The sequence below is a fragment of the Dendrobates tinctorius genome, unplaced genomic scaffold (assembly GCF_039654945.1).
Source record: "Dendrobates tinctorius isolate UK_male_01 unplaced genomic scaffold, ASM3965494v1 ptg000138l, whole genome shotgun sequence".
NCBI lineage: Eukaryota > Metazoa > Chordata > Amphibia > Anura > Dendrobatidae > Dendrobates > Dendrobates tinctorius.
The window spans coordinates 30,254,935-30,327,023 of record NW_027361806.1 but is presented as its reverse complement, the minus strand read 5'-3'; the positions used below and the strand labels follow the sequence as shown (position 1 = coordinate 30,327,023).

Here is a 72,089-nt window from a genome sequence, read left to right as displayed (position 1 = left end):
TCTATATTACAGCACTATGTGGGCTCTATATTACAGTACTATGTGGGCTCTATATTACAGTACTATGTGGTCTCTATATTACAGCACTATGTGGGCTCTATATTACAGTACTATGTGGGCTCTATATTACAGTACTATGTGGTCTCTATATTACAGCACTATGTGGGCTCTATATTACAGCTCTATGTGGCCTCTATATTACAGTACTATGTGGGCTCTATATTACACCACTATGTGGGCTCTATATTACAGCACTATGTGGGCTCTATATTACAGCACTATGTGGGCTCTATATTACAGTACTATGTGAGCTCTATATTACAGTACTATGTGGTCTCCATATTACAGCACTATGTGGCCTCTATATTACAGCACTATGTGGTCTCTATATTACAGTACTATGTGGGCTCTATATTACAGCACTATGTGGGCTCTATATTACAGTAATATGTGGGCTCTATATTACACCACTATGTGGGCTCTATATTACAGCACTATGTGGGCTCTATATTACAGTACTATGTGGGCTCTATATTACAGTACTATGTGGTCTCTATATTACAGTACTATGTGGGCTCTATATTACAGTACTATGTGGGCTCTATATTACACCACTATGTGGGCTCTATATTACACCACTATGTGGGCTCTATATTACAGCACTGTGTTGGCTCTATATTACAGCACTATGTGGGCTCTATATTACAGTACTATGTGGGCTCTATATTACAGTACTATGTGGTCTCTATATTACAGCACTATGTGGGCTCTATATTACAGCTCTATGTGGGCTCTATATTACAGTACTATGTGGTCTCTATATTACAGCACTATGTGGGCTCTATATTACAGCACTATGTGGTCTCTATATTACAGTACTATGTGGTCTCTATATTACAGCACTATGTGGGCTCTATATTACAGTACTATGTGGGCTCTATATTACAGCACTATGTGGGCTCTATATTACAGTACTATGTGGGCTCTATATTACAGTACTATGTGGGCTCTATATTACAGTACTATGTGGGCTCTATATTACAGTACTATGTGGTCTCTATATTACAGTACTATGTGGGCTCTATATTACAGCACTATGTGGCCTCTATATTACAGTACTATGTGGGCTCTATATTACAGTACTATGTGGTCTCTATATTACAGTACTATGTGGGCTCTATATTACAGCACTATGTGGGCTCTATATTACAGTACTATGTGGGCTCTATATTACACCACTATGTGGGCTCTATATTACAGCACTATGTGGGCTCTATATTACAGTACTATGTGGGCTCTATATTACAGTACTATGTGGGCTCTATATTACAGTACTATGTGGTCTCTATATTACAGCACTATGTGGGCTCTATATTACAGCTCTATGTGGGCTCTATATTACAGTACTATGTGGGCTCTATATTACAGCACTATGTGGTCTCTATATTACAGTACTATGTGGTCTCTATATTACAGCACTATGTGGTCTCTATATTACAGCACTATGTGGGCTCTATATTACAGTACTATGTGGGCTCTATATTACAGCACTATGTGGCCTCTATATTACAGTACTATGTGGGCTCTATATTACAGTACTATGTGGGCTCTATATTACAGCACTATGTGGGCTCTATATTACAGGAATAATTGAGCTCTATATTACAGCACTATGTGGCCTCTATATTACAGTACTATGTGGCCTCTATATTACAGTACTATGTGGGCTCTATATTACAGTACTATGTGGGCTCTATATTACAGGAATAATTGAGCTCTATATTACAGCACTATGTGGGCTCTATATTACAGTACTATGTGGGCTCTATATTACAGGACTAATTGAGCTCTATATTACAGCACTATGTGGGCTCTATATTACAGTACTATGTGGGCTCTATATTACAGTACTATGTGGGCTCTATATTACAGTACTATGTGGGCTCTATATTACAGCACTATGTGGGCTCTATATTACAGCACTATGTGGGCTCTATATTACAGTACTATGTGGGCTCTATATTACAGGACTAATTGAGCTCTATATTACAGCACTATGTGGGCTCTATATTACAGCACTATGTGGGCTCTATATTACAGGACTAATTGAGCTCTATATTACAGCACTATGTGGGCTCTATATTACAGTACTATGTGGGCTCTATATTACAGTACTATGTGGGCTCTATATTACAGCACTATGTGGGCTCTATATTACAGCACTATGTGGGCTCTATATTACAGTACTATGTGGGCTCTATATTACAGCACTATGTGGGCTCTATATTACAGCACTATGTGGGCTCTATATTACAGCACTATGTGGGCTCTATATTACAGTACTATGTGGGCTCTATATTACAGTACTATGTGGGCTCTATATTACAGTACTATGTGGGCTCTATATTACAGCACTATGTGGGCTCTATATTACAGTAATATGTGGGCTCTATATTACACCACTATGTGGGCTCTATATTACACCACTATGTGGGCTCTATATTACAGCACTATGTTGGCTCTATATTACAGCACTATGTGGGCTCTATATTACAGCACTATGTGGGCTCTATATTACAGTACTATGTGGTCTCTATATTACAGCACTACGTGGGCTCTATATTACAGTACTATGTGGTCTCTATATTACAGTACTATGTGGTCTCTATATTACAGCACTATGTGGTCTCTATATTACAGCACTATGTGGGCTCTATATTACAGTACTATGTGGGCTCTATATTACAGTACTATGTGGGCTCTATATTACAGCACTATGTGGGCTCTATATTACAGTACTATGTGGGGTCTATATTACAGCACTATGTGAGCTCTATATTACAGTACTATGTGGGCTCTATATTACAGGACTAATTGAGCTCTATATTACAGCACTATGTGGGCTCTATATTACATTACTATGTGGGCTCTATATTACAGGACTAATTGAGCTCTATATTACAGCACTATGTGGGCTCTATATTACAGCACTATGTGGGCTCTATATTACAGGACTAATTGAGCTCTATATTACAGCACTATGTGGGCTCTATATTACAGTACTATGTGGGGTCTATATTACAGCACTATGTGGCCTCTATATTACAGTACTATGTGGGCTCTATATTACAGGACTAATTGAGCTCTATATTACAGCACTATGTGGGCTCTATATTACATTACTATGTGGGCTCTATATTACAGGACTAATTGAGCTCTATATTACAGCACTATGTGGGCTCTATATTACAGCACTATGTGGGCTCTATATTACAGGACTAATTGAGCTCTATATTACAGCACTATGTGGGCTCTATATTACAGTACTATGTGGGCTCTATATTACAGTACTATGTGGGCTCTATATTACAGCACTATGTGGGCTCTATATTACAGCACTATGTGGGCTCTATATTACAGTACTATGTGGGCTCTATATTACAGGACTAATTGAGCTCTATATTACAGCACTATGTGGGCTCTATATTACAGGACTATGTGGGCTGTATATTATAGTACTATGTGAGCTCTATATTACAGCACTATGTAGGCTCTATATTACAGCACTATGTGGTCTCTATATTACAGCACTATGTGGGCTCTATATTACAGCACTATGTGGTCTCTATATTACAGCACTATGTGGCCTCTATATTACAGCACTATGTGGGCTCTATATTACAGGACTATGTGGGCTCTATATTACAGCACTATGTGGGCTCTATATTACAGGACTATGTGGGCTCTATATTACAGGACTATGTGGGCTCTATATTACAGTACTATGTGGGGTCTATATTACAGCACTATGTGAGCTCTATATTACAGGACTAATTGAGCTCTATATTACAGCACTATGTGGGCTCAATATTACAGCACTATGTGGGCTGTATATTATAGTACTATGTGAGCTCTATATTACAGCACTATGTAGGCTCTATATTACAGCACTATGTGGTCTCTATATTACAGGACTAATTGAGCTCTATATTACAGCACTATGTGGGCTCAATATTACAGGACTATGTGGGCTGTATATTATAGTACTATGTGAGCTCTATATTACAGCACTATGTAGGCTCTATATTACAGCACTATGTGGGCTCTATATTACAGGACTATGTGGGCTCTATATTACAGTACTATGTGGGGTCTATATTACAGTACTATGTGGGCTCTATATTACAGGACTAATTGAGCTCTATATTACAGCATTATGTGGGCTCAATATTACAGGACTATGTGGGCTGTATATTATAGTACTATGTGAGCTCTATATTACAGCACTATGTAGGCTCTATATTACAGCACTATGTGGTCTCTATATTACAGCACTATGTGGGCTCTATATTACAGCACTATGTGGGCTCTATATTACAGGACTATGTGGGCTCTATATTACAGGACTATGTGGGCTCTATATTACAGGACTATGTGGGCTCTATATTACAGTACTATGTGGGGTCTATATTACAGCACTATGTGAGCTCTATATTACAGCACTATGTGGTCTCTATATTACAGCACTATGTGGGCTCTATATTACAGCACTATGTGGTCTCTATATTACAGCACTATGTAGGCTCTATATTACAGCACTATGTGGCCTCTATATTACAGCACTATGTGGTCTCTATATTACAGCACTATGTGGGCTCTATATTACAGCACTATGTGGTCTCTATATTACAGCACTATGTGGCCTCTATATTACAGCACTATGTGGGCTCTATATTACAGGACTATGTGGGCTCTATATTACAGCACTATGTGGGCTCTATATTACAGGACTATGTGGGCTCTATATTACAGGACTATGTGGGCTCTATATTACAGTACTATGTGGGGTCTATATTACAGCACTATGTGAGCTCTATATTACAGCACTATGTGGGCTCTATATTACAGGACTATGTGGGCTCTATATTACAGCACTATGTGGGCTCTATATTACAGGACTATGTGGGCTCTATATTACAGGACTATGTGGGCTCTATATTACAGCACTGTGTGGGCTCTATATTACAGGACTATGTGAGCTCTATATTACAGCACTATGTGGGCTCTATATTACAGCACTATGTGGGCTCTATATTACAGTACTATGTGGGCTCTATATTACAGTACTATGTGGGCTCTATATTACAGGACTATGTGGGCTCTATATTACAGCACTATGTGGGCTCTATATTACAGCACTATGTGGGCTCTATATTACAGCACTATGTGGGCTCTATATTACAGTACTATGTGGTCTCTATATTACAGCACTATGCGGACTCTATATTACAGCACTATGCGGGCTCTATATTACAGCACTATGCGGGCTCTATATTACAGCACTATGCGGGCTCTATATTACAGCACTATGCGGGCTCTATATTACAGCACTATGTGGGCTCTATATTACAGCACTATGTGGGCTCTATATTACAGCACTATGTGGGCTCTATATTACAGCACTATGCGGGCTCTATATTACAGCACTATGCGGGCTCTATATTACAGTACTATGTGGGCTCTATATTACAGTACTATGTGGTCTCTATATTACAGCACTATGTGGGCTCTATATTACAGTACTATGTGGGCTCTATATTACAGCACTATGTGGGCTCTACATTACAGCACTATGTGGGCTCTATATTACAGCACTATGTGGGCTGTATATTACAGTACTATGTGAGCTCTATATTACAGGACTATGTGGGCTCTATATTACAGCACTATGTGGGCTCTATATTACAGCACTATGTGGGCTCTATATTACAGCACTATGTGGTCTCTATATTACAGCACTATGTGGGCTCTATATAACAGCACTATGTGGGCTCTATATTACAGCACTATGTGGGCTCTATATTACAGCACTATGTGGGCTGTATATTACAGTACTATGTGAGCTCTATATTACAGGACTATGTGGGCTCTATATTACAGCACTATGTGGGCTCTATATTACAGCACTATGTGGGCTCTATATTACAGCACTATGTGGGCTCTATATTACAGCACTATGTGGGCTCTATATTACAGCACTATGTGGCCTCTATATTACAGTACTATGTGGGCTCTATATTACAGCACTATGCGGGCTCTATATTACAGCACTATGTGGGCTCTATATTACAGCACTATGCGGGCTCTATATTACAGCACTATGCGGGCTCTATATTACAGCACTATGTGAGCTCTATATTACAGCACTATGTGGCCTCTATATTACAGCACTATGTGGTCTCTAGATTACAGCACTATGTGGACTCTATATTACAGTACTATGTTGGCTCTATATTACAGCACTATGTGGCCTCAATATTACAGCACTATGTGGGCTCTATATTACAGCACTATGTGAGCCATATATTACAGTACTATGTGGGATCTATATTACAGTACTATGTGGACTCTATATTACAGTACTATGTGGGCTCTATATTACAGTACTATGTGGGCTCTATATTACAGTACTATGTGGGCTCTATATTACAGCACTATGTGGGCTCTATATTACAGTACTATGTGGGCTCTATATTACAGTACTATGTGGGCTCTATATTACAGTACTATGTGGGATCTATATTACAGTACTATGTGGACTCTATATTACAGCACTATGTGGCCTCTATATTACAGCACTATGTGGTCTCTATATTATAGCACTATGTGGTCTCTATATTACAGCACTATGTGGTCTCTATATTACAGCACTACGTGGGCTCTATATTACAGTACTATGTGGGCTCTATATTACAGTACTATGTGGGATCTATATTACAGTACTATGTGGACTCTATATTACAGCACTATGTGGCCTCTATATTACAGCACTATGTGGCCTCTATATTACAGCACTATGTGGTCTCTATATTATAGCACTATGTGGTCTCTATATTACAGCACTATGTGGTCTCTATATTACAGCACTACGTGGGCTCTATATTACAGTACTATGTGGGCTCTATATTACAGTACTATGTGGGATCTATATTACAGCACTATGTGGCCTCTATATTACAGCACTATGTGGCCTCTATATTACAGCACTATGTGGGCTCTATATTACAGCACTATGTGGGCTCTATATTACAGTACTATGTTGGCTCTATATTACAGTACTATGTGGGCTCTATATTACAGCACTATGTGGCCTCAATATTACAGCACTATGTGGGCTCTATATTACAGCACTATGTGATCCGTATATTACAGTACTATGTGGGATCTATATTACAGTACTATGTGGGCTCTATATTACAGCTCTATGTGAGCTCTATATTACATTACATGGACTCTAGAGCTGACATAGTACCGCGATATACATCTGCACATATCTCCCCCTGTATCATCTATCTGCACATATCTCCCCATATCATCTGTCTGCACATATCCCCCTTGTATCATCTATCTGCACATATCCCCCTTGTATCATCTATCTGCACATATCCCCCTGTATCATCTATCTGCACATATATCCCCTGTATTATCTATCTGCTCATATCTCCCCCTGTATCATCTATCTGCACATATATCCCCCTGTATTATCTATCTGCACATATCTCCCCCTGTATCATCTATCTGCACATATCTCCCCTGTATTATCTATCTGCTCATATCTCCCCTGTATCATCTATCTGCACATATCTCCCCTGTATCATCTATCTGCACATATATCCCCTGTATCATCTATCTGCACATATATCCCCTGTATTATCTATCTGCACATATCTCCCCTGTATCATCTATCTGCACATATATCCCCTGTATTATCTATCTGCACATATCTCCCCTGTATCATCTATCTGCACATATATCCCCTGTATTATCTATCTGCACATATCCCCCCTGTATCATCTATCTGCACATATCCCCCTGTATCATCTATCTGCACATATCTCCCCTGTATCATCTATCTGCACATATCTCCCTGTATCATCTATCTGCACATATATCCCCTGTATTATCTATCTGCACATATCTCCCCTGTATCATCTATCTGCACATATATCCCCTGTATTATCTATCTGCACATATCCCCCCTGTATCATCTATCTGCACATATCCCCCTGTATCATCTATCTGCACATATCTCCCCTGTATCATCTATCTGCACATATCCCCCTGTATCATCTATCTGCACCTATCCCCCTGCATCATCTATCTGCACATATCTCCCCTGTATTATCTATCTGCACATATTTCCCCCTGTATCATCTATCTGCACATATCTCCCCTGTATTATCTATCTGCACATATCTCCCCCTGTATCATCTATCTGCACATATCCCCCCTGTATCATCTATCTGCACATATCTCCCCTGTATCATCTATCTGCACATATCTCCCCTGTATTATCTATCTGCACATATTTCCCCCTGTATCATCTATCTGCACAAATCTCCCCCTGCATCATATATCTGCATATATCTCCCCCTGTATCATCTATCTGCACATATCTCCCCTGTATCATCTATCTGCACATATCTCCCCCTGTATCATCTATCTGCACATATCTCCCTGTATCATCTATCTGCACATATCTCCCCCTGCATCATCTATCTACCCATATCCCCCTGCATCATCTATCTGCACATATCTCCCCCTGTATCATCTATCTGCACATATCTCCCCTGTATCATCTATCTGCACATATCTCCCCCTGTATCATCTATCTGCACATATCTCCCCCTGTATCATCTATCTGCACATATCTCCCCCTGTATCATCTATCTGCACATATCTCCCTGTATCATCTATCTGCACATATCCCCCCTGTATCGTCTATCTGCATATATCTCCCCCTGTGTCATCCGTCTGCACTTATATCCTCCTATATCATCTATCTGCACATATCTCCCCCTGTATCATCCATCTGCACATATCTCCCCCTGTATCATCTATCTGCATATATCTCCCCCTGTATCATCTATCTGCATATATCCCCCCTGTATCATATATCTGCACATATCTCCCCCTGTATCATCTATCTGCACATATCTCCCCCTGTATCATCTATCTGCACATATCTCCCCTGTATCATCTATCTGCACATATCTCCCCTGTATCATCTATCTGCACATATCTCCCCCTGTATCATCTATCTGCACATATCTCCCCCTGTATCATCTATCTGCACATATCTCCCCCTGTATCATCTATCTGCACATATCTCCCCCTGTATCATCTATCTGCACATATCTCCCCTGTATCATCTATCTGCACATATCCCCCCTGTATCATCTATCTCCACATATCTCCCCTGTATCATCTATCTGCACATATCTCCCCCTGTATCATCTATCTGCACATATCTCCCCCTGTATCATGTCATTGTCATTCGCTGGCAAGTGTGCGCTTGAAACGCCTGGAGTGCGGCCAGATGAGGAAAACATTTTTTTTTTTTTCATTTTTATTGATAGCGACAAGCCACAATATGTTTCACCGGCAGAATGGAGACACGGGGGCGAGTTGGGAGACACGAGGCAGAATGGAGACAGGGGTCAGGATGGAGAGATGGTGCAGGATGGAGACAGATGGGGCAGGACTATGGGGCAGGATGGAGACAGATGGGACAGGATCATGGGGCAGGATGAGGACAGAAATTTTAAGTATTATTATTATTATATATTTCTATAGCGCCATTGGTTCCATGGTGCTGTACATGAGAAGGGGTTACATACAAATTACAGATATCACTTACAGTAAACTAACAATCACAGACTGATATAGAGGGGAGAGAGGACCCTGCCCCGGGGGGCTTACATTCTACAGGATGGTGGGGAAGGAGACAGTAGGTTGGGGAGTTACAGCAGTTCCGGTGTTGGTTGAGGTGATATCACCGGTAGTGGTGAGAGAGAAGGAGGTAGCGGGGTCATTGCAGGCTGTAGGCTTTCCTGAAGAGATGGGTTTTCAAGTTCAGTCTGAAGGATCCGAGTGTGGTTGATAGCCGGACATGTTGGGGCAAAGAATTCCATGGGATGGGGGCTATTCGGGAGAAGTCTTGGAGGTGGTTGGTTGAGGAGCGAATAAGTGTGGAGGAGAGAAGGAGGTCTTGGGAGGACCGGAGATTACGTGAGGGAAGGTATTGAGGGATTAGTTCAGAGACATATGGGGGAGACAGGTTATAGATGGCCTTGTAGGTCAGTATTAGTAATTTGAACTGGATACGCTGAGGGAATGGGAGCCAGTGAAGAGATTTGCAGAGGGGAGAAGCGGAGTTAAGGATGGACTGGAGAGGTGCGAGGGTGTTAGCAGGGAGACCACAGAAAAGGATGTTGCAGTAGTCGAGGCGGGAGATGATGAGGGCATGCACAAGCATTTTAGTAGATTTAGGGTTGAGGAAAGGACGGATTCTGGAAATATTTTTGAGCTGTAGACGACAGGAGGTAGAAAGAGCTTGGATGTGCGGTTTGAAGGACAGGGCAGAGTCAAAGGTTACTCCGAGGCAGCGGACCTCCGGTACTGGGGAAAGTGTGATGTCATTAATTGTTATAGCTAGGTCGGGTAAGGAAGATCTGTGAGATGGAGTAAAGATGATAAGTTCAGATTTGTCCACATTGAGCTTGAGGAAGCGAGAGGAGAAGAAGGAGGATATGGCTGATAGACACTCCGGGATTCTGGAGAGCAGAGAGGTAGATCTGAGTATCATCAGCATAAAGGTGGTACTGGAATCCATGGGACTTTATAAGTTGCCCCAAACCAAGTGTATATATTGAGAAGAGTAGGGGTCCTAAAACAGAGCCTTGGGGGACTCCAACAGAAAGAGGGTGGGACGAGGAGGTGGTGTGGGAGTGGGAGACGCTGAATATGTGGTTGGAAAGGTATGAGGAGATCCAGGATAGGGCAAGGCCTTTGATGCCGAAGGAGGAGAGGATCTGTAGTAGGAGGCAGTGGTCAACTGTGTCGAATGCAGCGGACAGGCCTAGAGGCAGGAGCATAGAGTATTGTCCATTTGATTTGGCTGTATGTAGGTTGTTAGTAATTTTGGTCAGGGCTGTCTCAGTGGAGTGATGGGGGCGGAAACCAGATTGTAGATTGTCAAAGAGCAAGTTAGATGAGAGGTGGGAGGAAAGCTCAGCATAGTCGTGCAGCTCCAGGAGTTTGGAAGCAAATGACAGCAGTGATATTAGACGATATCTGGACATAGTGGTTGGGTCGAGGGTTGGCTTTTTAAGGATAGGCATGATTGTGGCATGTTTGAAAGCAGAAGGGAAGGTACCAGAAGTTAGTGATAGGTTGAAGAGGTGGGTTAGGGATGGGATAAGTGTGGTGGTGAGGTTGGAGAGGAGGTGGGATGGGATGGGGTTGAGTGCACAGGTTGTGAGGTGACAACCTGTGACAAGGATGGAGGCAACATGACGCTCACTGTATCCCTCTGCTAGTAAAGCCAGAATTGAGCCCTTCTTTTCCTCAATCAAGACTTTTCTTTTCTACTCCTTTGGCATGGATAAAAGTTATTTTTTCATTCCTATTACTTTTGGGATATTACTAGCACTTGTTTTGCCGTCCAGCTTGTCCTATTGCAGGAGGATTGTGAACACCACAGCAGGGATTTTTATACTTTCCTTTGTTATATAAGATTTGGTTCAGTTGATCACCTAATCAGATACAGGAAAGATATATATCTTTGTACCGTGTTAGCCAGTAGATAGAAGAATATTCAGAATTGAGAGTCCTCAGTGGTTGATACCTTTTAATGGCTAACTGAAAAGATGGTGACACATTGCAGCTTTCCAGACTACTCAGGTCTCTTCATCAGGCTAAGACTAATACAACATCTGAAGAATCACATACACAAGACAGCACAGAAATAACACAATAGATAAGACAAGTGACGTGAAGCAGAATTGTCATTATGGGAGAGGGAGAAACATAAATATGGAAAGAGTTCATAGATAAGCAGTGTGAAGGTTTTATTGCCCTCTGATTGGGGTCTGTGTTGTGTGATGACCCCAGAAGGTCTGAAGAGCAAATTCCCTAATTGATGTAAAAAGACATAAATCCATGCGACACATTCATTCCAGCACCTAGTGTGTGGAAAGTTTTCATAAATTTATACTCCCAGACTCTTCTGTCTCTCTGAGATGTGAAGTTACCTTTTAATACAAGTAATTTCATGTCCATCATGCTATGACCGGGGATACAAAAATGTTTGGCCACAGGTAGATCCATTCTTTTTTCTGTTATTGTGTGGCGATGAGAATTCATCCTTGTTCTCAGTTTTTGCCTGGTCTCCCCCACATACAGACCCCCAGTTGGACATTTAGTACAAATAATTAAGTACACCCCATTAGATGTGATGCAGCTGAGAGTGCCTGGGATCTTGTAGTCCTGATGTGAGTAGGGGATCTTTATCTTGTCCGTGGTCATTATGAATGGACAGGTTTTACATTTTTTCTGGTTGAAAGGAAAGGTTCCTGCAGCTGTTGGAGAGGACAGGGAGCTTCTGAAAGTATCAACCACTGAGAACTCTCAATTCTAAATATTCTTCTACCTAATCAGAAGCACATTAAATAGAATGAGGTGTACTCTGGTTGGAATTCAACTGACACTGGAATGGAATGGCTTGTACAGCTGTCCAGGTGTCTGTCTAACCATTAGACATTACTCTGGATCTACTATAGGATCTGTTTGATACTCTGGATCAACTATACATGTATATATGATCTGCTGAATCACTCTGGATCTACTGAACATGTAAATGGGATCTGCTGGATCACTCTGGGTCTACTGTACATGTATATGGGATCTGCTGGATCACTCTGGATCTCCTGTATATGTATATGGGATCTGCTGGATAACTCTGGATCTACTGTACATGTATATATGATCTGCTGGATCACACTGGATCAACTGTACATGTATATATGATCTGCTGGATCACTCTGGATCTAATGTATATGTATATATGATCTGTTGGATCTACTGTAAATGTGTATAGGATCTACTGGATTACTCTGGATCTACTGTACATGTGTATGGGATCTGCTGGGTCACCCTGGGTCTACTGTACATGTATATGGGATCTGCTGGATCACTATGGGTCTATTGTTCATGCATATGGGATCTACTGGATCAATATGGATCTACTGTACATGTGTATAGGATCTTCTGGATCACTCTGACTCTACTATACATGTATATATGATCTGCTGGATCACTCTGGATCAACTGTACATGTATATATGATCTGCTGGATCACTCTGGATCTACTGTTCATGTATATGGGATCTGCTGGATCACTCTGTTTCTACTGTACATGTATATATGATCTACCAGATCACTCTGGAACTACTGTACATGTATATAGAATCTGCTGGATCACTCTGGATCTACTGTACATGTATATATGATCTGCTAGGTCAATCTGGATCTACTGTACATGTATATATGATCTGCTGGATAACTCTGGATCTACTGTACATGTAAATAGGATCTGTTGGATCCCTCTGGATCTACTCTTCATGTATATGGGATCTGCTGGATCACTCTGTGTCTACTGTACATGTACATAAGATCTACTGGATCACTCTGGATCTACTGTACATGTGTATGGGATCTGCTGGGTCCCTCTGGATCTGCTGTTCATGTATATGGGATCTGCTGGATCACTCTGTGTATATTGTACATGTATGTAAGATCTACTGGATCACTCTGGTTCTACTGTACATGTGTATAGGATCTGATGGATCACTCTGGATCTACTGTACATGTATATAGGATCTGCTGGATCACCCTGAGTCTACTGTTCATGTATATAGGATCTGCTGGATCCCTCTGGATCTACTGTTCATGTATGTGGGATCTGCTGGATCACTTTGTCTACTGTACATGTATATATGATCTACCGGATCAGTCTGGATCTATTGTATATGTATATAGGATCTGCTGGATCACTCTGGATCTACTGTAGATGTATATAGGATCTGCTGGATCACTCTGGATCTACTGAACATGTAAATGGGATCTGCTGGATCACTCTGAGTCTACTGTACATGTATATGGGATCTGCTGGATCACTCTGGATCTCCTGTATATGTATATGGGATCTGCTGGATCACTCTGGATCTACTGTACATGTATATATGATCTGCTGGATCGCACTGTATCAACTATACATGTATATATGATCTGCTGGATCTACTGTAAATGTGTATAGGATCTACTGGATTACTCTGGATCTACTATACATGTGTATGGGATCTGCTGGGTCACCCCGGCTCTACTGTACATGTGTATGGGATTTGCTGGATCACTCTGGGTCTATTGTTCATGTATATAGGATCTGCTGGATCACTCTGTGTCTACTGTACATGTATATATGATCTACCAGATCACTCTGGAACTACTGTACATGTATATAGAATCTGCTGGATCACTCTGGATCTACTGTACATGTATATATGGTCTGCTGGGTCAATCTGGATCTATTGTACATGTATATATGATCTGCTGGATAACTCTGGATCTACTGTACATGTATATAGGATCGGTTGGATCTCTCTGGATCTACTGTTCACGTATGTGGGATCTACTTGATCACTCTGGATCTATTGTACATGTGTATAAGATCTGCTGGATCACTCTGGATCTACTGTACATGTATATAGGATCTGCTGGATCACTGAGTCTACTGATCATGTATATAGGATCTGCTGGATCCCTCTGGATCTACTGTTCATGTATATGGGATCTGCTATATCACTCTGTGTCTACTGTACATGGATGTAAGATCTACTGGATCACTCTGGATCTACTGTGCATGTGTATAGGATCTGCTGGATCACTCTGGATCTACTGTACATGTATATAGGATCTGCTGGATCACTCTGAGTCTACTGTTCATGTATATAGGATCTGCTGGATCCCTCTGGATCTACTGTTCATGTATATGGGATCTGCTGGATCACTTTGTCTACTGTACATGTATATATGATCTACCGGATCAGTCTGGATCTATTGTATATGTATATAGGATCTGCTGGATCACCCCGGATCCCCTGTACACTGTATATGGGATCTGCTGGATCACCCCGGATCCCATGCACACTGTATATGGGATCTGCTGGATCACCCTGGATCCCCTGTACCTGTATATGGGATCTGCTGGATCACCCCGCATCCCCTGCACACTGTATATGGGATCTGCTGGATCACCCGGGATCCACTGTACACTGTATACGGGATCTGCTGGATCACCTCGGATCCCCTGTACACTGTATATGGGATCTGCTGGATCACCCTGGATCCCCTGCACACTGTATAAGGGATCTGCTGGATCACACTGGATCCCCTGTACACTGTATATGGGATCTGCTGGATCCCCGGATCCCCTGCACACTGTATATGGGATCTGCTGATCCCCCGATCCCCTGCACACTGTATATGGGATCTGCTGGATCCCCCCGGATCCCCTGCACACTGTATATGGGATCTGCTGATCACCCCGGATCCCCTGCATACTGTATATGGGATCTTCTGGATCCCCCCGGATCCCCTGCACACTGTATATGGGATCTGCTGATCACCCCGGATCCCCATGCACACTGTATACGGGATCTGCTGGATCCCTCCGGATCCCCTGCACACTGTATATGGGATCTGCTGATCCCCCGGATCCCCTGCACACTGTATATGGGATCTGCTGATCCCCCGGATCCCCTGCACACTGTATATGGGATCTGCTGATCACCCCGGATCCCCTGCACACTGTATATGGGATCTGCTGATCACCCCGGATCCCCTGCACACTGTATATGGGATCTGCTGATCACCCCGGATCCCCTGCACACTGTATATGGGATCTGCTGATCACCCCGGATCCCCTGCACACTGTATATGGGATCTGCTGATCACCCCGGATCCCCTGCACACTGTATATGGGATCTGCTGATCACCCCGGATCCCCTGCACACTGTATATGGGATCTGCTGATCACCCCGGATCCCCTGCACACTGTATATGGGATCTGCTGATCACCCCGGATCCCCTGCACACTGTATATGGGATCTGCTGGATCCCCCCGGATCCCCTGCACACTGTATATGGGATCTGCTGATCCCCCGGATCCCCTGCACACTGTATATGGGATCTGCTGGATCCCCCCGGATCCCCTGCACACTGTATATGGGATCTGCTGATCACCCCGGATCCCCTGCACACTGTATATGGGATCTTCTGATCCCCCCGGATCCCCTGCACACTGTATATGGTATCTGCTGGATCCCCCCGGATCCCCTGCACACTGTATATGGGATCTGCTGATCACCCCGGATCCCCTGCACACTGTATATGGGATCTGCTGATCACCCCGGATCCCCTGCACACTGTATATGGGATCTGCTGATCACCCCGGATCCCCTGCACACTGTATATGGGATCTGCTGATCACCCCGGATCCCCTGCACACTGTATATGGGATCTGCTGATCACCCCGGATCCCCTGCACACTGTATATGGGATCTGCTGGATCCCCCCGGATCCCCTGCACACTGTATATGGGATCTGCTGATCCCCCGGATCCCCTGCACACTGTATATGGGATCTGCTGGATCCCCCCGGATCCCCTGCACACTGTATATGGGATCTGCTGATCCCCCCGGATCCCCTGCACACTGTATATGGGATCTGCTGATCACCCCGGATCCCCTGCACACTGTATATGGGATCTGCTGATCACCCCGGATCCCCTGCACACTGTATATGGGATCTGCTGGATCCCCCCGGATCCCCTGCACACTGTATATGGGATCTGCTGATCCCCGGATCCCCTGCACACTGTATATGGGATCTGCTGGATCCCCGGATCCCCTGCACACTGTATATGGGATCTGCTGATCACCCCAGATCCTCTGCACACTGTATATGGGATCTGCTGATCCCCCCGGATCCCCTGCACACTGTATATGGGATCTGCTGGATCCCCCCGGATCCCCTGCACACTGTATATGGGATCTGCTGATCACCCCGGATCCCCTGCACACTGTATATGGGATCTGCTGATCACTCCGGATCCCCTGCACACTGTATATGGGATCTGCTGATCACCCCGGATCCCCTGCACACTGTATATGGGATCTGCTGATCACCCCGGATCCCCTGCACACTGTATATGGGATCTGCTGATCACCCCGGATCCCCTGCACACTGTATATGGGATCTGCTGGATCCCCCGGATCCCCTGCACACTGTATATGGGATCTGCTGATCCCCCGGATCCCCTGCACACTGTATATGGGATCTGCTGATCCCCCCGGATCCCCTGCACACTGTATATGGGATCTGCTGATCCCCCCGGATCCCCTGCACACTGTATATGGGATCTGCTGATCACCCCGGATCCCCTGCACACTGTATATGGGATCTGCTGATCACCCCGGATCCCCTGCACACTGTATATGGGATCTGCTGGATCCCCCGCACACTGTATATGGGATCTGCTGATCCCCCGGATCCCCTGCACACTGTATATGGGATCTGCTGGATCCCCCCGGATCCCCTGCACACTGTATATGGGATCTGCTGATCCCCCGGATCCCCTGCACACTGTATATGGGATCTGCTGGATCCCCCCGGATCCCCTGCACACTGTATATGGGATCTGCTGATCACCCCGGATCCCCTGCACACTGTATATGGGATCTGCTGATCACCCCGGATCCCCTGCACACTGTATATGGGATCTGCTGATCCCCCGGATCCCCTGCACACTGTATATGGGATCTGCTGGATCCCCCCGGATCCCCTGCACACTGTATATGGGATCTGCTGATCCCCCGGATCCCCTGCACACTGTATATGGGATCTGCTGGATCCCCCCGGATCCCCTGCACACTGTATATGGGATCTGCTGATCACCCAGGATCCCCTGCACACTGTATATGGGATCTGCTGGATCCCCCCAGATCCCCTGCACACTGTATATGGGATCTGCTGATCCCCCCGGATCCCCTGCACACTGTATATGGGATCTGCTGATCACCCCGGATCCCCTGCACACTGTATATGGGATCTGCTGATCACCCCGGATCTCCTGCACACTGTATATGGGATCTGCTGGATCCCCCGGATCCCCTGCACACTGTATATGGGATCTACTGATCCCCCGGATCCCCTGCACACTGTATATGGGATCTGCTGGATCCCCCCGGATCCCCTGCACACTGTATATGGGATCTGCTGATCACCCCGGATCCCCTGCACACTGTATATGGGATCTGCTGGATCCCCCCGGATCCCCTGCACACTGTATATGGGATCTGCTGATCCCCCGGATCCCCTGCACACTGTATATGGGATCTGCTGGATCCCCCCGGATCCCCTGCACACTGTATATGGGATCTGCTGATCACCCCGGATCCCCTGCACACTGTATATGGGATCTGCTGATCACCCCGGATCCCCTGCACACTGTATATGGGATCTGCTGATCACCCCGGATCTCCTGCACACTGTATATGGGATCTGCTGGATCCCCCCGGATCCCCTGCACACTGTATATGGGATCTGCTGATCACCCCGGATCCCCTGCACACTGTATATGGGATCTGCTGATCCCCCGGATCCCCTGCACACTGTATATGGGATCTGCTGGATCCCCCCGGATCCCCTGCACACTGTATATGGGATCTGCTGATCCCCCCGGATCCCCTGCTCACTGTATATGGGATCTGCTGATCCCCCCAGATCCCCTGCACACTGTATATGGGATCTGCTGATCACCCCGGATCCCCTGCACACTGTATATGGGATCTGCTGGATCCCCCCGGATCCCCTGCACACTGTATATGGGATCTGCTGATCCCCCGGATCCCCTGCACACTGTATATGGGATCTGCTGATCCCCCGGATCCCCTGCACACTGTATATGGGATCTGCTGGATCCCCCCGGATCCCCTGCACACTGTATATGGGATCTGCTGATCCCCCCGGATCCCCTGCTCACTGTATATGGGATCTGCTGATCCCCCCGGATCCCCTGCACACTGTATATGGGATCTGCTGATCCCCCCGGATCCCCTGCACACTGTATATGGGATCTGCTGATCACCCCGGATCCCCTTCACACTGTATACACTTCTTCCTTCTGCTTCTCTGTAGTTACAGGTTGCTCACACGTGACCTGAGCCCGGGGCTGGGGGCGGGGCTTACCTGTTGCATTTTGTGTACAAATACTGACAGCAGCCAATCAGCGGCGTCTGAGCGGAATTATTAATGAGGCGGCGGCGGCCGGAGCCGCGATTCCAGCTGTGGACTCTGCGGGGATCGGAGCAGCATGAGCGGCGCCTTCTCCAGCCTGCCCGCGACACACGACAAGCCGCCCGGCCTGCTGCAGGTCAGTGCCGGGGAGCCGGAGGGGAGCCCCGACCACCGCCGAGCCCCGACCACCGCCGAGGAGCGCCCCGACCACCGCCGAGCCCCGACCACCGCCGAGGAGTGCCCCGACCACCGCCGAGGAGCTCCCCGACCACCGCCGAGCCCCGACCACCGCCGAGGAGTGCCCCGACCACCGCCGAGGAGCTCCCCGACCACCGCCGAGCCCCGACCACCGCCGAGGAGCTCCCCGACCACCGCCGAGCCCCGACCACCGCCGAGGAGCGCCCCGACCACCGCCGAGCCCCGACCACCGCCGAGGAGCGCCCCGACCACCGCCGAGCCCCGACCACCGCCGAGGAGCGCCCCGACCACCGCCGAGCCCCGACCACCGCCGCCGCTCTCTGTGTTCCCCGGTGCTCGGGGTGCGGGACTCCGGCGTCTCCGGCTGCAGAAGGGAAACTTTACTTTAAGATTTGTAGCAGGTGTCAGATCCTTCATGGATGATGGACTGTATATAGGGGGTGATGGACTGTATATAGGGGTGATGGAGTGTATATAGGGGTGATGGACTGTATATAGGGGTGATGGACTGTATATAGGGGTGATGGACTGTATATAGGGGTGATGGACTGTATATAGGGGGTGATGGACTGTATATAGGGGGTGATGGACTGTATATAGGGGTGATGGACTGTATATAGGGGTGATGGACTGTATATAGGGGGTGATGGACTGTATATAGGGGGTGATGGACTGTATATAGGGGTGATGGACTGTATATAGGGGGTGATGGACTGTATATAGGGGGTGATGGACTGTATATAGGGGGTGATGGACTGTATATAGGGGTGATGGACTGTATATAGGGGTGATGGACTGTATATAGGGGGTGATGGACTGTATATAGGGGTGATGGACTGTATATAGGGGGTGATGGACTGTATATAGGGGGTGATGGACTGTATATAGGGGTGATGGACTGTATATAGGGGTGATGGACTGTATATAGGGGGTGATGAACTGTATATAGGGGTGATGGACTGTATATAGGGGGTGATGGACTGTATATAGGGGGTGATGGACTGTATATAGGGGGTGATGGAGTGTATATAGGGGTGATGGAGTGTATATAGGGGTGATGGAGTGTATATAGGGGTGATGGAGTGTATATAGGGGTGATGGACTGTATATAGGGGTGATGGAGTGTATATAGGGGGTGATGGAGTGTATATAGGGGTGATGGACTGTATATAGGGGTGATGGACTGTATATAGGGGGTGATGGACTGTATATAGGGGTGATGGACTGTATATAGGGGGTGATGGACTGTATATAGGGGGTGATGGAGTGTATATAGGGGGTGATGGACTGTATATAGGGGTGATGGAGTGTATATAGGGGGTGATGGAGTGTATATAGGGGGTGATGGAGTGTATATAGGGGGTGATGGACTGTATATAGGGGTGATGGAGCATATATAGGGGTGATGGACTGTATATAGGGGTAATGGACTGTATATAGGGGGTGGTGGACTGTATATAGGGGTGATGGAGTGTATATAGGGGGTGATGGAGTGTATATAGGGGGTGATGGAGTGTATATAGGGGTGATGGACTGTATATAGGTGGTGATGGACTGTATATAGGGGGTGATGGACTGTATATAGGGGTTGATGGACTGTATATAGGGGTTGATGGACTGTATATAGGGGGTGATGGACTGTATATAGGGGGTGATGGACTGTATATAGGGGGTGATGGACTGTATATAGGGGGTGATGGACTGTATATAGGGGTGATGGACTGTATATAGGGGGTGATGGACTGTATATAGGGGTGATGGACTGTATATAGGGGGTGATGGACTGTATATAGGGGGTGATGGAGTGTATATAGGGGGTGATGGACTGTATATAGGGGTGATGGAGTGTATATAGGGGGTGATGGAGTGTATATAGGGGGTGATGGAGTGTATATAGGGGGTGATGGACTGTATATAGGGGTGATGGAGCATATATAGGGGTGATGGACTGTATATAGGGGTAATGGACTGTATATAGGGGGTGGTGGACTGTATATAGGGGTGATGGAGTGTATATAGGGGGTGATGGAGTGTATATAGGGGGTGATGGAGTGTATATAGGGGTGATGGACTGTATATAGGTGGTGATGGACTGTATATAGGGGGTGATGGACTGTATATAGGGGTTGATGGACTGTATATAGGGGGTGATGGACTGTATATAGGGGGTGATGGACTGTATATAGGGGGTGATGGACTGTATATAGGGGGTGATGGACTGTATATAGGGGGTGATGGACTGTATATAGGGGGTGATGGACTGTATATAGGGGGTGATGGAGTGTATATAGGGGTGATGGAGCGTATATAGGGGTGATGGAGCGTATATAGGGGTGATGGACTGTATATAGGGGTGATGGCGCATCTGTAGGGGGTGATAAAGTGTATATGGGGTGTAGCGGAGCTCAGTTTCACCATTCTTGTACATACCTCCCCCTGTTCTCCGATCGCTTTGCTTGATTTCAGTGGCGTTTGTTACTTTTCTCTGATCCTGACTTCTGGGATTATTGGAAGAACTGCCCTTCTTTTTTTGGTTCTTAATGTATATAGTATGTAGCAGAGCTGAGATGGTGAGATGCAGAGTACAGAATGTAGCAGAGCTCGGCTGGTGATGTCATGTCGCCCGCTGTCCAGCGCTTTTCTGTGGATTTATTTTTTTTTTTTTCCTGGATTCATTGGCTTTCTGTATCTCTTGTAAAAGTTCTGGAGTCTTGTCTCATCTGTGTAGTGCAGAGACTCAGTGTAGCAGAGCCCAGCTGGTGATGATGTAGTGCAGAGACTCAGTGTAGCAGAGCCCAGCTGGTGATGTAGTGCAGGGACACAATGTAGCAGAGCTCGGCTGGTGATGATGTAGTGCAGAGACACAATGTAGCAGAGCTCGGCTGGTGATGATGTAGTGCAGAGACACAATGTAGCAGAGCTCGGCTGGTGATGTAGGGCAGAGACACAATGTAGCAGAGCTCGGCTGGTGATGATGTAGTGCAGAGACACAATGTAGCAGAGCTTGGCTGGTGATGATGTAGTGCAGAGACACAATGTAGCAGAGCTCGGCTGGTGATGTAGTGCAGAGACACAATGTAGCAGAGCTCGGCTGGTGATGTAGTGCAGAGACACAATGTAGCAGAGCTCGGCTGGTGATGTTGGGCAGAGACAAAATGTAGCAGAGCTCGGTTGGTGATGTAGTGCAGGCACACAATGTAGCAGAGCTCGGTTGGTGATGATGTAGTGCAGAGACAGAATATAGCAGAGCTCGGCTGGTGATGTAGTGCAGGCACACAATGTAGCAGAGCTCGGTTGGTGATGATGTAGTGCAGGCACACAATGTAGCAGAGCTCGGCTGGTGATGTAATGCAGGCACACAATGTAGCAGAGTTCGGCTGGTGATGTAGTGCAGAGACACAATGTAGCAGAGCTCGGCTGGTGATGTAGTGCAGAGACAGAATATAGCAGAGCTCGGCTGGTGATGTAGTGCAGGCACACAATGTAGCAGAGTTCGGCTGGTGATGTAGTGCAGGCACACAATGTAGCAGAGCTCGGCTGGTGATGATGTAGTGCAGGCACACAATGTAGGAGGGCTCGGTTGGTGATGATGTAGTGCAGGCACACAATGTAGCAGAGCTCGGCTGGTGATGATGTAGTGCAGGCACACAATGTAGCAGAGCTCGGCTGGTGATAATGTAGTGCAGGCACACAATGTAGCAGAGCTCGGCTGGTGATGATGTAGTGCAGGCACACAATGTAGCAGGGCTCGGTTGGTGATGATGTAGTGCAGGCACACAATGTAGCAGAGCTCGGCTGGTGATGATGTAGTGCAGAGACACAATGTAGCAGAGCTCGGCTGGTGATGATGTAGTGTAGGCATACAATGTAGCAGAGCTGGGCAGGTGATGTAGTGCAGAGACACAATGTAGCAGAGCTCGGCAGGTGATGTAGTGCAGAGACACAATGTAGCAGAGCTCGGCTGGTGATGATGTAGTGCAGGCACACAATGTAGCAGAGCTCGGCTGGTGATGTAGTGCAGAGACACAATGTAGCAGAGCTCGGCTGGTGATGTAGTGCAGAGACAGAATATAGCAGAGCTCGGCTGGTGATGATGTAGTGCAGAGACACAATGTAGCAGAGCTCGGCTGGTGATGTAGTGCAGGGACAGAATGTAGCAGAGCTCGGCTGGTGATGTAGTGCAGGGACACAATGTAGCAGGGCTCGGCTGGTGATGTAGTGCAGAGACACAATATAGCAGAGCTTGGCTGGTGATGTAGTGCAGAGACACAATGTAGCAGAGCTCGGCTGGTGATGATGTAGTGCAGGGACACAATGTAGCAGGGCTCGGCTGGTGATGATGTAGTGCAGGCACACAATGTAGCAGAGCTCGGCTGGTGATGATGTAGTGCAGGCACACAATGTAGCAGAGCTCGGCTGGTGATGTAGTGCAGAGACACAATGTAGCAGAGCTCGGCTGGTGATGTAGTGCAGAGACAGAATATAGCAGAGCTCGGCTGGTGATGATGTAGTGCAGGCACACAATGTAGCAGAGCTCGGCTGGTGATGTAGTGCAGGCACACAATGTAGCAGAGCTCGCCTGGTGATGTAGTGCAGGGACAGAATATAGCAGAGCTCGGCTGGTGATGTAGTGCAGGGACACAATGTAGCAGGGCTCGGCTGGTGATGTAGTGCAGAGACACAATGTAGCAGAGCTCGGCTGGTGATGTCGTGCAGAGACAATGTAGCAGAGCTCGGCTGGTGATGTAGTGCAGAGACATAATGTAGCAGAGCTCGGCTGGTGATGTAGTGCAGAGACACAATGTAGCAGAGCTCGGCTGGTGATGTAGTGCAGGGACACAATGTAGCAGAGCTCGGCTGGTGATGATGTAGTGCAGGGACACAATGTAGCAGAGCTCGGCTGGTGATGTCGTGCAGAGACAATGTAGCAGAGCTCGGCTGGTGATGTAGTGCAGAGACACAATGTAGCAGAGCTCGGCTGGTGATGTAGTGCAGGGACACAATGTAGCAGAGCTCGGCTGGTGATGTAGTGCAGGGACAGAATATAGCAGAGCTCGGCTGGTGATGATGTAGTGCAGAGACACAATGTAGCAGAGCTCGGCTGGTGATGTAGTGCAGGGACACAATGTAGCAGAGCTCGGCTGGTGATGATGTGGTGCAGGGACACAATGTAGCAGAGCTGACAGTGTATCTGGAGGTTTCCAGTCTGCTGATCTCAGTGTTGCGTCACTTTGTGCAGGTGGTTACATTGTATCTCGGGATGATTTGGTTTGGGGGGTTGTTCCTCGGGGGGCTGAGGCTCTGGCCTCCTGAGGCTGCGCTATTTGCTCAGTGATTTATACATTTGTCTAGTAGGTTCCAGTACTAGTAGTTCTGTAAGAATGATGTTGCTGACCTTGTTCTCTCCCGGCAGGAGATCGGCATGGACGGTATCAGCTTCACTATGGTTGACTCCTGTAACATCAAGAAGGAGGACGACGATTTGGGGAAATTCGTGGACTTGGAATTTATTTTGGCACACACAACCAATAATCCTGGTGGGGGCAGCGGGGGCCACACTTACCCCCTGCCTGAAACCCCCGACAGCTGCAGCACCACATATGACAGTGACGGCTCTTTCCCCCCCGGGCACAAGTACGGGAGCCCCCAGCACAGCTACGTGGCCGAGCTCCTGACTCCCGATCTGCCCTGCATGGATGCCCCCCCTGAGTACAGCCTGAAGCCCCCCATGGCCTGCAATCGGAAATACACGGAGCTGCGGGGTCCTGGCCTGGAGAGCCCCGGGCCTCTGTCCATGGAGCAGCTGCAGCACCTGGGCCATAAGATAAAGAAGGAGCGGCCGGAGCAGTCCTGCATGATGAGTGTCCCCACTACACCCGACTGCATGGCCGGACCCCTCCTGGAGCACAAGGCCGGCGCCATCATGCACCTGGGGGGCACCGCTTACAGGCTGAGCCCGGGGGGCCCCGCGGAGGAGATGGCCCTGAGTGACTATCACCTGCTGGGCACCGAGCTGCACTGCCTGCCTCTCCTGCAGCAGCAGTACCAGCCCTACCCCGCTGCCTTCCCCGGACAGGCGCCCCCACAGTTCCATGGACACTTTGGTGTGTACAGAGACTCCTTGAAGGTGCACCCCGCCATGCACGGCATGATGGTCACCCCACCCTCCTCCCCACTGCTGGAATACTACCCGGCCATGAATCCCCCCGACGACTGCAAGCCAAAGAGAGGGCGCCGCTCCTGGGCCAGAAAGAGAACGGCCACCCACAACTGCGAGTACCCGGGCTGCGGCAAGACCTACACCAAGAGCTCGCACCTGAAGGCCCACATGAGAACGCACACAGGTAAGGAGCGGGCACCGTCATAGAAGGGGCGTCCTGGGGCCCCAGAGTGAACGATGCAGGTGCAGCCCCTTATGTCACCAGGACCACGTGCGGGGCAGGGGGCAATGGCCAGCAGAAAGCCCCCTATACTGGAGCGTGCCTGGCATTAACCCCTGTCGTTCTGTCCTCAGGTGAGAAGCCGTATCACTGCAACTGGGAAGGCTGCGGCTGGAAGTTCGCCAGATCCGATGAACTTACTCGCCACTTCCGCAAACACACCGGCCACCGCCCGTTCCAGTGCCACCTGTGTGAGCGCGCGTTCTCCCGCTCCGACCACCTGGCCCTGCACATGAAGAGGCACATGTAGCCCCCCGCGGAGACCCGGCCCACCGCCGGGCTGTACATAGCTGTACAGGGCGATTTATCCAGAAGCCTGATCTATAATAGAAGTGTATTATTTAAGGAGCGGCCGCCCCGGGGAGGAGGAGGAGGAGCGCGCCGCACGCTGTACAATATTTGTAAAAAAGGAACAGAAAGCTTCTTGCATTTTTGTAAGGTGAATTGAAGTTTTATTTGCTGATCTGGAAGGTTCAGCCACTTTTTATACTCTTCATTATATTGTAAGAGTCTAGAAAGCCGAGGGGTGTGTGGTGGGCGCTGCACGTGTGTGTGTGTGTGTGTGAGGGGGGAGGAGGAGGGCTGCACTAGTGTGTGTGTGTGTGAGGGGGGAGGAGGAGGAGGAGGGCTGCACTAGTGTGTGTGTGTGAGGGAGGAGGAGGAGGGCTGCACTAGTGTGTGTGTGTGAGGGGGGAGGAGGAGGAGGAGGGCTGCACTAGTGTGTGTGAGGGAGGAGGAGGAGGGCTGCACGTGTGTGTGAGGGAGGAGGAGGAGGAGGGCTGCACTAGTGTGTGTGTGTGTGGGAGGGGGGCGCTGCAGTAGTGTGTGTAGGGGGGGTGCCGCAGTAGTGTATGTGGGAGGGGGGCGCTGCAGTAGTGTGTGTGTGTGTAGGGGGGTGCCGCAGTAGTGTATGTGGGAGGGGGGCGCTGCAGTTGTGTGTGTGTGTGTGTGTGTAGGGGGGCGCTGCAGTAGTGTGTGTGTGTGTGTGTGTGTGTGTAGGGGGGTGCCGCAGTAGTGTATGTGGGAGGGGGGCGCTGCAGTAGTGTGTGTGTGTGTAGGGGGGTGCCGCAGTAGTGTATGTGGGAGGGGGGCGCTGCAGTTGTGTGTGTGTGTGTGTGTAGGGGGGCGCTGCAGTAGTGTGTGTGTGTGTGTGTGTGTGTGTGTAGGGGGGTGCCGCAGTAGTGTATGTGGGAGGGGGGCGCTGCAGTAGTGTGTGTAGGGGGGTGCCGCAGTAGTGTATGTGGGAGGGGGGCGCTGCAGTTGTGTGTGTGTGTGTGTGTGTGTGTAGGGGGGTGCTGCAGTAGTGTGTGTGGGAGGGGGGCGCTGCAGTAGTGTGTGTGTGTGTAGGGGGGTCCTGCAGTAGTGTGTCTGGGAGGGGGGCTGCAGCTGTATGTGTGTGTGTGGTGACCAGTTATTTCATTACACTGAAATACTGGGAAATCTGCCCTTAAAGTGCTATTACTGCCAGTCACTATCTTGCAGCGCCGCCGGCTGGCCTTACGTGCGCACTGCACAGAGCTTGTGCACACGTTTCTTACACATCTGCGGACTCTTTGTGTCCAGGTTTTTTACATTTTGTTCTTTTTGTACAATACTTTTCTTATCTCATTGCTTCCCCTTCAGGAGGGGACTCGGTACCGTCTGCACTGCCTGTAAATACCTGTACAATAAAATCCACATTTGTCAATGAGCTGAAGACTTTATGTGCCAAATTATTGGATGGAGACTGAGCAGGGTGAATGAGATGTGTACAGCCCACCTGTATAATATCTATAGGGGGCACTGACTGTGTACAGCCCACCTGTATAATATCTATAGGGGGCACTGACTGTGTACAACCCACCTGTATAATATCTATAGGGGGCACTGACTGTGTACAACCCACCTGTATAATATCTATAGGGGTCACTGACTGTGTACAGCCCACCTGTATAATATCTATAGGGGTCACTGACTGTGTACAGCCCACCTGTATAATATCTATAGGGGTCACTGACTGTGTACAGCCCACCTGTATAATATCTATAGGGGTCACTGACTGTGTACAGCCCACCTGTATAATATCTATAGGGGTCACTGACTGTGTACAGCCCACCTGTATAATATCTATAGGGGTCACTGACTGCACAGCCCACCTGTATAATATCTATAGGGGGCACTGACTGTGTATAGCCCACCTGTATAATATCTATAGGGGTCACTGACTGTGTACAGCCCACCTGTATAATATCTATAGGGGGCACTGACTGTGTATAGCCCACCTGTATAATATCTATAGGGGTCACTGACTGTGTATAGCCCACCTGTATAATATCTATAGGGGTCACTGACTGTGTACAGCCCACCTGTATAATATCTATAGGGGGCACTGACTGTGTACAGCCCACCTGTATAATATCTATAGGGGGCACTGACTGTGTACAGCCCACCTGTATAATATCTATAGGGGTCACTGACTGTACAGCCCACCTGTATAATATCTATAGGGGCACTGACTGTGTACAACCCACCTGTATAATATCTATAGGGGTCACTGACTGTGTACAGCCCACCTGTATAATATCTATAGGGGTCACTGACTGTGTACAGCCCACCTGTATAATATCTATAGGGGGCACTGACTGTGTACAGCCCACCTGTATAATATATATAGGGGTCACTGACTGTACAGCCCACCTGTATAATATCTATAGGGGTCACTGACTGTACAGCCCACCTGTATAATATCTATAGGGGCACTGACTGTGTACAGCCCACCTGTATAATATCTATAGGGGGCACTGACTGTGTACAGCCCACCTGTATAATATCTATAGGGGTCACTGACTGTACAGCCCACCTGTATATACACAGCTCTGACAACAATTAAGAGACCACTTCCAAATGTTCAGTTAGTCTGATTTTTCTCTTTATATTTTTGAGTAAAATAGTAAATTGCTCTTTTATTCTATAAACTACTGACAACTTGTCTCCGAATCTCCAAGCAATAAATTTTATATTTATTGTCAGAAAATGAGAAATGGTCAAAATAACAAAAAATGCACAGTGCTTGTAGACCTCAAATAATGCAAAGAAAACAAGTCCATAATCATTTAGAAATAACAATACTGATGTTTTACCTCAGGAAGAGTTCAGAGATCAGTATTCTGTGGAATCCCCATGATTGTTAACCCCAGCTTTCCTGTGTCTCGGCTGCTTTCCTCCAGTCTCTCACACGGCTTTTGGGTGACCTTATGCCGCTCCTGGTACACACATGTCAGCAGTTCTTCTTTGTCTGATGGCTTGTGACTCTCCATCTTCCTCCTGATTACATTCCAGAGGTTCTCAGTGGGGTTCAGGTCTGGAGATTGGGCGGCCATGACAGGGGTGTGATGTGGTGGTCCTTCATCCACACATTGAGTGACCTAGCTGGGTGGCATGGCGCATTGTCCTCAGAGTTGGGGAACATTGCCTGAGCAGAAGGAATCAGCTGTTATTCCAGGATAACCTTGTATGCGGCTTGGTTCATATGTTCTTCACAAAGATTAACCTGCCTAATTCCAGCTTTGCTGAAGCCTCCCCAGATCATCACCGATCCTCCACCAAATTTCACACTGGGTGCCAGACACTGTGGCTTGTACGCCTCTCCAGGTCTCCATCTAACCATTAGACAACCAGGTGTTGGGCAAAGCTGAAAATTAGACTCATCAGAGAAGATTACCTTACTCCAGTCCTCTATGGTCCAATCCTTTTGGTCTTTGGTAAACTTCAGCCTGGCTCTCCTTTGCTTCTCATTGATGAAAGGCTTTTTTCTACCTTTACATGACTTGAGTCCTGCCTCTAGGAGCCGGTTACCAACTGTTCTTGCCGTGCACTTCACCCCAGCTGCCATTTGCCATTCCTTTTGTAGGTCACTTGATGTCATCCTGAGGTTGCTGAGTGACATTCGAATAAGAAGACGGTCATCCCGGTCAGTGGAGAGTTGTTTTCACCTTCTGCTGGTCTGTAGCTTTGTTGTCCCCAATCTCTGCTGCTTGACCTTGTTGTAATGGACTGCCGTCTTAGAAATTTTAAGGATGGAGGCAACATGACGCTCACTGTATCCCTCTGCTAGTAAAGCCAGAATTGAGCCCTTCTTTTCCTGACTCAAGACTTTTCTTTTCAGCTCCTGTGGCATGGTTAAAAGTTATTTTTTGATTGCTATTACTTTTGGGATGTTACTAGCACTTGTTTTGCCATCCAGCTTGTCCTATGGCAGGAGGATTGTGAACACCACAGCAGGGTTTTTATACTTTCCTTCGTTAAATAAGATTTGGTTCAGGTGATCACCTAATCAGAAGCACATTAAGTAGAAAGAGGTGAACTCTGGTTGGAATCAACTGACACTGGAATGGAATGGAATGGCTGCCAGACACGGAGAGAAGCGGATTTTTATACAACTGTGCAGTGGTCTCTTAATTTTTGCCAGAGCTGTATATCTATAGATGTATGATCCAGTCACCGGCCAGTATCTGTATATGTACATGTATGACCCGGGCACCGGCCAGTATCTGTATATGTACATGTATGACCCGGGCACCGGCCAGTATCTGTATATGTACATGCATGACCCGGTCACCGGCCAGTATCTGTATATGTACATGTATGACCCGATCACCGGCCTGTATCTGTATATGTACATGTATGACCCGATCACCGGCCTGTATCTGTATATGTACATGTATGACCCGGTCATCGGCCAGTATCTCTATATGTACATGTATGACCCGGTCACCAGCCATTATCTGTATATGTACATGTATGACCCGGTCACCGGCCATTATCTGTATATGTACATGTATGACCCGGTCACCGGCCATTATCTGTATATGTACATGTATGACCCGGTCACCGGCCATTATCTGTATATGTACATGTATGACCCGGTCACCGGCCAGTATCTGTATATGTACATGTATGACCCGGTCACCGGCCAGTATCTGTATATGTACATGTATGACCCGGTCACCGGCCAGTATCTGTATATGTACATGTATGACCCGGTCACCGGCCTGTATCTGTATATGTACATGTATGACCCGGTCACCGGCCAGTATCTGTATATGTACATGTATGACCCGGTCACCGGCCAGTATCTGTATATGTACATGTATGACCCGGTCACCGGCCAGTATCTGTATATGTACATGTATGACCCGGTCACCGGCCAGTATCTGTATATGTACATGTATGACCCGGTCACCGGCCAGTATCTGTATATGTACATGTATGACCCGGTCACCGGCCAGTATCTGTATATGTACATGTATGACCCGGTCACCGGCCAGTATCTGTATATGTACATGTATGACCCGGTCACCGGCCAGTATCTGTATATGTACATGTATGACCCGGTCACCGGCCAGTATCTGTATATGTACATGTATGACCCGGTCACCGGCCAGTATCTGTATATGTACATGTATGACCCGGTCACCGGCCAGTATCTGTATATGTACATGTATGACCCGGTCACCGGCCAGTATCTGTATATGTACATGTATGACCCGGTCACCGGCCAGTATCTGTATATGTACATGTATGACCCGGTCACCGGCCAGTATGTGTATATGTACATGTATGACCCGGTCACCGGCCAGTATCTGTATATGTACATGTATGACCCGGTCACCGGCCAATATCTGTATATGTACATGTATGACCCGGTCACCGGCCATTATCTGTATATGTACATGTATGACCCGGTCACCGGCCATTATCTGTATATGTACATGTATGACCCGGTCACCGGCCAATATCTGTATATGTACATGTATGACCCGGTCACCGGCCAATATCTGTATATGTACATGTATGACCCGGTCACCGGCCAGTATCTGTATATGTACATGTATGACCCGGTCACCGGCCAGTATCTGTATATGTACATGTATGACCCGGTCACCGGCCAGTATCTGTATATGTACATGTATGACCCGGTCACCGGCCAGTATCTGTATATGTACATGTATGACCCGGTCACCGGCCAGTATGTGTATACAGTTGTGGCCAAAAGTATTGACACCCCTGCGATTCTGTCAGATAATACTCAGTTTCTTCCTGAAAATGATTGCAAACACAAATTCTTTGGTATTATTATCTTCATTTAATTTGTCTTAAATGAAAAAACACAAAAAGAATTGTCCTAAAGCCAAATTGGATATAATTCCACACCAAACATAACAAAGAGGGTGGACAAAAGTATTGGCACTGCTGGAAAAATCATGTGATGCTTCTCTAATTTGTGTAATTAACAGCACCTGTAACTTACCTGTGGCACCTAACAGGTGTTGGCAATAACTAAATCACACTTGCAGCCAGCTGACATGGATTAAAGTTGACTCAACCTCTGTCCTGTGTCCTTGTGTGCACCACATTGAGCATGGAGAAAAGAAAGAAGACCAAAGAACTGTCTGAGGACTTGAGAAACCAAATTGTGAGGAAGCATGAGCAATCTCAAGGCTACAAGTCCATCTCCAAAGACCTGAATGTTCCTGTGTCTACCGTGCGCAGTGTCATCAAGAAGTGTAAAGCCCATGGCACTGTGGCTAACCTCCCTAGATGTGGACGGAAAAGAAAAATTGACAAGAGATTTCAACGCAAGATGAGATGTCAGATGAGACCAAAGTAGAGCTTTTTGGGCAAAGGAATCAACATAGAGTTTACAGGAGAAAAAAAGAGGCATTCAAAGAAAAGAACACGGTCCCTACAGTCAAACACGGCGGAGGTTCCCTGATGTTTTGGGGTTGCTTTGCTGCCTCTGTCACTGGACTGCTTGACTGTGTGCATGGCATTATGAAGTCTGAAGACTACCAACAAATTTTGCAGCATAATGTAGGGTCCAGTGTGAGAAAGCTGGGTCTCCCTCAGAGGTCATGGGTCTTCCAGCAGGACAATGACCCAAAACACACTTCAAAAAGCACTAGAAAATGGTTTGAGAGAAAGCACTGGAGACTTCTAAGGTGGCCAGCAATGAGTCCAGACCTGAATCCCATAGAACACCTGTGGAGAGATCTAAAAATGGCAGTTTGGAGAAGGCCCCCTTCAAATATCAGGGACCTGGAGCAGTTTGCCAAAGAAGAATGGTCTAAAATTCCAGCAGAGCGTTGTAAGAAACTCATTGATGGTTACCGGAAGCGGTTGGTCGCAGTTATTTTCGCTAAAGGTTGTGCAACCAAGTATTAGGCTGAGGGTGCCAATACTTTTGTCTGGACCATTTTTGGAGTTTTGTGTGAAATGATCAATGTTTTGCTTCATTCTCTTTTGTGTTTTTTCATTTAAGACAAATTAAATGAAGATAATAACAACAAAGAATTTGTGTTTGCAATCATTTTCAGGAAGAAACTGAGTATTATCTGCCAGAATTGCAGGGGTGTCAATACTTTTGGCCACAACTGTATGTACATGTGTGACCCAGTCACCAGCTGTATATGTACATGTATGACCCGGTCATCGGCCAGTATCTGTACATGTACATGTATGACCCGGTCATCGGCCAGTATGTGTATATGTACATGTATGACCCGGTCATCGGCCAGTATCTGTATATGTACATGTATGATCCAGTCACTAGCCGGTATATCATAGAATAGTATAGTTGGAAGGGACCTCCTGGCTCCTCGTGTCCAACCCCCTGCTCTATGCAGGAGTCACTAAATCATCCCAGACAGATGTCTGTCCAGCCTTTGAAGACTTCCATTGAAGGAGAACTCACCACGTCTTGTGGCCGTTGGTTCCATTCATTGATCACCCTCACTGTCAACAAACACACAGAAACAGGAGCATGTGGCGTGATAATCCTCTTGAGAAATCGACAAGTATCCACCCCAAACCCATGTCAGGGACTATGTCATCCGTTTTTCATGACATCCTGGTTTATCTACATAAGTAAAATGTGCCCTTTCTTGTTGAATATTAATACTTGTCTATTTGGCTTGAGAAACCTGATAATATGCTAATTTGGGCTGCATCCACCTTTGAATATACAACTGGACATTCTCTTATTTACTATCATGATAACCTATGACTTATTTGTTTGTCTTTTCTATACAAAAATACTTTTTTGTGCAATAGTTTGAAAAATCTTTTGGCAAATTAAACATTACTAAAATCATTTGCACTCCACATGCTCCTGTTTCTGTGCATCACACTGGTGACCCATGTGTAGTCTGTGTTCTATAAGCCTTTTTCACACATGCTGACGCTTAGTTCTATTCCTCCCATTCTATATTTATAATTTTCATTTTTCTTGCCCAGAAAGGCCAGGGAGCCCATAGGGCATACAGGCCACATGGCGATCCAAAGGGTTGGGGAGTATAGAGATAGGGAGTTGGAATAAGGTGTAGGAATACGTGTGGGGTCTTGTGATTGGAGGAGAGTGTTTGTGGGACAGGACTATGAGGAGATGGACGTAGCTAAGACAACAAACGTAAGACCCATGGCTGACCTTGCGGCCTTTATGGAGTTAGTGAGGGCGTCCACGTAGATCCATGGGGCCAGAATAAATAATAATAATCTTTATTTTTATATAGCACTAACATATTCCACAACACTTTGCACACATTATCATCACTGTCCCCGATGGGGCTCACAATCTATATTCCCTATATATGTATGTATTTGGAGTGTGGGAGGAAACCCACGCAAACACGAGGAGAACATACAAACTCCTTGTAGATGTTGTCCTTGGTGGGATTTGAACCCAGGTCTCCAGCGCTGCAATGCTAACCACTGAGCCACCGTGCTGCCCTATACTTGTGCAGAAGCAGCTTCAGACAGCATGTGCTTCCCCATGTGCTGCGGAGGTGTACCTTCCTGTGCCCATAGCGCGCACTCATTGGCCTTGTCCGCCAGAGCGTTTCTCAACGGAAGGTGAGGGACAAAGTAGGAGACATACCAGGAGTCCCCTCCGGTACCCTCTGTGGCAGGGGGAGCAACGCGATCCTGCGGCTCCTTCTTCAGTCCCCAGTATGAATCCTCATCGGAGCCGCGGCCTACCAGAAGTGGCTTACATCCCATTAGTGGCCTACTAGGCCCATGAACAGAGGAGAGAAGCAGCCAGTGGAAGAAGATGACCAGGATGAGATGCCTATGGAGCCGGAGTATAGGCGGCGCCTGGCGACTCCTTCTGGGGCCTTATCGAGGCCTAACGATTGCAGGAGGAGCCAAAAATCCAGTGGAGAAGAAGTGGATGTTTCACCTGGAGCATCCGAAAGTGAGCAAGTTCCATCTGGAGATGTCGCGGCTTATCTGAGGATCCCTCTGAGGCAGCCTGGATATGTTGACTGTTGATAATTTACCTGTTGTGAGTGGTCCGTGGGGTGTGTTGGGAGTTAATGATTCTGGGGTTATTGTGGATGGAAGTCAGGGATTACACATGGGGGGCCTGATTTATGGGGTCAGTTGTTAGGGGTATTACAGGGCTTAGCATCACAGCGGGCTGAGTGTATAGCCCCGCCACTGCACATAGCCACATTCACTATAATCTCCCTCATCATCCCGTCAGCCAGAGCCTCCGGACTACTACCCCTAATATCCCACATCATCCCGTCAGCCAGAGCCACCGGACTACTACCCCTAATATCCCACATCCTCCTATCAGCCAGAGCCACCGGACTATTACCCCTAATATCCCACATCATCCCGTCAGCCAGAGCCACCGGACTACTACACCTAATATCCCACATCATCCCATCAGCCAGAGCCAATGGACTACTACCCCTAATATCCCACATCATCCCATCAGCCAGAGCCACCGGACTACGACCCCTAATATCCCACATCATCCCGTCAGCCAGAGCCACTGGACTACTACCCCTAATATCCCACATCATCCCGTCAGCCAGAGCCACCGGACTATTACCCCTAATATCCCACATCATCCCGTCAGCCAGAGCCACTGGACTACTACCCCTAATATCCCACATCATCCCATCAGCCAGAGCCACCGGACCACTACACCTAATATCCCACATCATCCCGTCAGCCAGAGCCACCGGACTACTACCCCTAATATCCCACATCATCCCGTCAGCCAGAGCCACTGGACTACTACCCCTAATATCCCACATCATCCCGTCAGCCAGAGCCACTGGACTATTACCCCTAATATCCCACATCATCCCGTCAGCCAGAGCCACCGGACTACTACCCCTAATATCCCGCATCATCCCATCAGCCAGAGCCACCGGACTACTACCCCTAATATCCCACATCATCCCGTCAGCCAGAGCCACTGGACTACTACCCCTAATATCCCACATCATCCCGTCAGCCAGAGCCACCGGACTATTACCCCTAATATCCCACATCATCCCGTCAGCCAGAGCCACCGGACTACTACCCCTAATATCCCACATCATCCCGTCAGCCAGAGCCACCGGACTACTACTCCTAATATCCCACATCATCCCGTCAGCCAGAGCCACCGGACTACTACACCTAATATCCCACATCATCCCGTCAGCCAGAGCCAGCGGACTACTACCCCTAATATCCCACATCATCCCGTCAGCCAGAGCCACCGGACTTCTCCCCCTAATATCCCACATCATCCTGTCAGCCAGAGCCACCGGACTACTACCCCTAATATCCCATATCATCCCGTCAGCCAGAGACACCGGACTTCTCCCCCTAATATCCCACATCATCCTGTCAGCCAGAGCCACTGGACTACTACCCCTAATATCCCACATCATCCCGTCAGCCAGAGTCACCGGACTACTACCCCTAATATCCCACATCATCCCGTCAGCCAGAGCCACCGGACTATTACCCCTAATATCCCACATCATCCCGTCAGCCAGAGCCACCGGACTACTACCCCTAATATCCCACATCATCCCGTCAGCCAGAGCCAGCGGACTACTACCCCTAATATCCCACATCATCTCATCAGCCAGAGCCACCGGACTACTACCGCTAATATCCCACATCATCCCGTCAGCCAGAGCCACCGGACTACTACCCCTAATATCCCACATCATCCCGTCAGCCAGAGCCACCGGACTTCTCCCCCTAATATCCCACATCATCCTGTCAGCCAGAGCCACTGGACTACTACCCCTAATATCCCACATCATCCCGTCAGCCAGAGTCACCGGACTACTAGCTCTAATATCCCACATCATCCCGTCAGCCAGAGCCACCGGACTATTACCCCTAATATCCCACATCATCCCGTCAGCCAGAGCCACCGGACTACTACCCCTAATATCCCACATCATCCCGTCAGCCAGAGCCACCGGACTACTACCCCTAATATCCCACATCATCCCATCAGCCGGAGCTACCGGACTTCTCCCCCTAATATCCCACATCATCCCGTCAGCCAGAGCCACCGGACTACTACCACTAATATCCCACATCATCCCGTCAGCCAGAGCCACCGGACTACTACCCCTAATATCCCACATCATCCCGTCAGCCAGAGCCACCGGACTACTACCCCTAATATCCCACATCATCCCGTCAGCCAGAGCCACCGGACTACTACCCCTAATATCCCACATCATCCCGTCAGCCAGAGCCACCGAACTACTACCCCTAATATCACACATCATCCCATCAGCCGGAGCTACCGGACTTCTCCCCCTAATATCCCACATCATCCCGTCAGCCAGAGCCACCGGACTACTACCCCTAATATCCCACATCATCCCGTCAGCCAGAGCTACCGGACTACTACCACTAATATCCCACATCATCCCGTCAGCCAGAGCCACCGGACTACTACCCCTAATATCCCACATCATCCCGTCAGCCAGAGCCACCGGACTACTACCCCTAATATCCCACATCATCCCATCAGCCAGAGCCACCGGACTACTACCACTAATATCCCACATCATCCCGTCAGCCAGAGCCACCGGACTACTACCCCTAATATCCCACATCATCCCGTCAGCCAGAGCCTCCGGACTACTACCCCTAATATCCCACATCATCCCGTCAGCCAGAGCCACCGGACTACTACCCCTAATATCCCACATCATCCCGTCAGCCAGATCCACCAGACTACTACCCCTAATATCCCACATCATCCCGTCAGCCAGAGCCACCGGACTACTACCCCTAATATCCCACATCATCCCGTCAGCCAGAGCCACCGGACTACTACCCCTAATATCCCACATCAACCCGTCAGCCAGAGCCACTGGACTACTACCCCTAATATCCCACATCATCCCGTCAGCCAGAGCCACCGGACTACTACACCTAATATCCCACATCATCCCGTCAGCCAGAGCCACCGGACTACTACCCCTAATATCCCACATCATCCCGTCATCCAGAGCCACCGGACTACTACTCCTAATATCCCACATCATCCCGTCAGCCAGAGCCACCGGACTACTACCCCTAATATCCCACATCATCCCGTCAGCCAGAGCCACCGAACTACTACCCCTAATATCACACATCATCCCATCAGCCGGAGCTACCGGACTTCTCCCCCTAATATCCCACATCATCCCGTCAGCCAGAGCCACCGGACTACTACCCCTAATATCCCACATCATCCCGTCAGCCAGAGCTACCGGACTACTACCACTAATATCCCACATCATCCCGTCAGCCAGAGCCACCGGACTACTACCCCTAATATCCCACATCATCCCGTCAGCCAGAGCCACCGGACTACTACCCCTAATATCCCACATCATCCCATCAGCCAGAGCCACCGGACTACTACCACTAATATCCCACATCATCCCGTCAGCCAGAGCCACCGGACTACTACCCCTAATATCCCACATCATCCCGTCAGCCAGAGCCTCCGGACTACTACCCCTAATATCCCACATCATCCCGTCAGCCAGAGCCACCGGACTACTACCCCTAATATCCCACATCATCCCGTCAGCCAGATCCACCAGACTACTACCCCTAATATCCCACATCATCCCGTCAGCCAGAGCCACCGGACTACTACCCCTAATATCCCACATCATCCCGTCAGCCAGAGCCACCGGACTACTACCCCTAATATCCCACATCAACCCGTCAGCCAGAGCCACTGGACTACTACCCCTAATATCCCACATCATCCCGTCAGCCAGAGCCACCGGACTACTACACCTAATATCCCACATCATCCCGTCAGCCAGAGCCACCGGACTACTACCCCTAATATCCCACATCATCCCGTCATCCAGAGCCACCGGACTACTACTCCTAATATCCCACATCATCCCGTCAGCCAGAGCCACCGGACTACTACACCTAATATCCCACATCATCCCGTCAGCCAGAGCCAGCGGACTACTACCCCTAATATCCCACATCATCCCGTCAGCCAGAGCCACCGGACTTCTCCCCCTAATATCCCACATCATCCTGTCAGCCAGAGCCACCGGACTACTACCCCTAATATCCCACATCATCCCGTCAGCCAGAGACACCGGACTTCTCCCCCTAATATCCCACATCATCCTGTCAGCCAGAGCCACTGGACTACTACCCCTAATATCCCACATCATCCCGTCAGCCAGAGTCACCGGACTACTACCCCTAATATCCCACATCATCCCGTCAGCCAGAGCCACCGGACTATTACCCCTAATATCCCACATCATCCCGTCAGCCAGAGCCACCGGACTACTACCCCTAATATCCCACATCATCCCGTCAGCCAGAGCCAGCGGACTACTACCCCTAATATCCCACATCATCTCATCAGCCAGAGACACCGGACTACTACCGCTAATATCCCACATCATCCCGTCAGCCAGAGCCACCGGACTACTACCCCTAATATCCCACATCATCCCGTCAGCCAGAGCCACCGGACTTCTCCCCCTAATATCCCACATCATCCTGTCAGCCAGAGCCACTGGACTACTACCCCTAATATCCCACATCATCCCGTCAGCCAGAGTCACCGGACTACTAGCCCTAATATCCCACATCATCCCGTCAGCCAGAGCCACCGGACTATTACCCCTAATATCCCACATCATCCCGTCAGCCAGAGCCACCGGACTACTACCCCTAATATCCCACATCATCCCGTCAGCCAGAGCCACCGGACTACTACCCCTAATATCCCACATCATCCCATCAGCCGGAGCTACGGGACTTCTCCCCCTAATATCCCACATCATCCCGTCAGCCAGAGCCACCGGACTACTACCACTAATATCCCACATCATCCCGTCAGCCAGAGCCACCGGACTACCACTAATATCCCACATCATCCCGTCAGCCAGAGTCACCGGACTACTACCCCTAATATCCCACATCATCCCGTCAGCCAGAGCCACCGGACTACTACCCCTAATATCCCACATCATCCCGTCAGCCAGAGCCACCGGACTACTACCCCTAATATCCCACATCATCCCGTCAGCCAGAGCCACCGAACTACTACCCCTAATATCACACATCATCCCATCAGCCGGAGCTACCGGACTTCTCCCCCTAATATCCCACATCATCCCGTCAGCCAGAGCCACCGGACTACTACCCCTAATATCCCACATCATCCCGTCAGCCAGAGCTACCGGACTACTACCACTAATATCCCACATCATCCCGTCAGCCAGAGCCACCGGACTACTACCCCTAATATCCCACATCATCCCGTCAGCCAGAGCCACCGGACTACTACCCCTAATATCCCACATCATCCCATCAGCCAGAGCCACCGGACTACTACCACTAATATCCCACATCATCCCGTCAGCCAGAGCCACCGGACTACTACCCCTAATATCCCACATCATCCCGTCAGCCAGAGCCTCCGGACTACTACCCCTAATATCCCACATCATCCCGTCAGCCAGAGCCACCGGACTACTACCCCTAATATCCCACATCATCCCGTCAGCCAGATCCACCAGACTACTACCCCTAATATCCCACATCATCCCGTCAGCCAGAGCCACCGGACTACTACCCCTAATATCCCACATCATCCCGTCAGCCAGAGCCACCGGACTACTACCCCTAATATCCCACATCAACCCGTCAGCCAGAGCCACTGGACTACTACCCCTAATATCCCACATCATCCCGTCAGCCAGAGCCACCGGACTACTACACCTAATATCCCACATCATCCCGTCAGCCAGAGCCACCGGACTACTACCCCTAATATCCCACATCATCCCGTCAGCCAGAGCCACCGGACTACTACACCTAATATCCCACATCATCCCGTCAGCCAGAGCCACTGGACTACTACCCCTAATATCCCACATCATCCCGTCAGCCAGAGCCACCGGACTACTACCCCTAATATCCCACATCATCCCATCAGCCAGAGCCACCAGACTACTACCCCTAATATCCCACATCCTCCTATCAGCCAGAGCCACCGGACTATTACCCCTAATATCCCACATCATCCCGTCAGCCAGAGCCACCGGACTACTACCCCTAATATCCCACATCATCCCATCAGCCAGAGCCACCGGACTACTACCCCTAATATCCCACATCCTCCTATCAGCCAGAGCCACCGGACTATTACCCCTAATATCCCACATCATCCCGTCAGCCAGAGCCACCAGACTACTACCCCTAATATCCCACATCATCCCGTCAGCCAGAGCCACCGGACTACTACCCCTAATATCCCACATCCTCCTATCAGCCAGAGCCACCGGACTAATACCCCTAATATCCCACATCATCCCTTCAGCCAGAGCCTCCGGACTACTACCCCTAATATCCCACATCATCCCATCAGCCAGAGCCACTGGACTACTACCACTAATATCCCACATCATCCCGTCAGCCAGAGCCACCGGACTACTACTCCTAATATCCCACATCATCCCATCAGCCAGAGCCACCGGACTACTACCCCTAATATCCCACATCATCCCATCAGCCAGAGCCACCGGACTACTACCTCTAATATCCCACATCATCCCATCAGCCAGAGCCACCGGACTACTACCCCTAATATCCCACATCATCCCGTCAGCCAGAGCCACCGGACTACTACCCCTAATATCCCACATCATCCCATCAGCCAGAGCCACCGGACTACTACCCCTAATATCCCACATCCTCCTATCAGCCAGAGCCACCGGACTATTACCCCTAATATCCCACATCATCCCGTCAGCCAGAGCCACCGGACTACTACACCTAATATCCCACATCATCCCGTCAGCCAGAGCCTATGGACTACTACCCCTAATATCCCACATCATCCCATCAGCCAGAGCCACCGGACTACTACCCCTAATATCCCACATCATCCCGTCAGCCAGAGCCACCGGACTACTACCCCTAATATCCCACATCATCCCGTCAGCCAGAGCCACTGGACTACTACCCCTAATATCCCACATCATCCCGTCAGCCAGAGCCACCGGACTACTACACCTAATATCCCACATCATCCCGTCAGCCAGAGCCACCGGACTACTACACCTAATATCCCACAACATCCCGTCAGCCAGAGCCACCGGACTACTACCACTAATATCCCACATCATCCCGTCAGCCAGAGCCACCAGACTTCTCCCCCTAATATCCCACATCATCCCGTCAGCCAGAGCCACCGGACTACTACCCCTAATATCCCACATCATCCCGTCAGCCAGAGCCACCGGACTACTACCACTAATATCCCACATCATCCCGTCAGCCAGAGCCACCGGACTATTACCCCTAATATCCCACATCATCCCGTCAGCCAGAGCCACCGGACTACTACACCTAATATCCCACATCATCCCGTCAGCCAGAGCCACCGGACTACTACACCTAATATCCCACAACATCCCGTCAGCCAGAGCCACCGGACTACTACCCCTAATATCCCACATCATCCCGTCAGCCAGAGCCACCGGACTACTACACCTAATATCCCACATCATCCCGTCAGCCAGAGCCACCGGACTATTACCCCTAATATCCCACATCATCCCGTCAGCCAGAGCCACCGGACTACTACACCTAATATCCCACAACATCCCGTCAGCCAGAGCCACCGGACTACTACCACTAATATCCCACATCATCCCGTCAGCCAGAGCCACCAGACTTCTCCCCCTAATATCCCACATCATCCCGTCAGCCAGAGCCACCGGACTACTACCCCTAATATCCCACATCATCCCGTCAGCCAGAGCCACCGGACTACTACCCCTAATATCCCACATCATCCTGTCAGCCAGAGCCACCAGACTACTACCCCTAATATCCCACATCATCCCGTCAGCCAGAGCCACCGGACTACTACCCCTAATATCCCACATCATCCCGTCAGCCAGAGCCACCGGACTACTACCCCTTATATCCCACATCATCCCGTCAGCCAGAGCCAGCGGACTACTACCCCTAATATCCCACATCATCTCATCAGCCAGAGCCACCGGACTACTACCCCTAATATCCCACATCATCCCGTCAGCCAGAGCCAGCGGACTACTACCCCTAATATCCCACATCATCCCGTCAGCCAGAGCCACTGGACTACTACCCCTAATATCCCACATCATCCCGTCAGCCAGAGCCACCGGACTACTACACCTAATATCCCACATCATCTCATCAGCCAGAGCCACCGGACTACTACCCCTAATATCCCACATCATCCCGTCAGCCAGAGCCACCGGACTACTACCCCTAATATCCCACATCATCCCGTCAGCCAGAGCCACTGGACTACTACCCCTAATATCCCACATCATCCCGTCAGCCAGAGCCACCGGACTACTACACCTAATATCCCACATCATCCCGTCAGCCAGAGCCACCGGACTACTACACCTAATATCCCACAACATCCCGTCAGCCAGAGCCACCGGACTGCTACCACTAATATCCCACATCATCCCGTCAGCCAGAGCCACCAGACTTCTCCCCCTAATATCCCACATCATCCCGTCAGCCAGAGCCACCGGACTACTACCACTAATATCCCACATCATCCCGTCAGCCAGAGCCACCGGACTATTACCCCTAATATCCCACATCATCCCGTCAGCCAGAGCCACCGGACTACTACACCTAATATCCCACAACATCCCGTCAGCCAGAGCCACCGGACTACTACCACTAATATCCCACATCATCCCGTCAGCCAGAGCCACCAGACTTCTCCCCCTAATATCCCACATCATCCCGTCAGCCAGAGCCACCGGACTACTACCCCTAATATCCCACATCATCCCGTCAGCCAGAGCCACCGGACTACTACCCCTAATATCCCACATCATCCTGTCAGCCAGAGCCACCAGACTACTACCCCTAATATCCCACATCATCCCGTCAGCCAGAGCCACCGGACTACTACCCCTAATATCCCACATCATCCCGTCAGCCAGAGCCAACGGACTACTACCCCTTATATCCCACATCATCCCGTCAGCCAGAGCCAGCGGACTACTACCCCTAATATCCCACATCATCTCATCAGCCAGAGCCACCGGACTACTACCCCTAATATCCCACATCATCCCGTCAGCCAGAGCCAGCGGACTACTACCCCTAATATCCCACATCATCTCATCAGCCAGAGCCACCGGACTACTACCCCTAATATCCCACATCATCCTGTCAGCCAGAGCCACCAGACTACTACCCCTAATATCCCACATCATCCCGTCAGCCAGAGCCACCGGACTACTACCCCTAATATCCCACATCATCCCGTCAGCCAGAGCCACCGGACTACTACCCCTTATATCCCACATCATCCCGTCAGCCAGAGCCAGCGGACTACTACCCCTAATATCCCACATCATCTCATCAGCCAGAGCCACCGGACTACTACCCCTAATATCCCACATCATCCCGTCAGCCAGAGCCACCGGACTACTACCCCTAATATCCCACATCATCCCGTCAGCCAGAGCCACCGGACTACTACCCCTAATATCCCACATCGTCCCATCAGCCGGAGCTACCGGACTTCTCCCCCTAATATCCCACATCATCCCGTCAGCCAGAGCCACCGGACTACTACCCCTAATATCCCACATCATCCCGTCAGCCAGAGCCACCGGACTACTACCACTAATATCCCACATCATCCCGTCAGCCAGAGCCACCGGACTACTACCCCTAATATCCCACATCATCCCGTCAGCCAGAGCCACTGGACTACTACCCCTAATATCCCACATCATCCCGTCAGCCAGAGCCACCGGACTACTACCACTAATATCCCACATCATCCCGTCAGCCAGAGCCACCGGACTACTACCCCTAATATCCCACATCATCCCGTCAGCCAGAGCCACCGGACTACTACTCCTAATATCCCACATCATCCCGTCAGCCAGAGCCACCGGACTACTACCCCTAATATCCCACATCATCCCGTCAGCCAGAGCCACTGGACTACTACCCCTAATATCCCACATCATACCGTCAGCCAGAGCCACCGGACTACTACCACTAATATCCCGCATCATCCCATCAGCCAGAGCCACCGGACTACCACTAATATCCCACATCATCCCGTCAGCCAGAGCCACCGGACTACTACCCCTAATATCCCACATCATCCCGTCAGCCAGAGCCACCGGACTACTACTCCTAATATCCCACATCATCCCGTCAGCCAGAGCCACCGGACTACTACCCCTAATATCCCACATCATTCCATCAGCCAGAGCCACCAGATTACTACCCCTAATATCCCACATCATCCCGTCAGCCAGAGCCACCGGACTACTACCCCTAATATCCCACATCATCCCGTCAGCCAGAGCCTCCGGACTACTACCCCTAATATCCCACATCATCCCGTCAGCCAGAGCCACCGGACTACTACCCCTAATATCCCACATCATCCCGTCAGCCAGAGCCACCGGACTACTACCCCTAATATCCCACATCATCCCATCAGCCAGAGCCACCAGATTACTACCCCTAATATCCCACATCATCCCGTCAGCCAGAGCCACCGGACTACTACCCCTAATATCCCACATCATCCCGTCAGCCAGAGCCTCCGGACTACTATCCCTAATATCCCACATCATCCCGTCAGCCAGAGCCACCGGACTACTACCCCTAATATCCCACATCATCCCGTCAGCCAGAGCCACCGGACTACTACCCCTAATATCCCACATCATCCCATCAGCCAGAGCCACCAGATTACTACCCCTAATATCCCACATCATCCCGTCAGCCAGAGCCACCGGACTACTACCCCTAATATCCCACATCATCCCGTCACCCAGAGCCACCGGACTACTACCCCTAATATCCCACATCATCCCGTCACCCAGAGCCACCGGACTACTACCCCTAATATCCCACATCATCCCCTCAGCCAGAGCCACCGGACTACTACCCCAAATATCCCACATCATCCCATCAGCCAGAGCCACCAGATTACTACCCCTAATATCCCACATCATCCCGTCAGCCAGAGCCTCCGGACTACTACCCCTAATATCCCACATCATTCCATCAGCCAGAGCCACCAGATTACTACCCCTAATAGCCCACATCATCCCATCAGCCAGAGCCACCAGATTACTACCCCTAATATCCCACATCATCCCGTCAGCCAGAGCCACCGGACTACTACCCCTAATATCCCACATCATCCCGTCAGCCAGAGCCTCCGGACTACTACCCCTAATATCCCACATCATCCCGTCAGCCAGAGCCACCGGACTACTACCCCTAATATCCCACATCATCCCGTCAGCCAGAGCCACCAGATTACTACCCCTAATATCCCACATCATCCCGTCAGCCAGAGCCACCGGACTACTACCCCTAATATCCCACATCATCCCGTCAGCCAGAGCCACCGGACTACTACACCTAATATCCCACATCATCCCGTCAGCCAGAGCCACCGGACTACTACACCTAATATCCCACATCATCCCGTCAGCCAGAGCCAGCGGACTACTACCCCTAATATCCCACATCATCCCGTCAGCCAGAGCCACCGGACTTCTCCCCCTAATATCCCACATCATCCTGTCAGCCAGAGCCACCGGACTACTACCCCTAATATCCCACATCATCCCGTCAGCCAGAGACACCGGACTTCTCCCCCTAATATCCCACATCATCCTGTCAGCCAGAGCCACTGGACTACTACCCCTAATATCCCACATCATCCCGTCAGCCAGAGTCACCGGACTACTACCCCTAATATCCCACATCATCCCGTCAGCCAGAGCCACCGGACTATTACCCCTAATATCCCACATCATCCCGTCAGCCAGAGCCACCGGACTACTACCCCTAATATCCCACATCATCCCGTCAGCCAGAGCCAGCGGACTACTACCCCTAATATCCCACATCATCTCATCAGCCAGAGCCACCGGACTACTACCACTAATATCCCACACCATCCCGTCAGCCAGAGCCACCGGACTACTACCCCTAATATCCCACATCATCCCGTCAGCCAGAGCCACCGGACTTCTCCCCCTAATATCCCACATCATCCTGTCAGCCAGAGCCACTGGACTACTACCCCTAATATCCCACATCATCCCGTCAGCCAGAGTCACCGGACTACTACCCCTAATATCCCACATCATCCCGTCAGCCAGAGCCTCCGGACTACTACCCCTAATATCCCACATCATCCCGTCAGCCAGAGCCACCGGACTACTACCCCTAATATCCCACATCATCCCGTCAGCCAGAGCCACCGGACTACTACCCCTAATATCCCACATCATCCCATCAGCCAGAGCCACCAGATTACTACCCCTAATATCCCACATCATCCCGTCAGCCAGAGCCACCGGACTACTACCCCTAATATCCCACATCATCCCGTCAGCCAGAGCCTCCGGACTACTACCCCTAATATCCCACATCATCCCGTCAGCCAGAGCCACCGGACTACTACCCCTAATATCCCACATCATCCCGTCAGCCAGAGCCACCGGACTACTACCCCTAATATCCCACATCATCCCGTCACCCAGAGCCACCGGACTACTACCCCTAATATCCCACATCATCCCGTCAGCCAGAGCCACCAGATTACTACCCCTAATATCCCACATCATCCCCTCAGCCAGAGCCACCGGACTACTACCCCTAATATCCCACATCATCCCATCAGCCAGAGCCACCAGATTACTACCCCTAATATCCCACATCATCCCGTCAGCCAGAGCCACCGGACTACTACCCCTAATATCCCATATCATCCCGTCAGCCAGAGCCACCGGACTACTACCCCTAATATCCCACATCATCCCGTCACCCAGAGCCACCGGACTACTACCCCTAATATCCCACATCATCCCGTCAGCCAGAGCCTCCGGACTACTACCCCTAATATCCCACATCATTCCATCAGCCAGAGCCACCAGATTACTACCTCTAATATCCCACATCATCCCATCAGCCAGAGCCACCGGACTACTACCCCTAATATCCCACATCATCCCGTCAGCCAGAGCCACCAGATTACTACCCCTAATATCCCACATCATCCCGTCAGCCAGAGCCACCGGACTACTACCCCTAATATCCCACATCATCCCGTCAGCCAGAGCCTCCGGACTACTACCCCTAATATCCCACATCATCCCGTCAGCCAGAGCCACCGGACTACTACCCCTAATATCCCACATCATCCCGTCAGCCAGAGCCACCAGATTACTACCCCTAATATCCCACATCATCCCGTCAGCCAGAGCCACCGGACTACTACCCCTAATATCCCACATCATCCCGTCAGCCAGAGCCTCCGGACTACTACCCCTAATATCCCACATCATTCCATCAGCCAGAGCCACCAGATTACTACCTCTAATATCCCACATCATCACATCAGCCAGAGCCACCGGACTACTACCCCTAATATCCCACATCATCCCGTCAGCCAGAGCCACCAGATTACTACCCCTAATATCCCACATCATCCCGTCAGCCAGAGCCACCGGACTACTACCCCTAATATCCCACATCATCCCGTCAGCCAGAGCCTCCGGACTACTACCCCTAATATCCCACATCATCCCGTCAGCCAGAGCCACCGGACTACTACCCCTAATATCCCACATCATCCCGTCAGCCAGAGCCACCAGATTACTACCCCTAATATCCCACATCATCCCGTCAGCCAGAGCCACCGGACTACTACCCCTAATATCCCACATCATCCCGTCAGCCAGAGCCACCAGATTACTACCCCTAATATCCCACATCATCCCGTCAGCCAGAGCCACCGGACTACTACCCCTAATATCCCACATCATCCCGTCAGCCAGAGCCACCGGACTACTACACCTAATATCCCACATCATCCCGTCAGCCAGAGCCACCGGACTACTACACCTAATATCCCACATCATCCCGTCAGCCAGAGCCAGCGGACTACTACCCCTAATATCCCACATCATCCCGTCAGCCAGAGCCACCGGACTTCTCCCCCTAATATCCCACATCATCCTGTCAGCCAGAGCCACCGGACTACTACCCCTAATATCCCACATCATCCCGTCAGCCAGAGACACCGGACTTCTCCCCCTAATATCCCACATCATCCTGTCAGCCAGAGCCACTGGACTACTACCCCTAATATCCCACATCATCCCGTCAGCCAGAGTCACCGGACTACTACCCCTAATATCCCACATCATCCCGTCAGCCAGAGCCACCGGACTATTACCCCTAATATCCCACATCATCCCGTCAGCCAGAGCCACCGGTCTACTACCCCTAATATCCCACATCATCCCGTCAGCCAGAGCCAGCGGACTACTACCACTAATATCCCACATCATCCCGTCAGCCAGAGCCACCGGACTACTACCCCTAATATCCCACATCATCCCGTCAGCCAGAGCCAGCGGACTACTACCACTAATATCCCACATCATCCCGTCAGCCAGAGCCACCGGTCTACTACCCCTAATATCCCACATCATCCCGTCAGCCAGAGTCACCGGACTACTACCCCTAATATCCCACATCATCCCGTCAGCCAGAGCCACCGGACTATTACCCCTAATATCCCACATCATCCCGTCAGCCAGAGCCACCGGTCTACTACCCCTAATATCCCACATCATCTCATCAGCCAGAGCCACCGGACTACTACCACTAATATCCCACATCATCCCGTCAGCCAGAGCCACCGGACTACTACCCCTAATATCCCACATCATCCCGTCAGCCAGAGCCACCGGACTTCTCCCCCTAATATCCCACATCATCCTGTCAGCCAGAGCCACTGGACTACTACCCCTAATATCCCACATCATCCCGTCAGCCAGAGTCACCGGACTACTACCCCTAATATCCCACATCATCCCGTCAGCCAGAGCCTCCGGACTACTACCCCTAATATCCCACATCATCCCGTCAGCCAGAGCCACCGGACTACTACCCCTAATATCCCACATCATCCCGTCAGCCAGAGCCACCGGACTACTACCCCTAATATCCCACATCATCCCATCAGCCAGAGCCACCAGATTACTACCCCTAATATCCCACATCATCCCGTCAGCCAGAGCCACCGGACTACTACCCCTAATATCCCACATCATCCCGTCAGCCAGAGCCTCCGGACTACTACCCCTAATATCCCACATCATCCCGTCAGCCAGAGCCACCGGACTACTACCCCTAATATCCCACATCATCCCGTCAGCCAGAGCCACCGGACTACTACCCCTAATATCCCACATCATCCCGTCACCCAGAGCCACCGGACTACTACCCCTAATATCCCACATCATCCCGTCAGCCAGAGCCACCAGATTACTACCCCTAATATCCCACATCATCCCCTCAGCCAGAGCCACCGGACTACTACCCCTAATATCCCACATCATCCCATCAGCCAGAGCCACCAGATTACTACCCCTAATATCCCACATCATCCCGTCAGCCAGAGCCACCGGACTACTACCCCTAATATCCCACATCATCCCGTCAGCCAGAGCCACCGGACTACTACCCCTAATATCCCACATCATCCCGTCACCCAGAGCCACCGGACTACTACCCCTAATATCCCACATCATCCCGTCAGCCAGAGCCTCCGGACTACTACCCCTAATATCCCACATCATTCCATCAGCCAGAGCCACCAGATTACTACCTCTAATATCCCACATCATCCCATCAGCCAGAGCCACCGGACTACTACCCCTAATATCCCACATCATCCCGTCAGCCAGAGCCACCAGATTACTACCCCTAATATCCCACATCATCCCGTCAGCCAGAGCCACCGGACTACTACCCCTAATATCCCACATCATCCCGTCAGCCAGAGCCTCCGGACTACTACCCCTAATATCCCACATCATCCCGTCAGCCAGAGCCACCGGACTACTACCCCTAATATCCCACATCATCCCGTCAGCCAGAGCCACCAGATTACTACCCCTAATATCCCACATCATCCCGTCAGCCAGAGCCACCGGACTACTACCCCTAATATCCCACATCATCCCGTCAGCCAGAGCCACCGGACTACTACACCTAATATCCCACATCATCCCGTCAGCCAGAGCCACCGGACTACTACACCTAATATCCCACATCATCCCGTCAGCCAGAGCCAGCGGACTACTACCCCTAATATCCCACATCATCCCGTCAGCCAGAGCCACCGGACTTCTCCCCCTAATATCCCACATCATCCTGTCAGCCAGAGCCACCGGACTACTACCCCTAATATCCCACATCATCCCGTCAGCCAGAGACACCGGACTTCTCCCCCTAATATCCCACATCATCCTGTCAGCCAGAGCCACTGGACTACTACCCCTAATATCCCACATCATCCCGTCAGCCAGAGTCACCGGACTATTACCCCTAATATCCCACATCATCCCGTCAGCCAGAGACACCGGACTACTACCCCTAATATCCCACATCATCCCATCAGCCAGAGCCACCAGATTACTACCCCTAATATCCCACATCATCCCGTCAGCCAGAGCCACCGGACTTCTCCCCCTAATATCCCACATCATCCTGTCAGCCAGTGCCACTGGACTACTACCCCTAATATCCCACATCATCCCGTCAGCCAGAGCCACCGGACTACTACCCCTAATATCCCACATCATCCCGTCAGCCAGAGCCACCGGACTACTACCCCTAATATCCCACATCATCCCATCAGCCAGAGCCACCGGACTACTACCCCTAATATCCCACATCATCCCGTCAGCCAGAGACACCGGACTTCTCCCCCTAATATCCCACATCATCCTGTCAGCCAGAGCCACTGGACTACTACCCCTAATATCCCACATCATCCCGTCAGCCAGAGCCACCGGACTACTACCCCTAATATCCCACATCATCCCGTCAGCCAGAGCCACCGGACTACTACCCCTAATATCCCACATCATCCCATCAGCCAGAGCCACCAGATTACTACCCCTAATATCCCACATCATCCCGTCAGCCAGAGCCACCGGACTACTACCCCTAATATCCCACATCATCCCGTCAGCCAGAGCCTCCGGACTACTACCCCTAATATCCCACATCATCCCGTCAGCCAGAGCCACCGGACTACTACCCCTAATATCCCACATCATCCCGTCAGCCAGAGCCACCGGACTACTACCCCTAATATCCCACATCATCCCGTCACCCAGAGCCACCGGACTACTACCCCTAATATCCCACATCATCCCGTCAGCCAGAGCCACCAGATTACTACCCCTAATATCCCACATCATCCCCTCAGCCAGAGCCACCGGACTACTACCCCTAATATCCCACATCATCCCATCAGCCAGAGCCACCAGATTACTACCCCTAATATCCCACATCATCCCGTCAGCCAGAGCCACCGGACTACTACCCCTAATATCCCACATCATCCCGTCAGCCAGAGCCACCGGACTACTACCCCTAATATCCCACATCATCCCGTCACCCAGAGCCACCGGACTACTACCCCTAATATCCCACATCATCCCGTCAGCCAGAGCCTCCGGACTACTACCCCTAATATCCCACATCATTCCATCAGCCAGAGCCACCAGATTACTACCTCTAATATCCCACATCATCCCATCAGCCAGAGCCACCGGACTACTACCCCTAATATCCCACATCATCCCGTCAGCCAGAGCCACCAGATTACTACCCCTAATATCCCACATCATCCCGTCAGCCAGAGCCACCGGACTACTACCCCTAATATCCCACATCATCCCGTCAGCCAGAGCCTCCGGACTACTACCCCTAATATCCCACATCATCCCGTCAGCCAGAGCCACCGGACTACTACCCCTAATATCCCACATCATCCCGTCAGCCAGAGCCACCAGATTACTACCCCTAATATCCCACATCATCCCGTCAGCCAGAGCCACCGGACTACTACCCCTAATATCCCACATCATCCCGTCAGCCAGAGCCACCGGACTACTACACCTAATATCCCACATCATCCCGTCAGCCAGAGCCACCGGACTACTACACCTAATATCCCACATCATCCCGTCAGCCAGAGCCAGCGGACTACTACCCCTAATATCCCACATCATCCCGTCAGCCAGAGCCACCGGACTTCTCCCCCTAATATCCCACATCATCCTGTCAGCCAGAGCCACCGGACTACTACCCCTAATATCCCACATCATCCCGTCAGCCAGAGACACCGGACTTCTCCCCCTAATATCCCACATCATCCTGTCAGCCAGAGCCACTGGACTACTACCCCTAATATCCCACATCATCCCGTCAGCCAGAGCCACCAGACTATTACCCCTAATATCCCACATCATCCCGTCAGCCAGAGCCACCGGACTACTACCCCTAATATCCCACATCATCCCGTCAGCCAGAGCCAGCGGACTACTACCCCTAATATCCCACATCATCTCATCAGCCAGAGCCACCGGACTACTACCGCTAATATCCCACATCATCCCGTCAGCCAGAGCCACCGGACTACTACCCCTAATATCCCACATCATCCCGTCAGCCAGAGCCACCGGACTTCTCCCCCTAATATCCCACATCATCCTGTCAGCCAGAGCCACTGGACTACTACCCCTAATATCCCACATGATCCCGTCAGCCAGAGTCACCGGACTACTACCCCTAATATCCCACATCATCCCGTCAGCCAGAGCCACCGGACTATTACCCCTAATATCCCACATCATCCCGTCAGCCAGAGCCACCGGACTACTACCCCTAATATCCCACATCATCCCGTCAGCCAGAGCCACCGGACTACTACCCCTAATATCCCACATCATCCCGTCAGCCGGAGCTACCGGACTTCTCCCCCTAATATCCCACATCATCCCATCAGCCGGAGCTACCGGACTTCTCCCCCTAATATCCCACATCATCCCGTCAGCCAGAGCCACCGGACTACTACCACTAATATCCCACATCATCCCGTCAGCCAGAGCCACCGGACTACTACCCCTAATATCCCACATCATCCCGTCAGCCAGAGCCACCGGACTACTACCCCTAATATCCCACATCATCCCGTCAGCCAGAGCCACCGGACTACTACCCCTAATATCCCACATCATCCCGTCAGCCAGAGCCACCGAACTACTACCCCTAATATCACACATCATCCCATCAGCCGGAGCTACCGGACTTCTCCCCCTAATATCCCAAGTCATCCCGTCAGCCAGAGCCACCGGACTACTACCCCTAATATCCCACATCATCCCGTCAGCCAGAGCCACCGAACTACTACCCCTAATATCACACATCATCCCATCAGCCGGAGCTACCGGACTACTACCCCTAATATCCCACATCATCCCGTCAGCCAGAGCTACCGGACTACTACCACTAATATCCCACATCATCCCGTCAGCCAGAGCCACCGGACTACTACCCCTAATATCCCACATCATCCCGTCAGCCAGAGCCACCGGACTACTACCCCTAATATCCCACATCATCCCATCAGCCAGAGCCACCGGACTACTACCACTAATATCCCACATCATCCCGTCAGCCAGAGCCACCGGACTACTACCCCTAATATCCCACATCATCCCGTCAGCCAGAGCCTCCGGACTACTACCCCTAATATCCCACATCATCCCGTCAGCCAGAGCCACCGGACTACTACTCCTAATATCCCACATCATCCCGTCAGCCAGAGCCACCGGACTACTACCCCTAATATCCCACATCATCCCGTCAGCCAGATCCACCAGACTACTACCCCTAATATCCCACATCATCCCGTCAGCCAGAGCCACCGGACTACTACCCCTAATATCCCACATCATCCCGTCAGCCAGAGCCACCGGACTACTACCCCTAATATCCCACATCAACCCGTCAGCCAGAGCCACTGGACTACTACCCCTAATATCCCACATCATCCCGTCAGCCAGAGCCACCGGACTACTACACCTAATATCCCACATCATCCCGTCAGCCAGAGCCACCGGACTACTACCCCTAATATCCCACATCATCCCGTCAGCCAGAGCCACCGGACTACTACACCTAATATCCCACATCATCCCGTCAGCCAGAGCCACTGGACTACTACCCCTAATATCCCACATCATCCCGTCAGCCAGAGCCACCGGACTACTACCCCTAATATCCCACATCATCCCATCAGCCAGAGCCACCAGACTACTACCCCTAATATCCCACATCCTCCTATCAGCCAGAGCCACCGGACTATTACCCCTAATATACAACATCATCCCGTCAGCCAGAGCCACCGGACTACTACCCCTAATATCCCACATCATCCCATCAGCCAGAGCCACCGGACTACTACCCCTAATATTCCACATCCTCCTATCAGCCAGAGCCACCGGACTATTACCCCTAATATCCCACATCATCCCGTCAGCCAGAGCCACCGGACTACTACCCCTAATATCCCACATCATCCCATCAGCCAGAGCCACCGGACTACTACCCCTAATATCCCACATCCTCCTATCAGCCAGAGCCACCGGACTATTACTCCTAATATCCCACATCATCCCGTCAGCCAGAGCCACCAGACTACTACCCCTAATATCCCACATCATCCCGTCAGCCAGAGCCACCGGACTACTACCCCTAATATCCCACATCATCCCATCAGCCAGAGCCACCAGACTACTACCCCTAATATCCCACATCATCCCGTCAGCCAGAGCCACCGGACTATTACCCCTAATATCCCACATCATCCCGTCAGCCAGAGCCACCGGACTACTACCCCTAATATCCCACATCATCCCATCAGCCAGAGCCACTGGACTACTACCACTAATATCCCACATCATCCCGTCAGCCAGAGCCACCGGACTACTACCTCTAATATCCCACATCATCCCATCAGCCAGAGCCACCGGACTACTACCCCTAATATCCCACATCATCCCATCAGCCAGAGCCACCGGACTACTACCCCTAATATCCCACATCATCCCGTCAGCCAGAGCCACCGGACTACTACCCCTAATATCCCACATCATCCCATCAGCCAGAGCCACCGGACTACTACCCCTAATATCCCACATCCTCCTATCAGCCAGAGCCACCGGACTATTACCCCTAATATCCCACATCATCCCGTCAGCCAGAGCCACCGGACTACTACACCTAATATCCCACATCATCCCGTCAGCCAGAGCCAATGGACTACTACCCCTAATATCCCACATCATCCCATCAGCCAGAGCCACCGGACTACTGCCCCTAATATCCCACATCATCCCGTCAGCCAGAGCCACCGGACTACTACCCCTAATATCCCACATCATCCCGTCAGCCAGAGCCACTGGACTACTACCCCTAATATCCCACATCATCCCGTCAGCCAGAGCCACCGGACTACTACATCTAATATCCCACATCATCCCGTCAGCCAGAGCCACCGGACTATTACCCCTAATATCCCACATCATCCCGTCAGCCAGAGCCACCGGACTACTACACCTAATATCCCACAACATCCCGTCAGCCAGAGCCACCGGACTACTACCCCTAATATCCCACATCATCCCGTCAGCCAGAGCCACCGGACTACTACACCTAATATCCCACAACATCCCGTCAGCCAGAGCCACCGGACTATTACACCTAATATCCCACATCATCCCGTCAGCCAGAGCCACCGGACTACTACACCTAATATCCCACAACATCCCGTCAGCCAGAGCCACCGGACTACTACCACTAATATCCCACATCATCCCGTCAGCCAGAGCCACCAGACTTCTCCCCCTAATATCCCACATCATCCCGTCAGCCAGAGCCACCGGACTACTACCCCTAATATCCCACATCATCCCGTCAGCCAGAGCCACCGGACTACTACCCCTAATATCCCACATCATCCTGTCAGCCAGAGCCACCGGACTACTACCCCTAATATCCCACATCATCCCGTCAGCCAGAGCCACCGGACTACTACCCCTTATATCCCACATCATCCCGTCAGCCAGAGCCAGCGGACTACTACCCCTAATATCCCACATCATCTCATCAGCCAGAGCAACCGGACTACTACCCCTAATATCCCACATCATCCCGTCAGCCAGAGCCACCGGACTACTACCCCTAATATCCCACATCATCCCGTCAGCCAGAGCCACCGGACTACTACCCCTAATATCCCACATCGTCCCATCAGCCGGAGCTACCGGACTTCTCCCCCTAATATCCCACATCATCCCGTCAGCCAGAGCCACCGGACTACTACCACTAATATCCCACATCATCCCGTCAGCCAGAGCCACCGGACTACTACCCCTAATATCCCACATCATCCCGTCAGCCAGAGCCACTGGACTACTACCCCTAATATCCCACATCATCCCGTCAGCCAGAGCCACCGGACTACTACCACTAATATCCCACATCATCCCGTCAGCCAGAGCCACCGGACTACTACCCCTAATATCCCACATCATCCCGTCAGCCAGAGCCACCGGACTACTACTCCTAATATCCCACATCATCCCGTCAGCCAGAGCCACCGGACTACTACCCCTAATATCCCACATCATCCCGTCAGCCAGAGCCACCGGACTACTACTCCTAATATCCCACATCATCCCGTCAGCCAGAGCCACCGGACTACTACCCCTAATATCCCACATCATCCCGTCAGCCAGAGCCACCGGACTACTACCACTAATATCCCGCATCATCCCATCAGCCAGAGCCACCGGACTACCACTAATATCCCACATCATCCCGTCAGCCAGAGCCACCGGACTACTACCCCTAATATCCCACATCATCCCGTCAGCCAGAGCCACCGGACTACTACTCCTAATATCCCACATCATCCCGTCAGCCAGAGCCACCGGACTACTACCCCTAATATCCCACATCATCCCGTCAGCCAGAGCCACTGGACTACTACCCCTAATATCCCACATCATCCCGTCAGCCAGAGCCACCGGACTACTACCACTAATATCCCACATCATCCCGTCAGCCAGAGCCACCGGACTACTACCCCTAATATCCCACATCATCCCGTCAGCCAGAGCCACCGGACTACTACCACTGATATCCCACATCATCCCGTCAGCCAGAGCCACCGGACTACTACTCCTAATATCCCACATCATCCCGTCAGCCAGAGCCACCAGACTACTACCCCTAATATCCCACATCATCCCGTCAGCCAGAGCCACCGGACTACTACCCCTAATATCCCACATCATCCCGTCAGCCAGAGCCACCGAACTACTACCCCTAATATCCCACATCATCCCGTCAGCCAGAGCCTCCGGACTACTACCCCTAATATCCCACATCATCCCGTCAGCCAGAGCCACCAGACTACTACCACTAATATCCCACATCATCCCGTCAGCCAGAGCCACCGGACTACTACCCCTAATATCCCACATCATCCCGTCAGCCAGAGCCACCGAACTACTACCCCTAATATCCCACATCATCCCGTCAGCCAGAGCCTCCGGACTACTACCCCTAATATCCCACATCATCCCGTCAGCCAGAGCCACCGGACTACTACCCCTAATATTCCACATCATCCCGTCAGCCAGAGCCAATGGACTACTACCCCTAATATCCCACATCATCCCGTCAGCTAGAGCCACCGGACTACTACCCCTAATATCCCACATCATCCCGTCAGCCAGAGCCACCGGATTACTACCCCTAATATCCCACATCATCCCGTCAGCCAGAGCCACCGGACTACTACCACTAATATCCCACATCATCCCGTCAGCCAGAGCCACCGGACTACTACCCCTAATATCCCACATCATCCCGTCAGCCAGAGCCACCGAACTACTACCCCTAATATCCCACATCATCCCGTCAGCCAGAGCCTCCGGACTACTACCCCTAATATCCCACATCATCCCGTCAGCCAGAGCCACCGGACTACTACCCCTAATATTACACATCATCCCGTCAGCCAGAGCCACCAGATTACTACCCCTAATATCCCACATCATCCCGTCAGCCAGAGCCACCGGACTACTACCCCTAATATCCCACATCATCCCGTCAGCCAGAGCCTCCAGACTACTACCCCTAATATCCCACATCATCCCGTCAGCCAGAGCCACCAGATTACTACCCCTAATATCCCACATCATCCCGTCAGCCAGAGCCACCAGATTACTACCCCTAATATCCCACATCATCCCGTCAGCCAGAGCCACCGGACTACTACCACTAATATCCCACATCATCCCGTCAGCCAGAGCCTCCGGACTACTACCCCTAATATCCCAAATCATTCCATCAGCCAGAGCCACCAGATTACTACCCCTAATATCCCACATCATCCCGTCAGCCAGAGCCACCGGACTACTACCCCTAATATCCCACATCATCCCGTCAGCCAGAGCCTCCGGACTACTACCCCTAATATCCCACATCATCCCGTCAGCCAGAGCCACCAGATTACTACCCCTAATATCCCACATCATCCCGTCAGCCAGAGCCACCAGATTACTACCCCTAATATCCCACATCATCCCGTCAGCCAGAGCCACCGGACTACTACCCCTAATATCCCACATCATCCCGTCAGCCAGAGCCTCCGGACTACTACCCCTAATATCCCACATCATTCCATCAGCCAGAGCCACCAGATTACTACCCCTAATATCCCACATCATCCCGTCAGCCAGAGCCACCAGATTACTACCCCTAATATCCCACATCACCCCGTCAGCCAGAGCCACCGGACTACTACCCCTAATATCCCACATCATCCCGTCAGCCAGAGCCTCCGGACTACTACCCCTAATATCCCACATCATCCCGTCAGCCAGAGCCTCCGGACTACTACCCCTAATATCCCACATCATTCCATCAGCCAGAGCCACCAGATTACTACCCCTAATATCCCACATCATCCCGTCAGCCAGAGCCACCAGATTACTACCCCTAATATCCCACATCACCCCGTCAGCCAGAGCCACCGGACTACTACCCCTAATATCCCACATCATCCCGTCAGCCAGAGCCTCCGGACTACTACCCCTAATATCCCACATCATTCCATCAGCCAGAGCCACCAGATTACTACCCCTAATATCCCACATCATTCCGTCAGCCAGAGCCACCGGACTACTACCCCTAATATCCCACATCATCCCGTCAGCCAGAGCCTCCGGACTACTACCCCTAATATCCCACATCATCCCGTCAGCCAGAGCCACCGGACTACTACCCCTAATATCCCACATCATCCCGTCAGCCAGAGCCACCGGACTACTACCCCTAATATCCCACATCATCCCATCAGCCAGAGCCACCAGATTACTACCCCTAATATCCCACATCATCCCGTCAGCCAGAGCCACCGGACTACTACCCCTAATATCCCACATCATCCCGTCAGCCAGAGCCTCCGGAATACTACCCCTAATATCCCACATCATCCCGTCAGCCAGAGCCACCGGACTACTACCCCTAATATCCCACATCATCCCGTCAGCCAGAGCCACCGGACTACTACCCCTAATATCCCACATCATCCCATCAGCCAGAGCCACCAGATTACTACCCCTAATATCCCACATCATCCCGTCAGCCAGAGCCACCGGACTACTACCCCTAATATCCCACATCATCCCGTCACCCAGAGCCACCGGACTACTACCCCTAATATCCCACATCATCCCGTCAGCCAGAGCCACCAGATTACTACCCCTAATATCCCACATCATCCCGTCAGCCAGAGCCACCGGACTACTACCCCTAATATCCCACATCATCCCGTCAGCCAGAGCCACCGGACTACTACCCCTAATATCCCACATCATCCCGTCACCCAGAGCCACCGGACTACTACCCCTAATATCCCACATCATCCCGTCAGCCAGAGCCTCCGGACTACTACCCCTAATATCCCACATCATTCCATCAGCCAGAGCCACCAGATTACTACCCCTAATATCCCACATCATCCCATCAGCCAGAGCCACCAGATTACTACCCCTAATATCCCACATCATCCCGTCAGCCAGAGCCACCGGACTACTACCCCTAATATCCCACATCATCCCGTCAGCCAGAGCCTCCGGACTACTACCCCTAATATCCCACATCATCCCGTCAGCCAGAGCCACCGGACTACTACCCCTAATATCCCACATCATCCCGTCAGCCAGAGCCACCAGATTACTACCCCTAATATCCCACATCATCCCATCAGCCAGAGCCACTGGACTACTACCCCTAATATCCCACATCATCCCGTCAGCCAGAGCCACTGGACTACTACCCCTAATATCCCACATCATCCCATCAGCCAGAGCCACCGGACTACTACCCCTAATGTCCCACATCATCCCATCAGCCAGAGCCACCGGACTACTACCCCTAATATCCCACATCATCCCGTCAGCCAGAGCCACCGGACTACTACCCCTAATATCCCACATCATCCCGTCAGCCAGAGCCACCAAACTACTACCCCTAATGTCCCACATCATCCCATCAGCCAGAGCCACTGGACTACTACCCCTAATATCCCACATCATCCCATCAGCCAGAGCCACCGGACTACTACCCCTAATATCCCACATCATCCCGTCAGCCAGAGCCACCAGATTACTACCACTAATATCCCACATCATCCCGTCAGCCAGAGCCACCAGATTACTACCCCTAATATCCCACATCATCCTGTCAGCCAGAGCCACCAGATTACTACCCCTAATATCCCACATCATCCCGTCAGCCAGAGCCACCGGACTACTACCCCTAATATCCCACATCATCCCGTCAGCCAGAGCCACCAAACTACTACCCCTAATGTCCCACATCATCCCATCAGCCAGAGCCACTGGACTACTACCCCTAATATCCCACATCATCCCATCAGCCAGAGCCACCAGATTACTACCCCTAATATCCCACATCATCCCATCAGCCAGAGCCTCTGGACTACTACCACTAATATCCCACATCATCCCGTCAGCCAGAGCCACCAGATTACTACCCCTAATATCCCACATCATCCCCTCAGCCAGAGCCACCGGACTACTACCCCTAATATCCCACATCATCCCATCAGCCAGAGCCACCAGATTACTACCCCTAATATCCCACATCATCCCGTCAGCCAGAGCCACCGGACTACTACCCCTAATATCCCACATCATCCCATCAGCCAGAGCCACCAGATTACTACCCCTAATATCCCACATCATCCCATCAGCCAGAGCCACCAGATTACTACCCCTAATATCCCACATCATCCCATCAGCCAGAGCCACCAGATTACTACCCCTAATATCCCACATCATCCCGTCAGCCAGAGCCACCAGATTACTACCCCTAATATCCCACATCATCCCCTCAGCCAGAGCCACCGGACTACTACCCCTAATATCCCACATCATCCCATCAGCCAGAGCCACCAGATTACTACCCCTAATATCCCACATCATCCCCTCAGCCAGAGCCACCGGACTACTACCCCTAATATCCCACATCATCCCGTCAGCCAGAGCCACCGGACTACTACCCCTAATATCCCACATCATCCCGTCAGCCAGAGCCACCAGACTACTACCCCTAATATCCCACATCATTCCATCAGCCAGAGCCACTGGACTACTACCCCTAATATCCCACATCATCCCATCAGCCAGAGCCACCGGACTACTACCACTAATATCCCACATCATCCCGTCAGCCAGAGCCACCGCACTACTACCCCTAATATCCCACATCATCCCATCAGCCAGAGCCACCGGACTACTACCTCTAATATCCAATATCATCGCGTCAGCCAGAGCCACTGGACTACTACCCCTAATATCCCACATCATCCCATCAGCCAGAGCCTCCGGACTACTACCCCTAATATCCCACATCATCCCGTCAGCCAGAGCCACTGGACTACTACCCCTAATATCCCACATCATCCCGTCAGCCAGAGCCTCCGGACTACTACCACTAATATCCCACATCATCCCGTCAGCCAGAGCCACTGGACTACTACCCCTAATATCCCACATCATCGCATCAGCCAGAGCCACCGGACTACTACCCCTAATATCCCACATCATCCCATCAGCCAGAGCCACCGGACTACTACCCCTAATATCCCACATCCTCCTATCAGCCAGAGCCACCGGACTATTACCCCTAATATCCCACATCATCCCGTCAGCCAGAGCCACCGGACTACTACACCTAATATCCCACATCATCCCGTCAGCCAGAGCCAATGGACTACTACCCCTAATATCCCACATCATCCCGTCAGCCAGAGCCACCAGACTACTACCCCTAATATCCCACATCATCCCCTTCAGCCAGAGCCACCGGACTACTACCCCTAATATCCCACATCATCCCGTCAGCCAGAGCCACCGGACTACTACCCCTAATGTCCCACATCATCCCATCAGCCAGAGCCACTGGACTACTACCCCTAATATCCCACATCATCCCGTCAGCCAGAGCCACCAGACTACTACCCCTAATATCCCACATCATCCCGTCAGCCAGAGCCACCGAACTACTACCCCTAATGTCCCACATCATCCCATCAGCCAGAGCCACTGGACTACTACCCCTAATATCCCACATCATCCCGTCAGCCAGAGCCACCGGACTACTACCCCTAATGTCTCACATCATCCCATCAGCCAGAGCCACTGGACTACTACCCCTAATATCCCACATCATCCCATCAGCCAGAGCCACCGGACTACTACCCCTAATATCCCACATCATCCCGTCAGCCAGAGCCACCGGACTACTACCCCTAATATCCCACATCATCCCGTCAGCCAGAGCCACCGAACTACTACCCCTAATGTCCCACATCATCCCATCAGCCAGAGCCACTGGACTACTACCCCTAATATCCCACATCATCCCGTCAGCCAGAGCCACCGGACTACTACACCTAATATCCCACATCATCCCGTCAGCCAGAGCCAATGGACTACTACCCCTAATATCCCACATCATCCCATCAGCCAGAGCCACCGGACTACTACCCCTAATATCCCACATCATCCCGTCAGCCAGAGCCACCGGACTACTACCCCTAATATCCCACATCATCCCGTCAGCCAGAGCCACTGGACTACTACCCCTAATATCCCACATCATCCCGTCAGCCAGAGCCACCGGACTACTACACCTAATATCCCACATCATCCCGTCAGCCAGAGCCACCGGACTATTACCCCTAATATCCCACATCATCCCGTCAGCCAGAGCCACCGGACTACTACACCTAATATCCCACAACATCCCGTCAGCCAGAGCCACCGGACTACTACCACTAATATCCCACATCATCCCGTCAGCCAGAGCCACCGGACTACTACCCCTAATATCCCACATCATCCCGTCAGCCAGAGCCACCGGACTACTACCCCTAATATCCCACATCATCCCGTCAGCCAGAGCCACCGGACTACTACCCCTAATATCCCACAACATCCCGTCAGCCAGAGCCACCGGACTACTACCACTAATATCCCACATCATCCCGTCAGCCAGAGCCACCGGACTACTACACCTAATATCCCACAACATCCCGTCAGCCAGAGCCACCGGACTACTACCACTAATATCCCACATCATCCCGTCAGCCAGAGCCACCAGACTTCTCCCCCTAATATCCCACATCATCCCGTCAGCCAGAGCCACCGGACTACTACCCCTAATATCCCACATCATCCCGTCAGCCAGAGCCACCGGACTACTACCCCTAATATCCCACATCATCCTGTCAGCCAGAGCCACCGGACTACTACCCCTAATATCCCACATCATCCCGTCAGCCAGAGCCACCGGACTACTACCCCTTATATCCCACATCATCCCGTCAGCCAGAGCCAGCGGACTACTACCCCTAATATCCCACATCATCTCATCAGCCAGAGCCACCGGACTACTACCCCTAATATCCCACATCATCCCGTCAGCCAGAGCCACCGGACTACTACCCCTAATATCCCACATCATCCCGTCAGCCAGAGCCACCGGACTACTACCCCTAATATCCCACATCGTCCCATCAGCCGGAGCTACCGGACTTCTCCCCCTAATATCCCACATCATCCCGTCAGCCAGAGCCACCGGACTACTACCACTAATATCCCACATCATCCCGTCAGCCAGAGCCACCGGACTACTACCCCTAATATCCCACATCATCCCGTCAGCCAGAGCCACTGGACTACTACCCCTAATATCCCACATCATCCCGTCAGCCAGAGCCACCGGACTACTACCACTAATATCCCACATCATCCCGTCAGCCAGAGCCACCGGACTACTACCCCTAATATCCCACATCATCCCGTCAGCTAGAGCCACCGGACTACTACTCCTAATATCCCACATCATCCCGTCAGCCAGAGCCACCGGACTACTACCCCTAATATCCCACATCATCCCGTCAGCCAGAGCCACCGGACTACTACTCCTAATATCCCACATCATCCCGTCAGCCAGAGCCACCGGACTACTACCCCTAATATCCCACATCATCCCGTCAGCCAGAGCCACCGGACTACTACCACTAATATCCCGCATCATCCCATCAGCCAGAGCCACCGGACTACCACTAATATCCCACATCATCCCGTCAGCCAGAGCCACCGGACTACTACCCCTAATATCCCACATCATCCCGTCAGCCAGAGCCACCGGACTACTACTCCTAATATCCCACATCATCCCGTCAGCCAGAGCCACCGGACTACTACCCCTAATATCCCACATCATCCCGTCAGCCAGAGCCACCGGACTACTACCACTAATATCCCACATCATCCCGTCAGCCAGAGCCACCGGACTACTACCCCTAATATCCCACATCATCCCGTCAGCCAGAGCCACCGGACTACTACCACTGATATCCCACATCATCCCGTCAGCCAGAGCCACCGGACTACTACTCCTAATATCCCACATCATCCCGTCAGCCAGAGCCACCAGACTACTACCCCTAATATCCCACATCATCCCGTCAGCCAGAGCCACCGGACTACTACCCCTAATATCCCACATCATCCCGTCAGCCAGAGCCACCGAACTACTACCCCTAATATCCCACATCATCCCGTCAGCCAGAGCCTCCGGACTACTACCCCTAATATCCCACATCATCCCGTCAGCCAGAGCCACCAGACTACTACCACTAATATCCCACATCATCCCGTCAGCCAGAGCCACCGGACTACTACCCCTAATATCCCACATCATCCCGTCAGCCAGAGCCACCGAACTACTACCCCTAATATCCCACATCATCCCGTCAGCCAGAGCCTCCGGACTACTACCCCTAATATCCCACATCATCCCGTCAGCCAGAGCCACCGGACTACTACCCCTAATATTCCACATCATCCCGTCAGCCAGAACCAATGGACTACTACCCCTAATATCCCACATCATCCCGTCAGCTAGAGCCACCGGACTACTACCCCTAATATCCCACATCATCCCGTCAGCCAGAGCCACCGGATTACTACCCCTAATATCCCACATCATCCCGTCAGCCAGAGCCACCGGACTACTACCACTAATATCCCACATCATCCCGTCAGCCAGAGCCACCGGACTACTACCCCTAATATCCCACATCATCCCGTCAGCCAGAGCCACCGAACTACTACCCCTAATATCCCACATCATCCCGTCAGCCAGAGCCTCCGGACTACTACCCCTAATATCCCACATCATCCCGTCAGCCAGAGCCACCGGACTACTACCCCTAATATCCCACATCATCCCGTCAGCCAGAGCCACCAGATTACTACCCCTAATATCCCACATCATCCCGTCAGCCAGAGCCACCGGACTACTACCCCTAATATCCCACATCATCCCGTCAGCCAGAGCCTCCAGACTACTACCCCTAATATCCCACATCATCCCATCAGCCAGAGCCACCAGATTACTACCCCTAATATCCCACATCATCCCGTCAGCCAGAGCCACCAGATTACTACCCCTAATATCCCACATCATCCCGTCAGCCAGAGCCACCGGACTACTACCACTAATATCCCACATCATCCCGTCAGCCAGAGCCTCCGGACTATTACCCCTAATATCCCACATCATTCCATCAGCCAGAGCCACCAGATTACTACCCCTAATATCCCACATCATCCCGTCAGCCAGAGCCACCGGACTACTACCCCTAATATCCCACATCATCCCGTCAGCCAGAGCCTCCGGACTACTACCCCTAATATCCCACATCATCCCGTCAGCCAGAGCCACCAGATTACTACCCCTAATATCCCACATCATCCCGTCAGCCAGAGCCACCAGATTACTACCCCTAATATCCCACATCATCCCGTCAGCCAGAGCCACCGGACTACTACCCCTAATATCCCACATCATCCCGTCAGCCAGAGCCTCCGGACTACTACCCCTAATATCCCACATCATTCCATCAGCCAGAGCCACCAGATTACTACCCCTAATATCCCACATCATCCCGTCAGCCAGAGCCACCAGATTACTACCCCTAATATCCCACATCACCCCGTCAGCCAGAGCCACCGGACTACTACCCCTAATATCCCACATCATCCCGTCAGCCAGAGCCTCCGGACTACTACCCCTAATATCCCACATCATTCCATCAGCCAGAGCCACCAGATTACTACCCCTAATATCCCACATCATCCCGTCAGCCAGAGCCACCAGATTACTACCCCTAATATCCCACATCACCCCGTCAGCCAGAGCCACCGGACTACTACCCCTAATATCCCACATCATCCCGTCAGCCAGAGCCTCCGGACTACTACCCCTAATATCCCACATCATTCCATCAGCCAGAGCCACCAGATTACTACCCCTAATATCCCACATCATTCCGTCAGCCAGAGCCACCGGACTACTACCCCTAATATCCCACATCATCCCGTCAGCCAGAGCCTCCGGACTACTACCCCTAATATCCCACATCATCCCGTCAGCCAGAGCCACCGGACTACTACCCCTAATATCCCACATCATCCCGTCAGCCAGAGCCACCGGACTACTACCCCTAATATCCCACATCATCCCATCAGCCAGAGCCACCAGATTACTACCCCTAATATCCCACATCATCCCGTCAGCCAGAGCCACCGGACTACTACCCCTAATATCCCACATCATCCCGTCAGCCAGAGCCTCCGGACTACTACCCCTAATATCCCACATCATCCCGTCAGCCAGAGCCACCGGACTACTACCCCTAATATCCCACATCATCCCGTCAGCCAGAGCCACCGGACTACTACCCCTAATATCCCACATCATCCCATCAGCCAGAGCCACCAGATTACTACCCCTAATATCCCACATCATCCCGTCAGCCAGAGCCACCGGACTACTACCCCTAATATCCCACATCATCCCGTCACCCAGAGCCACCGGACTACTACCCCTAATATCCCACATCATCCCGTCAGCCAGAGCCACCAGATTACTACCCCTAATATCCCACATCATCCCGTCAGCCAGAGCCACCGGACTACTACCCCTAATATCCCACATCATCCCGTCAGCCAGAGCCACCGGACTACTACCCCTAATATCCCACATCATCCCGTCACCCAGAGCCACCGGACTACTACCCCTAATATCCCACATCATCCCGTCAGCCAGAGCCTCCGGACTACTACCCCTAATATCCCACATCATTCCATCAGCCAGAGCCACCAGATTACTACCCCTAATATCCCACATCATCCCATCAGCCAGAGCCACCAGATTACTACCCCTAATATCCCACATCATCCCGTCAGCCAGAGCCACCGGACTACTACCCCTAATATCCCACATCATCCCGTCAGCCAGAGCCTCCGGACTACTACCCCTAATATCCCACATCATCCCGTCAGCCAGAGCCACCGGACTACTACCCCTAATATCCCACATCATCCCGTCAGCCAGAGCCACCAGATTACTACCCCTAATATCCCACATCATCCCGTCAGCCACAGCCACCGGACTACTACCCCTAATATCCCACATCATCCTGTCAGCCAGAGCCTCCGGACTACTACCCCTAATATCCCACATCATCCCGTCAGCCAGAGCCACCGGACTACTACCCCTAATATCCCACATCATCCCGTCAGCCAGAGCCACCGGACTACTACCCCTAATATCCCACATCATCCCATCAGCCAGAGCCACCAGATTACTACCCCTAATATCCCACATCATCCCGTCAGCCAGAGCCACCGGACTACTACCCCTAATATCCCACATCATCCCGTCACCCAGAGCCTCCGGACTACTACCCCTAATATCCCACATCATCCTGTCAGCCAGAGCCACCAGATTACTACCCCTAATATCCCACATCATCCCATCAGCCAGAGCCACCAGATTACTACCCCTAATATCCCACATCATCCCATCAGCCAGAGCCACCAGATTACTACCCCTAATATCCCACATCATCCCGTCAGCCAGAGCCACCGGACTACTACCCCTAATATCCCACATCATCCCGTCAGCCAGAGCCACCGGACTACTACCCCTAATATCCCACATCATCCCATCAGGCAGAACCACCGGTCTACTACCCATAATATCCCACATCATCCCGTCAGCCAGAGCCACCGGACTACTACCCCTAATATCCCACATCATCCCATCAGCCAGAGCCACCAGATTACTACCCCTAATATCCCACATCATCCCGTCAGCCAGAGCCACCGGACTACTACCCCTAATATCCCACATCATCCCGTCAGCCAGAGCCACCGGACTACTACCCCTAATATCCCACATCATCCCATCAGGCAGAACCACCGGTCTACTACCCATAATATCCCACATCATCCCGTCAGCCAGAGCCTCCGGACTACTACCCCTAATATCCCACATCATCCCATCAGCCAGAGCCACCAGATTACTACCCCTAATATTCCACATCATCCCATCAGCCAGAGCCTCTGGACTACTACCCCTAATATCCCACATCATCCTGTCAGCCAGAGCCACCAGATTACTACCCCTAATATCCCACATCATCCCCTCAGCCAGAGCCACCGGACTACTACCCCTAATATCCCACATCATCCCATCAGCCAGAGCCACCAGATTACTACCCCTAATATCCCACATCATCCCCTCAGCCAGAGCCACCGGACTACTACCCCTAATATCCCACATCATCCCATCAGCCAGAGCCACCAGATTACTACCCCTAATATCCCACATCATCCCATCAGCCAGAGCCTCTGGACTACTACCCCTAATATCCCACATCATCCCGTCAGCCAGAGCCACCGGACTACTACCCCTAATGTCTCACATCATCCCATCAGCCAGAGCCACTGGACTACTACCCCTAATATCCCACATCATCCCATCAGCCAGAGCCACCGGACTACTACCCCTAATATCCCACATCATCCCATCAGCCAGAGCCACTGGACTACTACCCCTAATATCCCACATCATCCCGTCAGCCAGATCCACTGGACTACTACCCCTAATATCCCACATCATCCCATCAGCCAGAGCCACCGGACTACTACCCCTAATATCCCACATCATCCCATCAGCCAGAGCCACTGGACTACTACCCCTAATATCCCACATCATCCCATCAGCCAGAGCCACTGGACTACTACCCCTAATATCCCACATCATCCCGTCAGCCAGAGCCACCGGACTACTACCCCTAATGTCTCACATCATCCCATCAGCCAGAGCCACTGGACTACTACCCCTAATATCCCACATCATCCCATCAGCCAGAGCCACCGGACTACTACCCCTAATATCCCACATCATCCCATCAGCCAGAGCCACTGGACTACTACCCCTAATATCCCACATCATCCCATCAGCCAGAGCCACTGGACTACTACCCCTAATATCCCACATCATCCCGTCAGCCAGAGCCACTGGACTACTACCCCTAATATCCCACATCATCCCGTCAGCCAGAGCCACCGGACTACTACCCCTAATATCCCACATCATCCCGTCAGCCAGAGCCACCAAACTACTACCCCTAATGTCCCACATCATCCCATCAGCCAGAGCCACTGGACTACTACCCCTAATATCCCACATCATCCCGTCAGCCAGAGCCACCGGACTACTACCCCTAATATCCCACATCATCCCATCAGCCAGAGCCACCGGACTACTACCTCTAATATCCAATATCATCGCGTCAGCCTGAGCCACCGGACTACTACCCCTAATATCCCACATCATCCCGTCAGCCAGAGCCTCCGGACTACTACCCCTAATATCCCACATCATCCCGTCAGCCAGAGCCACTGGACTACTACCCCTAATATCCCACATCATCCCATCAGCCAGAGCCACCGGACTACTACCCCTAATATTCCACATCATCCCATCAGCCAGAGCCACCGGACTACTACCCCTAATATCCCACATCATCCCATCAGCCAGAGCCACCGGACTACTACCACTAATATCCCACATCATCCCGTCAGCCAGAGCCACTGGACTACTACCCCTAATATCCCACATCATCGCATCAGCCAGAGCCACCGGACTACTATCCCTAATATCCCACATCATCCCATCAGCCAGAGCCACCGGACTACTACCCCTAATATCCCACATCATCCCGTCAGCCAGAGCCACCGGACTACTACCCCTAATATCCCACATCATCCCATCAGCCAGAGCCACCGGACTACTATCCCTAATATCCTACATCATCCCGTCAGCCAGAGCCACCGGACTACTACCCCTAATATCCCACATCATCCCGTCAGCCAGAGCCACCGGACTACTACCACTAATATCCCACATTATCCCGTCAGCCAGAGCCACCGGACTACTACCCCTAATATCCCACATCATCCCGTCAGCCAGAGCCACCGGACTACTACC

At 50.8% G+C, this 72,089-nt stretch overlaps 1 protein-coding gene across 1 annotated transcript; it reads left to right on the top strand.

Annotated features, from left to right (window-relative positions):
* The first annotated feature begins 19,203 nt into the window (after positions 1-19,203).
* Positions 19,204-26,424, top strand: KLF17 (KLF transcription factor 17). The gene is made up of 3 exons (XM_073544956.1): positions 19,204-19,333; positions 24,809-25,739; positions 25,910-26,424. The coding sequence occupies exons 1-3, from the start codon at positions 19,274-19,276 to the stop codon at positions 26,083-26,085; spliced, it is 1,167 nt and encodes a 388-aa protein (XP_073401057.1). The 5' UTR covers positions 19,204-19,273; the 3' UTR covers positions 26,086-26,424.
* Positions 26,425-72,089: the final 45,665 nt, after the last annotated feature.

Coding starts and splice junctions, on each gene's coding strand:
- KLF17 (XM_073544956.1), top strand. CDS start 19,274: ATGAGCGGCGCCTTCTCCAGCCTGCCCGCGACACACGACAAGCCGCCC. Junction 19,334..24,808: donor AGCCGCCCGGCCTGCTGCAG/GTCAGTGCCGGG, acceptor CTCTCCCGGCAG/GAGATCGGCATGGACGGTAT. Junction 25,740..25,909: donor CCACATGAGAACGCACACAG/GTAAGGAGCGGG, acceptor TTCTGTCCTCAG/GTGAGAAGCCGTATCACTGC.